Here is a 72,089-nt window from a genome sequence, read left to right as displayed (position 1 = left end):
TGTAAGTATATCAGTCTGCCTTCTAGATTTCTATGGAAAAATATGATATTCAAAGCAATAACTTGTTGTGAAAACGAATATAAACATAAAATGTAAATAGTAAAATTGATTTTTTATGTAGAATCTTTTAAGTCGATAGCAAAAATTAATTTTCGACTTCATTTAAATATGATATAAATTTGGATCACATTGATGACAGGAGTAAATACAAGTATTAATATTAACCTATTTGTACTGCAAAAAAGTGCCGTTAATTAATTTAATGAAGGTATTAAAACTCTTTAAAAGTTCCAGTGTTACTATTTTCGATCTTGTATATTTTTATTATTTTTGATTTTAAGGAATGTTTATCTTTACACTTACTCATAATAATTATCATAATTTATTTTCTGTAAAGTTTTTTTTAATAAGCTTGTATTTTTGTCATTTTTGTTTTAGAGTATTATAATGTGCCAACATTTTTTTTCACATTTGGAAAAATTAAGCGCTTAGTTGTGCAAATTTTAAGTCACAAGTGAAGTTTTTAGAAAGTATTTTTATCCAACATTACACGTGTTTTTATAATAAAAAAATAACCTAATTTGTTTGAAACCCGCGATAAACAAAAGTTTAATTATAGATATTTCAACACAGATGAAGAACCTAAGGAAATATAAATCTATGCATTTGTATTTTTATGGAATTTTTATTTGGCGCCCGTTTGGATTATCTAATTTTACAAATAGATTGCTCAAATTTATTTGCAATTGTACATTTTGCGAGGACAACTAACAATAATTATCTACTATTGATTACAATCGATGACAGATTTCTTCTACTTATTTTAATGTATGATAAATTTAAGTATTTTTATGTTTTAATAAAGTATTTTTTGATCCCTGAGCTTTATTCAATTAAATTTCCCCTTTTTATTATTATGTTTTGCCAGATGTTTCTTTACTAGTAGTTTTGACTTTAACATGTTGATTTATTTTGAAAATAGTTAATGCAAACATTTAAGAGAAAATGCGGTCTTGATTTTCTTTATACAAATTTATTCCTCTATTTTCTCCCTAGATTATAGCACTAGAGCAGTGATTTTTTTACACACTGGATATTAACCATTGTCATGTCTCTATCATTTTGCTTTTTTGATAAATATTTTCTTATGGGAGTTAGGACCATAAAAAACCCATAAAAGCGCTAAATTTTTTCATGTTGCAGGCGCACAAATTTGATAAATAATTTTGGAAAACAGAAAAGGGAAAAAACACAGAAAATTTCATTCTGATACTCTTTCTTTAAAAAAAGTACAAAATCAGTTCAGTTTTGGGATGTGGAAAATGGGAAAACAAAATGTCGATTTTATAAATTTTAGCTAGGTATAATCAGCCTGATATGCAGTTGTCTTTCGCACAGTAACGGGAGGCATTTGCAAGAGAGTGACAGAAAAACAAAGTTCAAATACCTGTCCTTCAATAGTCTATAAATTGGCACCGCATATCCTCTTGAAAGTAGAAAAAAATGAAATATTTTTTCTATACTCACACGAAGGGGCATCCATAAATTATGTTTAATTAATGTATTTCACTCAAAGAAATGGGTATTTTAGACAATCAATATGGATTGCAATCAGGGATGTCTAAGGGCGGGGCGGCCGCCCCAGGCGCCCTGCGGCAGAGGGGCGCTGCAGGTTTCCCGATTGTTTGGCCGAAAGACTCATTGCACTTGCAATACTTTCAATCACATTCATCAGAATTCAATTGGTATATGTCAGTTTATTATGTTTATGGACATTGCCTTTGTGATTTTTTTAACAATGTATCTATATTATTAGTTGTTTAGAATGCAGGTTTGATGTTTCATGGTAGGGAATTAGATAATTTTTTAGAAAAATTGTCATTTATAAAAAGAATTGTTGATTTAAAATAGTTGAATATCAATATTTAATTATAATAAAATTATAAATAAACTTATTAATGAAACTTCTTGGTTTAGTTTTACTTTTTATTATTTTGACTAACGAGCGCTTTCGCCTAAGTGGGCATCAAGACTGGTGAATTGTTTACAACATTTACAGTTTTTATACTATTCAAACTGTAAATGTTGTAAACAATTCACCAGTCTTGAAGATGCCTACTTAGGCGAAAGCGCTAGTTGGTCAAAATAATAAAAAGTAAAACTAAACCAAGAAGTTTCATTGATAAGTTTATTTATAATTTTATCATAATCATTAACTATGGAGTTTTATCAAGAAATATCAACAAAAAACATCAACATTTATTTATAAGGTTGCGTTTATGTTTTTGATTTAATATTTTATCAATTAAGTTCTCATTATATCCATTATTATTAGCAATCCGTTTTATTGCATTAAGTTCTTTTTTAAATTAATATCATATGGTGGAACGTTAATTAACTTATTTATCATTAAATGGAATGCGGAATGTTTATGGGCAATTAGGTGATCATGAATTATGAATAATCGTGTTTATATATGATGGTTTACAGTAGATATCAAAATCATTTTTTTTTTCTTATTATCAGAGACAAGTCAAGAAAGTTTAATTTTTTATCTTTTTGAGGCTGGGTCAATATATCGTCGGTGATACTGCGAAATTATAAATGGATCAATTATAATTAACCAAAAATACAGCTAGAGTATAAAAAAAACTATAGTTATTGACAACAAAAATAGCAATAATTTCAATCTAATGGCTCTTAGTCCCTATAACAAATTTAGTGCAGTAAAACGTTATCGTAATAAAAAAAACAAGTTACCCTTTTTTATTTTACGAAAACGTTTTACAGTAAAGCCGACGATATATAATAATAACATGGGCGTTGGATTCTTGGTATTTAATTAATTATGGTCTTTTTACCAAAAATGAAACCTCTACCGGAAAATAAAACACTCTTGAGAATCTTGAAAATTTTACACGTAAATGAGTTAATTATTATCAACAGATGGCAATGATTACATTTCTTAAATCTTATTGACTATAATCATAGATGTCGCTACTAGTCAAAATTAACACTGGAGTCCAAAAACTTTTTAATGAGGAAGTTCAGAATTTAAAAAAAATTGTTAATAGACTGTTAAATTAAGCCAACTTAAAATAAAAATATATATCGTATTATCAGCGCTACGATTTTTTAAAGTTTTGTTTTTCTGAAATTACTCCGCGTGTGACGTTTTAAGTTCTCTTCCGCTGCTTCTCGGTCAATTCTGCCTGTTGTTTTTCCGTAAACCGGAAATCTTTCATACCTTTCTTACCATTGGTTGATTCATATGAACTAATGACGTCGTTCAAAGTTTCAAACGTTTTATTATGTTTTTCATACATTTTCAAGAAAGCTTGCCGTACAGTTTGGTGCTCTAATTTCTACCGCGCGTAAGAAAACATTTTTTATATCCATTTTCCCGTAGGGTTGAACTTTCTTATTATCACAATATTTAGATAGTTATTTTGTTAATTTGTTTTGTAAAGTATTTTTTTAGATATATGTATTTTTTGTTATAAGATAAATCAATATTTAAATCTTACAAAACACAGATTTTTGTAGTGACTCTGTTTCTAAAAATCCTTAAACGACTTTTAATTAGACACAGAAAATGATTTTCATTGATTCTTGGAAGTAAGATCAGTATAAGTCTGCGCACTGGTCAGCCAACCAGAAAGCAGCAGGTACCTACTTACCTGTAGGTAAATAAATAATTCAATTATCTGTCGAAAGAAAACACAATTGAAGGGCATGCATGAATGTGTATAAAGCTAGGAATGTTTGTCAGGAAAGACGCATGTGACGTTCCATCCTTTCTGCTTATTCCTACTGGGAAATGGTGAGGTGGTTGTAATGTACTAATTGGTTTAAAAATAATAATACTTTATCCATAATCACAGGGTACGCGGTCTGACTTTTCTTCATACTAGCGTATTCCCGTATTTTCTCCTTGGTTTTTGACACTAGAGCGATGATTTTTTTACAAGATATAGATATACTTCATTGGCGTGTCCCTGTCTTGTTTTTTGTTGATAAATTGTCTTTTATAGGAGCTAGGACCATCCAAAAACATTTGAACGCGCCTAGTTTTATCTGCCTTCTTCGGATGTACGGGTAGGTATGCAAAATATAATAACTATTTTTATAAAAAACAGAACCCGCCAAGACAGAAAATTCATTTCTGTTTTTTTTTTTTAAAAGACAAAATCAGTTCAGTTACATCGATTTTGTTAATTTATCTAGCCGTAATTAATCCGACGTTAATTAGCAATTTATTCCAACTTACCAAAATAATAAGATCGGTCACCAATAATACCTACATGGTATAAATGATTAGAAATTGTTATTATGCAATAATTCATGATTATAATTTCATGAGAATAGGGAGGTAAAGTTTAAACATGGGGGTAAACATGCTTATTTATACCTATACATATTTATTAATTACAAATTTCTAAATAATAAATATAATAAATTAAACACTTTTTTTACGCCATACACGAGTTAAATAATAAATAATCCAACAAGTTTTGGGTATTCCGATTAACCCATCTTCAGGTGAAAATATAAACTTGGGTACTCAATTCTGAATACCAGAAATTTGCGTTTTAAACGCGTGTTTTGTAATGTGTAAACATACAACGCGTTTTATTTATTATATAATTCAAATATTTCAAATGTTCAATCAACAAATAATACAGTTATTACAATCAAATTATTTATTATTTTATTTGTGTGCCTCTTGGTAAATTGGTTTACCTTAAAGACAAAATAATAAACCGTTTTAAATATTGTGTTACTGAAAAAAACACAAGTAATGTTTAACATCAATATTTTTAAACAAAATTATATTATTTTCTGCTTACCTACATAATATGAGATATTATCGTCGGTTCTGTGCGAAAAAGCATTCAAAATTACTAGTTTAGGGATATTTGAAGTTAAAAGTTTATTAGGCATAAAGCATAAAGCCAATTACAAGAAAGGATACTTTGATTTATCGACTACAGTAAAAAAAATGTTTTCTTTTATAATATTTTCAAAATAATAAAATAGGTATTGTTAAGACTTTTGGTGAACGCGCATTTGCGGTCAAGACCCATAGCATGAAATGATCTCCCTGTAAAAGTGCGAAACTGGAGAGTAAAGTGATGATTCGGAAAAAACTTAAAGCTCACTTGTCCTCTAAATTATTAAAGTAAATCCGTGGCATGTTATTATTATTATTATTATTATTATTATTATTATTTATTTATTTACGGACAAAGTCCATTATAAACATTACAATTAAAAGAAATTTTTACAAAGGAATAAAAAAATATAAGGAACAGAAATAAGCAGCAAAGACAGATGATAGATTTTTTAGATTAAGTAAAAAGCATAGGCTAACTATACAGATTCTTTAGCTGATTTGTAAAGAAAGACATCCTTACACCATAATAATCAAGATCTTGATGATCGTTCACCCGCCTGATCATTCTGGGCAAAGGCGACTGTGCACCATAATTGGTCCTGTAGTGACCGAGGAAAAGCATTTCATTATTTCTTAGTCTACGGGTGGGAACGTTAAAAAGAATCTTTTGCAAAATTTCAGGGGCATCAATGAGACAGTTCATAATTTTATACATGCAGATTATATCTGCAATGCATCTGCGTTTTTCAAGACTTGATATGCTTAAAAACCTCTCCATATCAGAATATGAATAGTCTCCTCTTTCCAATCCCATCTTCCATGCAATTAACAATTGCAATGTGATAACAAATCAAGTTATTTTGCTAAAATTACAAATTTCAAGTGACAATTAAATTTATTCATTTATAGAATCACTTTGTAAAGCGGCCTTGAAGTATTATACTACGAACATGTCGCTATATAAGTTGTCCATAATAATTCAAGCATTTTCTCTGATACCATAGTAAGATACTATTTTACATGCAAGTCACATAATAAAGTCACGTTATGTGACTTATTTTATTATTTTTGATAAGAAAATATTTTGCTTTATTAAGTATTTTAAACGTTGGGTTAGTAATTAATTAAAATAATAAAGAAATAATAATTTTGGTGTAGTCATTTTATTAATTAACTGAGTTTTACAAGAATTCACATTATTATATTCATTGTTTTCACCCGATTCCGTATTACTTTCAAGAATATCAATTTCCTCGACAGAAAGGATGCTATCATACCAACTTTGAAACATAAATATTCCTATTTAAATTTACTTCAACAGAGAGGGAAAACATTTTTAAGAAGGGTCAGCCAGCCAGTCTGCAAGCATTTAGACATACTCAAACATTATTCTTAAATATTCCATTGACTTATCACGGAAAATAATTCGGCCTGTAGCGTAGATAGGACTTCGTACATTTTTGTAGATTGTAGAGCATTTGCGAAACAGTACCTCAGCATTGAGTCAAAACAGCAAAATTTTGACTAAATGCTTTTTCGCAGAATGCCAACGATATTATGCTAATACGATATAATTTATTTTGCACAAACACATCCCTATATTATTTATATCTTATGTCTATTCCATATAACATACTGTATTTTGCGTAAAAAAGAGCGTCTTATGGTCCGAAAAATACGGTAATATATACAGAGTTCCGGTGTTGTAACAAGACGCTTGCCGTGCTTGGAGTTATGTAGCTCAATCACAAATAACTATCGACGTGCTTAAAAACATGCTAAGCATTTGAGCGATCACAATGAACAATAATGAACATGCTTAAGTTATGGCAGTCATAAGTCAACGCGTGTGAAATCTCTAATTCAATGCTCGTGTCGGTTTGTTTTTAGTTTTCCTCGTATATAAATACAGTTCACTGGCGAAAAATCGGCGTTTACTATAATAAATAACCATAATTAAAAATAATACAATATGCAAAATAATAAGGAGTATCTAATACAAAATTATTATTAATATTTTTTATTTTTATTAATAACAAATAAAAATACAATATTACAACTAAATACAATTTTTTACATTAATCAAATACATATATTTACATTAACGTTTCCCATTACGTAAAAGAAATAAACAATTCTTGTGTGGAGTGACGTCTTACAATAGATTATTTTATTTTAATCAATAATATTTTTAGAATAACAAAAATAAATTACAAAAAAGATATAAACGATGTTTTCAATCAAAGAAGAATTATAGATGTAATTTTTTACTCCTTTCTTAAATATATTGTATTCCCGACTGTACTTTTTATTATCTTTGTTCATTCTTTGTTTTATCTTAACATATTGAATTACTATGTAACTTTCAATTTTTTTTAACTCACCGTTTCGTAGTGCAACTGGTTTATATGTAGTTGAAAGAAACTCAAAATAATTTTCTTCTAAAACGTGTTGTCTTTTAATGTTTTTAGTTAGAACCTTTTTGAAGTAAGATACCGAAGGGCGACCAAAATAAGATGTAAAGTCATAATAAATACAAAACGAAGGAAGTATTTTTGGCGACACCATGTGGCCGAAGGCACAATCGGTAACATCACAAGTGCCTTATAAAGGCGTATAATGTACAGAACATTCTACTAATTCAATAGAGCGATGATCAGCGTGCCGTGGAAAATGGAGTCTTTCACTACAGGACGGAATATGACTGTATTTGTATGGTAAACCCAAGTCGTACAAAGCGGCAAGACTCTTGTTGTGCTTTTTATACTGTTTCACTATTTTGTGGCATTTTGACTCTAGCTCCATGTTGAAATTAGCCGTGTGAAAAATATATTTAAAAAAAAAAGTACCTAATAAATTTACATGACCACCAGGCGCGTGCGGTGACTTTTATCAGTAGGAATGCTGACAAAAAATAATCATATTCTTATTTTTAGTAGGTATGATCGTAGATATACATACAAACTTATATCACAAACTTTACACATCAATCATTTATGTTGTATATGTTTATTTATGGTTTTACAAAATTTTGATTTGAATAAAATTTCAGCGTGTGATGACAAAATAATTTGTTTTTCTAAAAATTGTTCCTTAAATTTTAAGTCAAATTAAATTCAGTATTCCATATTATCGTTTTCGTAAAGCGTGCTTAAGGAATTGTGTAATACGCAATATCAGTTATCCATTACTATAGTAATAATTAATAGTTGACTATCAATAAATTGACGGAGTACAGGCGCGTCTAGAGGTGAAGCTGTAGGTGTTCTAATTTTCTTCTTCATGTGGACATCACTAGACGCCAGACGCCTTCGGGAGGCCGTATCGTTAGCCAGCACTTTCGCCTCCTCAAACGTCAATTCCGCGTCCCCAAAGCTGAAAGATCACAATCGACGGTCTTGTCGTGGTCGGAAAAGAAATAAACATTAAAACACCTGAAAAATGACCTGAGACAGTCGTTCTTAAATTCGGGCCAAATGTCAATAATACGCTACTTCAAACTTTATGTTAAACGTTATTAGAGTCGTTTTTTCTTTGCATTATACAAATTGAATACTCTTATCTCTCTCGAGTATGATAGGAGAAATCTAAAACGTAATGAACCTAAAGCGCGTGCGCGAAAATTCGGACGATTGCTATGGGGACTAGACGCAACTCGACAAGCAGCATCTCGCGTATATAACGAATACCATCAAGGACAAGGTACCTAGATATTCAGTAAATACGTTGATATAGGAAATACGAATTTGCTAGTAGCTAACAGTATATATGGATGGAACGCGCCTGATGTCCACCCTGTCAAGAATCTAACCCAGGATCTCAAACAATTCAGGTGATTGCGTCAACCAATACACTTCGAAGCGGACATATCTCCACATGATTTTCCTTTTCAGATTTTTTTCATGAAAGTAGTCATCGTGTTGAAAGCACTTGTCAAGGGTTCTGGTTTTTTTTACAGACAAAACTGTATTATTTATACTCCTAGACCTAGACACAGAAACAATCGATGAAGAAATTTAATTTAAAACATTTAACAACTCTATCCTTATTGAATCGTAATAATTTTCCGATATCTAAATATTTATTTATTTAGTATTCTGTTCAACAAATTTAACGCAAAAATGATAATTTTTGATTGTGTTATTCAACCTATAGGTAAAAATAAATATACGAATAATATTTAGTTCTGCGAGTATGATAAAATAAGAATTCTGGACATGTATTTTCGAATCGACATATTTTCAGGTAAAAATCCTGAAAAAGGATATCGGGTGGAGATAAGTCCGCCTCGTATTGTTACGGTTGGCACGATTGCCTACCAAACTTAAGGTCTTGGGTTCGATTCCTAGGAAGGCCGACAAGAAATACTTTTTTACAAGATGGTTTTACACTGTAATATTTCACTGTCCCTGGACTGCACCTGATGCTTAAGACCGATCATGTTACCATCCTGTAACATATGATGGAGATATTGCTATATTCCGTTTCTTGGGAAAAAAAGGCTCAAGTCATAAAATGGTCAAAATGACTAAAGTAAGAAGCTTATTATTAGGTGTATTTGTCATAAGTCTAGATAGTATAAATCCAAAAATAAATTAAGAAATAAGTTTAAATTCAGTAAATTAGCTTTTATCGGAAATTTTCATATTCTTCACTCTCCCAAAAGTTCCCCCCTTACCAACCAATATTACGTCTTGAGTAAGCTATTCGTTATTGATACTAATCAATCGTTACATTGCATGCCAAAAAGTCTTCAGTAATACTTTTTTGAGAATTTTTTTTCGATTTTATTATCCAAAAGACTTGTCAAGTCATGTAAAAAATAAAAATAAATGCAAAATTTAAAAAACACAAAATGTCAAAAATATTTTTTTAAGTATGCAAGAAATATTACTCAAAACAGTTGAATACTTATGTTTTGGCAGCTGTTTTCTCGAATTTTAGACACACTCAAAACTTTGATGGGCTCTCATGAAAAATCTACTTTTTTGACTTAAGCCCTTTTTCCCGCGTACGGAAGATATTCTGCGTTAACTTTAGTAATGCAGTGCCTTATGCACCTCCTGGGTTTGTTGATGTTGAAAATTAACAAGTATAAAACGTAATATGTTTTTTTTGTCTTGTTAACATTTTTCCAAACACAAATATAATGTTAAATAAAATCAACAAATGGAAGAATTTAAGAAATATGGATGTTCAAACATGGGCAAAATGGTGAATGTTACACAGTGTGTAAAGTGACCACTTAAACCAGCCAATTACAGGTCATAAGCCCTGTAAATGCCTTGACTTCCATATTCCCTAATTTAAGGTATTCTCCATCCCTGTTGTAGTTTGTTAAACTAATATAATGGTAAAACATGACATGAAGATAGAATAGTGAATAGTACAAAAGTGATCACTTATTCCAGCTGATTTCAGATCATATGCTCTATAAATGTCAGGACTTCTATATTCTCAACACCTTTATATCTGTTAAAAAATATCTAAAAGAGGTAATATCGAAGAGCCTCTTCTCCGTCCTCAGAGCCCAGCTTGCCTAATAATAATAATATGTAAGTGAGCTTACGGTGTGGATAGTGGATAGAGGATACAATGGCGGAGGGTACCTCCTACCTCCTACCTACCTACAATCTTGCCGTGTATACATTGAATAATCTGTGTGGCGAATGCGACATGTCACTAACGCCGGCCGATGGTTTCAGATAAATGACTTCATTTGTTGGGATACTCTGGGTTGCCCCTTTGAAGCGCGCCGCCAGAGAATCGTACCATAGACACAATACATCTATATCAACTCTCTATCTATACTAGCGCGTTATATCTATGGATGTCCAATTTTTTCGATGATATTTGGCCATTTTTCACACGCTAGTAGACTTGACAAAACAATTTCGTAAGAAAGGTTAAAAACACCGCCAGTGAATTGTATTTTAGGGAGAACACATCTATACTAACCCGTTATCTATGGTAAAACATTTACATACACGAATAGCCAAATTTTTCAACGACAATATAAAGCTATTTTTCTATGCTAGCAGGCTTGAAAAAAAATATTTAATTCTTGAGACTTTAAATAAGTAAATTTAGGAATTTATTGTAATAGTATTATCAAACTGTAATAAAAAGATTTTCAACATCATCCTTACACGCACCCAGTTGTGTAAAAGGAACTGCATTGATACTCTAAGGGCAGTGTTTCTTGATCATTTTTGTTGCACGGAAAACAAAGTAATTAGTCTTACATTTCAGGTGCTAGTCCATAAGCAACGAAATATTGCAGGGTAGAATCATCTCTGAAACCAATATTTTACGATGACCATACCTTCTTCTTTTTCCACATCCGTTCCTAAGTGGAGACCCAATCGCTAGCCAGCACTCTTGTCTCCCCCCTCGTTAATCTCGAGTCTCTTTGTTCGGCCGAAAAAGCCGAAAGATCGTCATCGACAGTTTTGCAGGAAGGCGGGAGCCCGCAGGCGTGAGAAGAGGCAACTTGGGTCGAGATTCTCCTGAGGCATCTGCAGCACGTGTCCAAGTCAGGTCCATCGCCGCATCGTCAAATCGCTCGTTATAGAATCTTAAGTTAGTTATGAAATCAAACCCCCTTATCCTAAAATTCTCCTCAAGCACTTACTTTCAAAACTCAGAAGTGTGTTGTTTAGAGTTCCAGTAAGGTGCCAGGATTCGCACTCATATAGAAATATCTACTGGCATTATACAAGAGTTAAATAAGCGCCATTTCTGAACAAATGTAGGCTAGAGTTTCAGACAGCACGCATCGAAATTCTTAAACGGGTTGCGAGCTCTTTGTAGATGCCATCATACAATAATTCTAAGACGATTATATCCAGCAACTAAACTAAAAAGGCAAATAAATATAATGAACACATATTGCGGAATCCAGGTTGATTATACGAGTAATATATATGTATATAACATAAGTGTTAGGAATTTATTGAATATTATTTTGAAGATTTTAATTGATTCGTAAAGTTATTTCGTTTACAACCAAAATAATTCGGATACGTTAACAAGTCTTATAATTCTGGGTAGAGTTGCCTAGAAATCATAGTTAATCTTTTAATATGATGGCCGAGGAAATTCTTATTTCCGAGTCTACGCGAAGGAAGATTACGAGATATTTGTTGAAGATTATTCGGCACATCAAAAAAGTAGTATTTTAAAGATGCAGATTAAATCTGCATATACCTGTCTTATATTGTTTTATGGGACAGATCTCGATGAAATATCTACAAATAAAACCAATTGATTCATACTTCTTAAGAATATAGTATATAGGTATTTGATAAACATATTTTAAGCTGAATTAATTTATGCATAAAAACTTCAATCATGTTTGGTTTGAATAAATTATATAATCGGATTAACTTGTCACGATCGAATAATGTAACTTTTCACGAACGAACAAAAACATCTTTAAGAATGTTAAATTATATTATTTGATGCGAATACCTTTTGCAGTTGAATAATAATTACAAATCTTTACAAGACGTTCAAGTATCTAATAATAAATTCACTGCATGAAGCTTCCCACATAATAAATCCAATAATCCGATTTTAAAAATATAATTGAAAATAGCAATAATGCCTATTGATAATTCATGGAAGTAGGACTTTTTCGTTTACATAGTTTTTTCAAGGTGACATGACGAGTCAACTAAAGCGACCTATTTCAGAAAGATATCCTTTTGATGTTGTCTCCTGAAGCGAAATAATCTTGTTTGGGGCGTCCATTTAATATTTTGTCAGGGATTTGAATGTGACTGTTGATTGCCATTTACATTTCGGTCTAACTTCTGTTAATACTTTTGTATGATTGATAATACACGCTGTCTTGTGTTGGTTAACCGCCAAGAGTAAGGCCTCTACATAAAATCGGATAATTTATTTATTTATATTGACTACAGTTCTATGTGAGAAATAAAGCCAGAACCTTGAACGAGGGTTTTCGATTCGATGTTAACTCGGAAATCAAGAGGAAATTGGTTTATATTGTGTTCCATTGGTTAGTAGGGTTGCCTACCATGCTTTAAGCACGGGTTTGATTCTCCGTAAGATTGATATTAATTTGATAGCTCATTTTACACTACAATATTTTATAGTCCCTGGACTGTTCCTTTCATAGTCGGTGTCTGTTGGATAAAGAACACAGTTGCGTATGTTCAATAGACCCAGAATTCTAGATGAGTGTTTTTGACTGGATAGCTCCTCTCAGGTAAAAATCCAGAAAAACGAAATCTAAGGAAGAAAAGTCTACCTCGTTGTTTAGTGGTTGGCACGGTCAGCTACCATGCTGTACTGTGTTCGATTTCAGGGGATTTTAAATATTAGTTTTAAAGGTGTTTTTACATTGAAGTATTACTGTCCCTGGAAAAAAGACAGTAAAAATAAGAACAGTAGGAATGTAAATTTGAAACAAGTGCATAATATTGGAAATAAAATTTTGCCTATATGGGCAATTGAAAAGCATTCCCCTTTACTAACAGGTTAATGTTTTTGGTGGAGGTGTACAAAAAAAAATAAGGAATATTTTTAACAAAATCTTACCCTTTGTGAAAAAAATACCCCACTAAAATATAACTTAAAACAAACGCATTTTTATTACACCTAAACGAGGCTAAGTTATATTGAATTTTTAGAGTTTTGTAATATTTTTATTTATATTTAATTTGAATTTCTTTTAAATCATAAGTAAAAAATTATTTATGAAAAATTATTCCATGCAGTAAAATCCTATATCTGTCCTCAACAACATGGCTTTTTCTCCGGACGCTCGACCGTTACAAACCTTACCTATATATACTGACTACAGCAAAGCCTTTGACAAAGTTGACCATTCAGTCTTAACACGCAAACTTTTGGCTATAGGTATACATGGTGATCTTCTGCGCTGGCTGATATCATATATTAGTAATCGATGTCAATCGGTAGTAATTGGTGGGTATAAATCTGACTGGGCAGAAATCTCCTCTGGTGTTCCCCAGGGAAGTCTACTCGGTCCCCTATTATTTCTTATATATATAAATGACATTGATGTTTGCTTTCGTTATTCAAAATTTCTTCTTTATGCCGATGATATGAAAATATACGCTAAAGTTAAATCTCAAGAAGATTGCCTAATGATTCAAGACGATCTTAATCGTCTAACTGACTATTGTATTGAAAATAAACTGTTTTTGAATATAAATAAATGTGTCTGTATTACATTCACAAGGAAAAGAAAAATTCTTAATTTTGATTACAAACTAAACAATAATGTACTAATGAGAAAGCACGAAATTAAAGATCTTGGGATTGTTTTAGAATCAAAACTACTTTTTGAATCGCATATCAATAAAATTACCTCCAAAGCATTGAGCATGTTAGGTTTCATAATTCGAATGAGTAAACACTTTGATAATCCAAAGGCCCTTATTTCATTATATTATACATTTGTCAGAAGCCATTTGGAATACGCCTCTCAGATATGGAATCCCCAGTATGCCATATATATAAGTAGAATAGAAAATATTCAAAACAAATTTATAAAGTACCTTAAATACAAAACCGGTATTTCTTATGTATCTACTCTCACTGCCTCCACCTTCCATGGAATCATTTCTCTACAATACCGCAGAGTGTGTGCGGACCAACTACTGCTTTACAAAATTGTGACAGGAATGGTTGACTGTACAGAGCTGCTTGTTTTAATAACAATACATGTGCCAGCCAGGATTTGTAGACGGTACCACCTGTTTCATGTACCAACAAGTAAGACATCGTATGTTAAAAATGCTTTTTTTCGTAGGACTTTTTCTATGTACAATACAAAATTTAAAAATATAGATTATACAAACATCACTCTGTCAGATTTAAAATTTAAACTAAAAATGTATTATGTAACTTAGTAGACATTATAATAATAAATATGTACATCTCCCCCCCCCCCCCTCCTTATCCTCTCTTCAAGCATTTTTGTCCTTTTTTGTCCTTATCCCGCCCAATTTACAGTAACTTAATGTTCTTAAAATTAATATTTAAAAAATCTTTGATTATTGAGTACTTGAAAATAACATTTTTATATGTATAAATTGTTTGTATTTATTTGATATGTAATATATATATTCTTTACTAACTTTGTATACTATGTGGAAATCTGTTATTGGTTCTGAGTTTATACACTATATCTGTTTGTTTACTAAAAATATGTATGTAGAACTGTTGATTTCCCTAATAAAATAAAATTAAAATTAAAATTAAAATTAAACTAACGGGCCCAGTTTATTGAAAATATTTAATTATTAATAAATAATTATTAAAGTTTACAGCAATTTATTTATTTATTTACTTATAAGTAGTTTATTACACATTTTTTAAAAATATGAGTCACAACTCCATATAATCAAAAAAATGAAAATAATAAAAGTATTATAATAATTAATATAATATTAATAGATAATACAAAAAGGCGAATCACAAAAAAAAAATGCATTTTTTTTTGTGATTCGCCTTTTTCGAGTAGATATACTTTTCACGTTGGTTGACCAACACAAGGTGATGCGATCTCGATCCGACTCAGTCATGATTTTGAATACTTAAAAATGTATTATTTCCCGCGTCCCTATTGAAGAAAGATGTGTTGTTAATTTCAAAACGGTGTACAGATGGAATTATTATTTTCAAAACATGACGATGTCAATAGTGAAACAAACATGCGGGAACACATTTGTAACAATGGCCGACGTGAAAAGAATTATTTGTGGTGTAGGTGGGGAGGTATCATAGATCATAGAGTAGGGTTCTATATTTTATCATGTAAACCGGGGATTGTTGCGTATCTTTCAAACAAAAACATATGTTTGTATAGGTACACAAATGCTTACTTTTTAAAGTGATGTATTAATAATTATGATTAAGCAACGCATTGTAATTTAAATTGAGCGCTTACATAATTATAGAAGAATATGATCATATTAATCGAATTGTCGTAGATACAGTAATATACCTTTTTAAAATAAATAATTTGGTTTGAAAAAGCCTTGTAATAGGAGATACAAAGTTTTTTTTAACATTAAGTAGTTACCATGTAAAATAATTCATGAATTAAGACGAAATTAAAAATCAACGTTAAATCAATTAAATGTTTTCAGACAGACAGAAAGTGTTTAAAAAGTTATACAAACACATTTTTTTTTTTTAATTTTCTTATCAAATTACATGAACATTGAGGGCTTATTGCTAAAAGTAGTAAAACTTGTAAAAATTTGTCATTTTTTTACATTTTTATTTTACACGGCTTATGTCCTTTTATAAAAAATACCTGCATACACTGGTGCCCGTGATGTAATTCAAACAAATTATATTAAATATTACACATGTAATAAACTAAATACAATTGGAGAGATTAAAATTAAAAATAAAAATACTATACAATAAACACGTATATATGAGGAGTTAACTAAATATAATTAACGTAAATTTATTGTAAAAAGGGAGATTATAGACATCTCTTGATTTGTGAATCACTCGTGTTAAAAATATTAACAATATTCCTAAATTTATTACCAATAATTGCATACCTATTAATAACGTTATTGTAATTGATGTTCTTTCGGCAGTTTTCTTCCAGAAATAATTATGTACTTTTATCGTTATATTTACTTATTTATTTTGTTTTATAGAAGCGAATATATATATTTATATATGGGCGGAACGAACAATCACAAAAGTAAAAAAAAATCAAGTATACATATTTGTTAGAATTATCTTCACACTTGCTCCAAAACACGTAAGTCAAGTAACGTTATTAAGGATAAAATTATCAATGTACTTTTATAACACAAAATAAATTTATTCGTTACCGGCTTCAAAATAAGTTTTGTTGAAGAAGGACGTTTTCTAACTTTATGCCTTAAACGACATAACATTGAAGAAATATCACCTCACTTTGTATTACCGATTATTAGTAATATTCCAATTCCTATAAGTATACAGAAAAAAACGATATTCTTTTAATGTTAGATTTGATGCTCGCAATGTTTGAGACCCAAAAAACTGTCTCCTGAAAAGTAAGGCATTTTGACTGATGTGATTGTTTCCCTTACCCATAGATATATTGACGGCGACGCACTGTGGACCCAAATTCAAAATTCACGATAAGAAGTAAAAAAAAAAATAAAGAGATTTTTTCTTATTTTCAACTTATACACAGATAAATTGTGTATTAAAGTGCGTTTTTAAAATAAAAAATGGTGGTCATGGAGTGAAGGGGAAACACTGTGAAAGTAGACAATTTATATGTGTGAAACATTTGATGAAACTTTATTATGTTCATAATAAAGTTTCATCAAATATTTCAAATTTAATGATGTTGACTAGTAAATAAGGTATGTTTTTCACATCAAAACGTAGCTCATCCCAAAGTCTGACATCTTGAACAGAAAAGGAATATTATAATATTTAGTTATTTATTTTGTTTTGTTTAAGGAATACAAATCATTTGAATAAATCCGTAGTACGTGACAACAAAATAAATTATTTTAATTAAATTACAAATTTAAAAGCTTCAATTAAATTAACTTAACAATATAATCACCATGTATAGCGCCCTTAAGGTATTTTATTACGAAAATGGCCCTATATAAGTAATCCATAATAAATAAATAAATGGAATTAAGCTTTTTCTACTCAAAAACAAAATCTACCCACCTTTACCATTTTCACAAAATCTATTATTAATAATATGTGCCTCCTAATTTAATACATTGTAATGTTTCATGGTCCCAGGAGTGGCACCTAAAGTGTAAGATTAGTCAAGTAGCAAAAAAAGATCGAGTTTCGTTATGATTGATATGCCAACTGAGCACTTAGATGTGGTTAAGTACAAGACGAAGCTGGTAGAGTAATGGGTTTAAACATCAATATGGCTACAACAAAGATGATGGTGTTCAGCCAAAACCCTCACAATAATGCTGCATTGCGACTGAATGGTCAAACAATCGAGAGAGTGACTAACTTTAAATACCCCGACAGTCAAATCACTTCTGATCTGAACCCAGATAGGGAAATTAGATGGAGAATAGAAATAGCACGACCGGCATTTTATGTCATGAAATCATTGTTCTGCAGTGATAGTTTTACTTTAAAACTGAGACATAGGACGGTCAAATCCTAAATGCTGCTCTACGGCGTTGAAACATGGACACTCGAGGTGAACTCCATGAACCGATTAGAAGCTTTTGAAATGTGGCTTCACCGGAGAATGCTGAAAGTCTCGTGGACAGATTTAGTGACTAACGTAGAGGTGCTGAGACGAGACAGTGCCGAAAAAGAACTACTGTCCTTAATGAAACAGAGGAAACTCGCAAATCTGGGCCATATCATGCGCGGAAGCAAATATGCGCTAATCATGATGGGAAAAATCGAGGAAAAGCGTGGAGTTGGAAGGCGACAAATGTCCTGGCTGAGAAACATCCGCGACTGGACGGAAGGCGCTGTTCCAGTTGGCGCAGGACCGGAGTGCCTACTCTAGCGTGATCGCCAACGTTGGGAGGACCTGAAATGGCAAAGATAGAAGAAGAAGACATGACGTCTTTTTTCAACCGTATCTCTTCGGATAGTGACATCTTTCATGTCAATGAAAGTTTTTTTTTTGTAAACCTTTTAAAATAATTTTTAAGTTGCAAGAGTTTTACTCGTCGGCGCGCTTCGTGGCTGCAAGACTTTTGGTGGTACGAGCATAAATAAATAAATAATTAATAATTCATACAGACAATTATTCGGATTGTCTAGGTCATGCAGTGCCTCTGAAATGTTTACAGCTGGACGAATAAACACCTTCGCTGCCTTACTTCGCCAAAGAGCCTGGAGCTCATTAGAACGCCTGAAAAGCTCTAATAACGAAATTCTCCAAGCCACTGCAGGGTGGATCCATTCACCGTTGTTCGAGTGATGGCGCGATATGCTTAGACCACCATAAGTGCTGCAAACATAAAATTTTATTTTATGTTTATGTTTATGTTTATTGTTATATTTATGTTTACTGTTATATTTATGTTAACTGTTATATTTATATTTATGTTTATATTTATGTTTATGGTTATGTTTATAATTATGTTCATGTTTATATGTCAATGACTTTTTAAAAGTGCAAATCAAATATTTTAAATAAATTATAGTCCTTTTAATTGGTTCAATTTCATATATTTATGTTTCACTCGTAATATAATCCAATAATTAAAATAATAATAAAATATGTCAAAATTAAAATTCAATTTGTTAGTACAGTAATATTTGATAAAACAATTATAGGTATAATTTAGCAGATTTCTACATCAAAAATAAAAAAAATAATTGTAATTATTAAGAAATGGATTGAAAATGGGAGGCGGGTTAGAGATTTTGGGTCAAATCCACATTCAAACTGAGAAAGTTTTTCTTTATCATTAAATGATTTTTTGGATAAAGTAATTGCAATAAGAATTATTAAATTTGTGATAATGGAAATGATAATTGTAATAATAAAAGTTGAATAAATTATTTACATTAAAAAATAATTGTGAGTGAATTGCTTCTTTTTGCTCTTACTTTGTATTTTTTATTTTCATATTTTTTGAATTCTAATTCTGTTAAATTTAAATTGTTATGTAGTTTTGAAATTGTATTTTGTAATGTACATATCAAATAAATAAATTTCTACTCCTTCATTTTCAACCCCTACAAAAAGTTCTAGAAAGCGACGAATCAGTGAATCAATCTGGAATATAAAATATTCGAGAAAAATAATAAGATGTAATATGACCAAACAACGCATCGATTTATACTCGCACACATATGGTTAATTTGATTACAAAAAATATTTTGAGGGTATCAAGTAAAGGGTTTCGCATTACGTCCATAAAGTTCGCCAACCCTCGCATGTACCACCGCCGATTTATGACTGTTTTTATATTATTGGTTCCATGGGGACAGTAAATATTTGATCCTGGCAGATTTGATACACCGAGCAAGATATAATTGAAACATGATCTGCATGAGGCTGCCAGTATGGGAAGGGAAACACACCCTCTGCATAGTAAATAGTATCTAAGCTGGTAACTGGTAATAAGCCGGTTGATATTTCCAAGTTGGCTTAAAAATACGAAACCACAGTACGTCACTATTCCTTTATTTTATTTATTTATTTATGTGTATTCTACCCTTGTGTGGCTATTATGTAACAAAGAATACAAGCCTTTATATATATAGCAAATCTAAAATAAGTTTCTGGGATATCTCTACATGACAGAGTGCGGGTATTATCCTTGGCTCTACTCGACCGAGTTTTTCCAGGGTATGCTTGGCAACAGCAGTTGAGAGAATACAAGGAATGTGTATTTGTCTACACATTTTTATCGATTGTTGCGCGGTATGGTCGATAATCGTGAAATTATGATAAGCATTAGTTTATATTAATTGATAATATTTCATTGATTCCAAACTTTCAAAATTTTCCTTCTTTTAAAAAACATGCACTATTCTGGATTCAAACTAAAGATATGAACTCTTTTTTTCCATGATTTATTTTGTTGCCCTTTAATAATAAGGAATATTTTTGTGTTTTTTTCCTTTTTTAATTACTATAAAAAAAATACCATATTATCTTTTACAGAATATTTTATTTTTTCTTTCTTATGTTATACAAAAATGTTATAACTGTCCATTATTTATTATAAAACCGAAAATTCATTAACATTTTCTTGTATACCCACGAACAGGCCATGCCTTTGTGGGATTTTTTTGTCTACTATTTTTCTATTGATATGTATTTCATTGATATGTGATTATGCTTTATTTTTTTAATACTCTGTTTTATTATTATGTTTATAGTTAAAAATAAAAAAAATTAAATGTTCCTGATAATTATCTAAGACAGCGTCAGCATCGATGGTTTCATACTCCGATATAAAAGACCAACTTGCCGATGGTTATGCCTGTTGGAAGGGCTACCGCTATGCTGAATAACATCGCTTTGGATGTTGATCGGTTCCATGTATCTGAAAGGGTTTTCCGGAGCAGGATTCTCCCACTAATTTGACTACAGTCTCTTAAATGTTTTTTCTTCTTTTTATGAAACGCACCGTTTAGAAATGTAGTATTTTTTATATTTTTTTATTGTAAAAATAAAAGACTAGTGATACTTTAATCCACAAATTTGGAAAATCCAGTGACCTGTTTCATCGCTTTCGCGACATCTTCGAGACTGATATCTTTATTGAGGAGTTCAATGTATTTATACAAAACGGAGGTAAGGATAGATAATTCAAAATTATATGAAAGTAAATCAAATAAAATTATTTTTATCTTAAGGATCATTATCAAACTTTTTTCGGGTTAACTAATAAGTTGATATAATACTATTTTAATGAGTATAAATATTTTATTTTTAGTGCCCCATCCTTCGTGAGTGTGATTTTTAATACTCTTTAAAATTAATTAAAATAGCATTATATCAACTTATTGTTAACCCCAAAAAAAAATTAAAATGATCCTAAAGATAAAAATAACTTTATTTAATTTACTTTCATATAATTTTGAATTATCTATCTTTACCTCTGTTTTGTATAAATACATTGAACTCCTTAATAAATATACCAGTCTCGAAAATGTCACGATGACGATGAAACCGGTCACTGGATTATCCAAATTTGTGAATTAAAGTATCGCTCGTCTTTTATTTGTATAATAAATTACAATGAACTTCCATCAAGAATTTTCACTTACAAACTTAAATGTTTTAGTAATTTTCTATTTTTATAGTATGTTTTCCATGTATATTTTTACATATAAAAATTAAAATATGTTGTTAAGCGTGCATTCTCAGTATGGACATATTACTTTTTGTGTTTGATATAGTATATAATGCGAAAAATGAATAAATAAATAAAATCTTGGGTATCACTGAATTTTCAAACCACGCGAAGTTATTTAAATGCACCTGATTCGATACCACGAATAGGTGTACTCGTATAGTGCACGAACTTAATGTGTAGAAAACGTACGCACGTTTTTTGAGTAATTGTTGCAAGAATCTGGGTAATATTGTCAGAATATTTATGGAACGGATCATCAATCATACAACAGTTCACACGAAACTTGTGAATTCGGCGAATTTCTCTCTGATTGGGACCGAGATACCTCGTATATCATCGAGTATGCATAATCTAATGTCCGATGATGACGCGAGAAGTAGTGTTAATGTGAATAATATTAACTATCAAACTGACATCGCTATTATACCAACAACTTAATAAGTCATACAAGGCTTCGATATTTAACAAACACTTGTTTAATCAAATGTGAATGTGCTTAATGGCGGTAACTACATAACTACCAAAATAATTTATAAATCATTTATTATTCATTATGTGAGATTATCGATCATAATCTCAGAATAAGTGATATTAACTATATAAAACCTTAGTATCAGCCATCAATCAAAAGAACATTATTTAATTTTGGTAAGCCGGCGGTACAGACAGTGTACATTTTGCTTCTGTAACTGTTACGGTATGTTTTTTTATATTATTGGGAAAAACAGCAGTAGTTTTATTAACAAATTCCTTTTAATATTTTATGTCACTACTACTACCATCACCATCACGCCACAGAGAGAATGGACCGCCACACGCGTCTATCCTGGCATACATTCCTAGCTTCTTCCACATTCATACATCTTGTCATACATGCCCTTCGGTTTTGTCTGCTTTTGACATGACCAGACTTAAGATTTTGGTTTATCTGATCATGATATGTTCATTTTCGCCATGTTTACTTGTTTTACCATTCTTTCGTCGTCCATTCGTTCTACGTGACTAAACCATCTCAGAGACCCTTTCTTAATCTTATCAATTATACTTGACTCAGATTTACACTCCAGCCTGATTTAATCATTCGTAACCCTGTCATACATTGATTTCCCACACATTCGTCTAAGAGATCGTATTTCAACCGCGTTCACTTGGCTTTTATTCTTCCTCTGCCAATTCCATGTTTCACTTCCATACATAAGTGTTGGGACTAAAACTCCGTTGTGCACTGCCAGTTTAGCTTCGATTGACATATTCTTATTAGCAATTACTGTGCCTAGTGCTCCGTTTATTTTGTTGCCCGCATTCACTCTCTTTTCAACATCTTTTTCTATTCTTCCATCTCTTGAAAACATACTTCCCAGGTACACAAATTCTTCTATTTGTTCGACAGATTCGTTGTTTACATTTATTATGCAGTCAGTAACCTCACTATCCCTTTCAAATACCATAACTTTTGTCTTACTTTCGTTCATCGCCAATTCGCTCTCCAGGCATACATCATACATTCTAGAGACTATCTGTTGCAAATCATCCTTGCTGCTTGCTAACAGAACTGCATCATCAGGATACAATAAGCAGCTTACTGAAAAATTATCCATTTTTGCTCCAATACCCATACATTCTATCTCTTTCATACAATTGTCCACGTATAGATTAAACAACCATGGTATGTAAACCTAATAAATAATGAAACTCTCTTTATATATAGTTGGATAAATTATATAGCGCCAATTTTGTGAAAATCACCTCAAGGGCGCTGTACAATTAATAAATATCCCAGTACGTCTTGCAGCTACAGAGCGTATGGACGGTTGGGATTCTAGTTTCTCGTTTTCAATTAAGATCAATCAAAAATTTTAACAGATAAGAGCTAGATTACAGAACGTCTTGCAGCTACAGAGCGCATTGACAGTTAGAAATTTAGCTCCCATTTCCACATTTTAAAAATTGACAAATAAATTTAGTGTATTAATGATACTATTTTTTATTTAATAATATGAATAATAAAAAGGAGTAAGATTACAACACGTCTTGCAGCTACTAAGCGCATAGACGGTTGGAATTCTAGACCGCAGTCCGTCATTACAGAACAAAAAAGAGCTTTTATGTACTCATACTCAGAATTATACGACATAAAAATTTATACATAGACTTGGATTTTTGTAGGGTAAAATTAGGCTATTTTGTTGATCAACAATTTCAACAATAACTGTATTTTTATATTTATTCTTACTGCATATAATTTTTTGTTGCTGATTTTTTACCCTTAATCAGTTCGTTTGGACTTAGTCCGTCAATAAATAAACCATGTTCATTCAAACAGCTTTAAAGTTTTTCACGAATATATTGGTTTATTATTATTTACACAATTTATCCTTAACACTGTTTTTATATTTGCCACATGTTCAAGTATTATGTTATTCTGGCATTATTTTATATAGTTGTATTTGTTATAAATTCATATAAAATAATTTTAAAAATAGGGGACATAAATTAAAAAGCGTAGGTACCTTATACGAGTAGTCATCCCTGGGATATTTAATGCCACGCAAAAACGGATTTAAATACTGTTTTCGTGGTCAATTTTTAATTATTTATTTTATTTATCAAGTTATATATACGCCCAATGTGTATTTTTATGGACACATTTATACAAAGAAAATTATTATAAAAACAAGTAGAAAGACTCAATGGTTTATAGTAGACTTTGTGGGAGTGGAAGCGGGAGAGAGGTGTTTATAATTGAATTTGATTCAGTGATCGTTCGAAAGAAGACAACTTGTTGTCAGACCTAAGAATTCTGAGCATAGGGGAATGAAAACCATGGTTAGTTCTATGGTTATCGGTATGAAAGAGTAAGTTTTGTCTGAGGTTTCTAGTTGGGATATTTAATTTTATTGAGCTCAGTAGTTCAGGCGCATCATAGAGTGAGTTGAGAATTAATTAATTATACTATATACCTATCGAAACTTCTGGAATGTGAAAAAATGCTTTTTTTTTAAACCCACGATTGACGATTTTCAAACCCACGATTGAATTTTCAAACCCACGAATGGCCATGAAAGATATTGAAAAAAAGGTGAGTGCCGGAAACAGAGTGAACGGTGCAATTAAATCAACCTTAGCAAATAAATGTTTGTCGCAAGAGGCAAAATTAGCAGTTCACAATGGAGTCCTGGTCCCAACCCTGATGTATGGTAGCAAGTATGGACTTGGAAAAGCAGGGATAAAAGTTGGCTGAATGCTGTCGTAGTGCGATCTCTCGGGCGAATGTGTGGTACAACTATGTAGGATAGATGTTGAGATCCGTACATTATGTAAGACAAAATCAAGAAAGGAGCTCTGCGTTAGTTTGGAAATGTAGAGCGAATGGACAGCGAAAGAACATGGATGAAGAAATAGAAGAAGACCGAGAAAGACATGGCATGACCAAATCCAACGAATACTTGAAGATGGACATGTTAAAAGTTGGAATAATCGGCGCGCGTGCATGATAAGATGTATGAATGTAGAGGTAGCGAGATCTGTATGCAAAGACATAGTAATGTGGAGTTCTATCCTCTCTGCCTACCCTTACGGGAAAAAGGCGTGATGGTTGTTGGTTTGTTTTGTTTGTATATTTAAAAAAATTCACACACAGTGGCAAATTGACTAAAGTTCTACATCGTAATAGATTTTTAGAACGTTATGTAACTAAGTACCTTTACCGATTGTCGTATTACCTACATACCACTAATGTTAGAGACGCCCCTTCTTTATTTACATTTAAGTCAAGATTGAAATGTCACTATCTAAATATTTAAAAGGCAATATGCCCGCCCTTATATGTATATACATTGTATATGCATATAAAGTGTCAAATAAATAAACAAACAAATAAAATGATTTCGGTTGAATTAATTAGATGCATTGACTATATATTAAATCATCCGAGAGTTGTAGGTTTTGTGATGAACTTTATTGAAAATTCAGTATGTATTCATTTCAGTTTTTTCAAATAAGTTAGTACTTATTTCTGGGAAAATATGTTGACACAATAGAAAATGATTTTTTCGTAAATGGATACAAGAATAAAGTAATCATAGATAAATAATTGGTATCGCGTTGTAAAGGCTCGTGTGGCGATAGGGGGGAGGAGAGAGGAGGGAAGAGGGAGACGACTGGGAACGTTGGGGAAGGGATATAAATAACCGATTGATGAAAATAATCGAATATTTATAGAATAGATTTAACCTTTCCCCTACTGTCCTTAAAACATCCGCGCGTTACGGTTCTATGTAGTCCTACACATGCAAAAAATTAGAGATTTTAAATCGTAAAAGAGTAATATTCATCGGCAATTGCTTCAACTATTTGTAGCTGAAGTTAAAAGAGGTGGTATTTTTTATCTAATAGCTAAAAACACGTAAAAAACATTAATTTATGCTCTCAATGCGCGTAAAAGAACTGCCCCCAACGAAAGCCGGGAACGGGCATCTGGAAGAAGTACAAGAAACTTTGCCGTTCGCGCGTGTGACGCATAAAAATTGTCTCTCTCGCTTCCAAATATACCCGTATTATCGAGAGTGAGACGTAAAGTGTGTGCTAGACAATTATATATTAGGATTACTCTTTTACTACGAACGCAACATGCGACACATTGGTAAACTTTCTTTTGTATTGGTGATATCTCCGATTTTTTATAAAACGCTTTTTATGTTCCCAATAAGCATTAATTATTTTTAAAAAAAAAGCATCTTTACCGATACGTAAATGTATAACGAAGGAATACCGAAAATCTCAACCCATCATTAATTATATTTATGGAGATATTAAAGTTATTAGATGCAATGTGTACTCGCTACGCATCACCGGGAAGGGAGAGTCAAAGTTCTTTAGGAGTTCCTCTTTGCTTCGTTCCCAGTTGGTAGGCTTTTCTTTTTGAAAAGTGTAAAATTTCTTTACCCCAGAATCAGATGATTTCAAATGCCGTTTCATAACCGTTTGTTTGTCGTAGCCGCCAAATTTCAAAATCGATTATTTTTTTCTCTCTCTAATCTCTCTTATTTTTTGAAATCTTCAAAAATCTTCAAATTGACATTTTCACATCGGATTTAGAAAGTAAAATTGGTATAACTATACTGGATTTTAATACGAAAAAAATTATCCTTGCCACGCAATGAGTAAATGTCCGCCAGATCAAATCCGTGCGGAGAAATATTCCTATAGATGCAACTAAAGCTCTTGTAAATGCTTATGTCGTTTCGCGTCTAGATTACTGTAATGGAATATACGCAAATCTCCCAAAATATCAAACTAATAAACTTCAATCTGTTTTCAATGCAGCAGCAAGGCTTATTATGGGAGTAAAAAATTATTCTCACATCTCACAACATCTTCGAGATTTGCACTGGTTATAAAGCCCAGAGAATAAAATACAAGCTGTGCTGGACAGTATTTGAATCCCTTCATGAAATGGCTCCAAAATACCTATCGGACCTTGACCTTATCGGAACATGTATTAGGGAAAATACATTTCAAAGAAAATCTTCTCTTAGGTCAGCATTTGATTCAGGAAGAGGAAAACTTGTTGAAATCCGGCGCTCCCCAAACACTAGATTTGGAGATCGTGCTTTTGCCGCCGCCGGCCCCTCTGCCTGGAACCAATTGCCTTCAAACTTACGAATTATCGACAGTCCCAGTCAGTTCAGATCCCAAATAAAATCCCACTTATTTAAACTATCATACCCTCAATTTTAAATCTGGAAATATAACGTATCACTTAAGTTTAGTTAAAATGTAAGTTTAGATATACAATTGTAAAGCGCCCTTGAGGTGATTTTTTACAAAAATGGCGCTATATAAATCAGCCAAATATTATTATTATTATTACAGCAATAAACCCGAATAAAAGAGAGCACGAATACTCGTAAAAAGGAAAACAGAGACGCTGTTCTGTGGCCAGAGTTTGTGTGAAACAGATTCAGTCGGTTATTGATAGTGATGGGAGACACACGCACCCTGCAAAAAAAAGTTTTTGCAGTTTGGCGGAAATTAAATTAATTTTCTAAAAAATGCTTGTGTAAAAAAAAAAGTTAAATGAGCCGCGTATTTATGATCTTTAATTCACTTTTCTATAACAGGGCTATTTAATATGTTTATTTTTATAAATGAAATAAAAAATAATTAATTAACAGTATCTTTTCATGTTTTTTCTTAAAACCTCTGAACTTAAGAATATTCCGTCTTTTGCTTGTGGTAACACGATGTTACATAATCGCGCGCAAAGGAATTATTTACCACAATCTTTAAAGAGGTAAATGATGTTGACATCACCTCTGTTAGCCGGTCTTACATTTCGTGCGATGTTCAGGCACATATAGTATACTGACCGTCAATGCGCTTTGTAGCACCAAGGCGTGTTGAGATACTTATTTTACAGCGCGCGTGAGGTGCTTTTCACAAAAATGTGGCTATGTAAATTATCAATAATAATAATAATCACAACTAGTTATTTAAAAAAACACATTGGCTCACTAAATTAATTCAAATTGGTCATGCGCATCACTACGTCATCGAGGGATGTTGTTAGGAGTTTGGAGTGTTACTAGGAGCGGAGCGCAGGTGTTACAACATGGCGTTAACGAAACACTTTTATTCAGTTTTCCAGCAACCAAAAGCCTTTCAATTGTTTGTATTTTGTATTGTCGACAGCCAACAGAGTCTACGTCTTTGTTTATTTATTACGTGTCCTGAATTTATCGACTGCCAGAAATGAGCCCATACTTAAAATATTGTATTGAAATCTATGGCACGCTTTCAAATTGGAGCAGTTGGAGTGTTTTATAGGAATGTCGAGAGCCATGTCCATTTGGTGTTTAGAACTTTATTTGCACATGTTTTGTGTCTTTTGTTTGTACAAATTTAAAACCACGGTGAAGGCTGTCAATACCTAAAATGATAAGAAATGTAGATATTTTTATTGTTCAGAAAAATCTGACCTAAGTTCAAATGAAGAGAATGGGTACATAAAATGAATGTCATATATTTAAATTAAAATGCCATTGTAACGACCTTTTGTGAGGAGTGTGAAAAATGACCAATTTTTCTTTTAAAATAAAAGAATGTCAACACTCAATGTATCAACATATTTTAAAGACTTGCAATAAAATTGAAATTTAATTATATAGAAAACTTAAATTGTGCCGTTGTTGGTTGACAGCCACGCTCTGTACATTGTTGTAAGACAATGCAAAAAGCAAACCGAACAAATAAATACAGATCAAATCCCTCACAAAATATACGCTATTCACCAGTGTTGCTCAACCAGTAAATATGAAAATCTCTCCGAAATGTGGACAATCATTATGTCCGACCTTCCCACACGATGTGTGAAGAATTAAGATAAAAATTAGAATTCAAAATTTAAAAAATCTCGGAGTATATAAAATATCCTTAAAATGAACACCGAAATCAAAGTACATATGTATACTTAAAATTAATAAAATTAAAAAGGTACTAAAACAAATAAATACAAATATTGAGTATGTAGCATAAAATAATATGTTCTGTGACAGAGTTATCAATTTTCAAAATAATGATTATTTTCTATTTAATCAGTATTTAAAAAAAAAGTGTAATTGAGCTGGATTTATTTATTTACTTTACTGGGTAAACAAACAGTAGGTATGTACAGAAATACTGACAATATATTTGTATTAGTAAAGGATACTCATGCACACAAAAAAAAATAGTTTACACTCAACACAATAATTTAAAGTATGCTTAATGTAACAAATGTAAAATATAGGAAATATAAAAAAAATGTAAATTATAATAAAAATAATTAAATTAAATTAAATATCTGCTTCTCTCCATATATCTATGATTTTTTACTTAAATTCACATACACTATTAAAAAAATATCAGCCTTGGTAAATCTATTGTTATATTGCTCGCATATTCTAGGTATTGTAGATTGTTTCAAATAGATTGTTGATGCATTGTTGTGTAAAACAGAAGATTTTGTCTTGTCGGACTAGATGGCACACGGAATGAAAGTCTTTCAAGTAGATAAGGGGAACCAATTTTATTATTTATTGGTTTGTATAAAAATAACTAGTCCAACATTATTCTTCGATTTTAAGAGAGTTTATTCCATGGTACTGCATACTTTCAGCATATTTAGATGAGATAAGGTTTAACTGGTAGTCGACCTGTTTAATTTTTTTTATTGGAACCTTTCTAGTCTATTAATACCAATATTATAGTAAGGTGACCAAATAGGAGTACAGTATTCTAACTGGGGACGAACAAATGTTTAAAAAAGTTTTTTATATGTCTCTGCATTTAAATAGAGTTGTGAAAGGGTATTCTGAAGGACGACATGCCCTTCTTTTTTACAAATTGCCCTCCTCTCCTCCCTAACCTATTGTAAGACTTCGTTTGGCTCATTTTGCAAGGCTTGTGAAAATTGTTTGCTGCGATGGATAAAGCCATCGGAAGATTTCAAATGTTTCGAACATATGACTGTGCCGGAAGAAAAAGAAAGTCTTAATTGTGACGACTAAGTTCTATGTATGAATGATGTTAAGCTGCACGATCAATTTTGTAATCTAATTTCATTCCTCAAATCGAAATCTTATGGTGATTCTGATGACAAATATGATTTGAAATTGCATGCAATATCAGCAGTGGACAGTTTACTTAAAAACTGCTGATGTTTCTCGGAACTGATCAAGATCTGTGAGTTTAACTTTTATATAAGCGGACATAACGCGAATATTAAGAATTTTAATAATTAATACGCAATGGATTAACAAAAGAAAAAGACTAAATGTGGAGTTAGTTATAAGCAGCTTTGATACAGTATTATTTTTAAAACAGGTCATGTAAAGACATTCATCAAGGACGATTTGCAAAAATCGGCAGTTCTAATGATAACAATTAAGATCAATTTTGTTTAATTGCATAAGTCCTTCATTCACAAAATAAATCTTCATTTTTAGATCCATTAGCCCTTTTCTTTCAAATAATCGCCTGACAACCCTAGATTCAAATATAAAAGAAGCAAATCGATGTTAGATTATTTGCAACATTAGACAAATTTACAAAAAAACTTATTAATAGATATTCCAACAGAGATAGAGGACTTCTTTGGGAAAGGATGATAAATATATCCTATATTTTTTCATTTTTTTTTATGTACTCGTATTTAAAATTATATAAACTCTTATAAATAAACAACTAAAACAGTGTAAGTCACTCTCCAAGCACAAGAGTTAGTCTCTTTTTTTGAAGAGTTACAGTGATAACATTTACTAGATGTGTAAAAGTAAATATGTTTAAAATTTTACAAAAACATGTACTTTTTATGAAATTTATGAATAAAAAATGTTTAGGCAGTGCTTATAGCTGGTTTAAGAGAGTTTTACGCACTATATAAGTGGTTAAAATTGAACACTACATAAGTTGGGTTGAAAATGAGATATTGAATTTTATATTTTTCTTGAAAAGGCTTTATATTCCTGGTTAGAAATGAAATATAGATAACTAACCCAAGCACCAAAGGATATACTTTTGTACTTATCGAGTAATGACAAAGGGTCCAAAAAAATTAAACCGCTCTCATACATGAGAGCGGTTTAATTTTTTAACTTTACAAAGTTGAAGAAAATCATTTGCATCGTTGTTCTGCGATCACAACAATATATATTTCTGTTTTTTTCCATTTCTTCATGTTTTGATTAGTGCTCAGTTACTCAAAATATTGATGAAAATAAACAGATTTAGTTCATTTTATGGTACGTGGACTAGTTTGAAACTTTTATCAAAAGCCAAAAATAATGAATAATGATTGTCAAATTACCTAGTTGAATTTATTTAAGTGGAATTTGATGTACATATGTGTGTTCACGCTTACAGCTGCTGTGTTCCTACACTGAACATCAGCCGACATCTTTAGACATTACGTAAAACATTTTTTAATGTATTTATTTTGAAGTTGAAATGCTTTCGTGTGTATTGATAGGGTGACATCTTAATTCCGACAGACGGTAAATGTTCAGACATTGTTACTGTTAAGCGATACAATGGAATAGTCTAATAAATCTTATATTGTGCGTTATGTCGCTTCCGCTGGCTGGTATAGATGTTGAAGTATAAAGGCCTAACTCCTGACAACCAGCTATCCAGAACAGCACCATCTAATGACAATAAGCGCCGGGAGACATGAGACATAAATGTAGAGGAAGCTCGCCAAACATGGCACACCGCTTTGTAAATTTGATTATTCTAATTTACAAATTTACATTATTTGAAAAAAATATATAATTGGTTATTGAAAGCATAGTTTAACGTAGAATTTATAAAAAAAACACTACAGAATTTTTTTATTCGAAATGCTTGAATTTCTTTTTGAAAATCAGAATTTAAGATTTTCTTAAATAACTTTTCTGTTAAAAAAAAATAATTTAGGCGTAGTCCGCTAGTCGAAAAGAATAACATAAAACTTTGAAATATATTTTTTACTTAATTTTTTAATTGTGCGAATGAAAAAAAACTGGTTTTCAAATGCCAAAATCGTTAGACTACAGCCTAAAGGGCCATATGATGACATGCGTGTTAGACAATATTTGTTATTTTGATAATAAAATGAAAAAAATGTCCTTTCGTTCTCGTAAGGTTAGCAAGGATTACTAACAGCTTAAATTTTAAATTGAATATTTTTTTTCTTCCCCCTGCAGAGCAAAAAGAATATTTTCCAGGTTTATTATTTCTACTGTTACTTCAATTAATTTAATTAATTAATAAACTGAAACTGAAAAATAGACAGTTGGTTTTACACACTAATAAGAGCAATACACGTGATTAAAAAACAAGATAAATTAAATTCCATAAATTTTCAAAGCCTTCCAGGTTACTCCTAGCAATAAATGCTAAAAGCGCATGAAATTTCAACCTATAAACGTTTTTAATATCCAGGAAGCAATCGCAAAAAAAAATATTTCTGGGAGATACAATTCCAAACATATTTCGTTAAATAATATCTGTTTTGGGAAATAAAAAAGTTAATGTTACTTTAATTTAAAATTTAATTAAAAATAAAATAGGTTTAACGAATCTTCAAATTTATGTACAAATACTTGTGTAGTTGTGTAGCTGAAATAATTTTGCTGAAACACTGTTGAATTTTTAAAAATATAAAAGTGCGTCATATTATCCTACAGGGCCAAATACCCCTCCCTCACTCTACAACAACTTTACTGTAGCACGCATAACAGTGGGTATGTAGCTCGTTATTTCGCGCGCCTATTACATTTGTATAAGGAGGTGTCTGCCCCCCGCGGACTCGGCACAATAAGATAATCTACAAAGATATGGGCTCGTTAGCTGCCAACAAAGGCCCGTCACCAGTCACCGCAGTATTCTGCGCTGACTGATGGTCACTTTGTGGACAAGCCCACTCGGCCGCGACCTTCTTTCCACAAAGTGTAACATATTTTATTCTCTTTCCTCCGTCCACTTCCTCGCCTTTGCGAGAAGCGAGCCGCACAAATGTGCCGAGATGCTCAACCATCGATTCGGGTGCTTAGCACAAGTCAACAGAGTAGTTAGCACAAGTGTTCATTTGTATGTAGCTGAAACGAGAGCGAAATACGGTTTTGATAGCATTACATGTAAATGGCTTCGTAAATAGTAGACGTATAGGATGGTTATACCTGACGCCTTATCCACCCCAGTAATAACGAAACATACTCCATTATTTTATAGCGTCGCTGAGATACTGCAACACACGTAAAAACGTTTTTTTTTTATTTTAAAGGAATAACCCGCTAAGCCTCTATTTTAGAGGCTTGTCAGCAGGTGGGAAAGAGGGGATATGGAAGGCGGTAATGAAAAATTCACCACAAAACCCAGACCAATACAGAAAAAAATCTTTCATAGATTTTTTTCTTCCAACTGGCGGGAATCGAACCCGCGACGCCAGTTTCACAGTCGGCCGTCTAACCAACTGCGCCACGACGCCTGTCTGTGTTTATGCTGGGTGACGTTAGTAGGCGCTACTCAGGGGTGATTTTGGAAAATTACGAAATTTAACAGTGCTAATTAATAGTGAGCACCCGAGTGATTCCGAAACATTTCGAACGGGATTATTTTCGAGTGATATCAGAGTGTCCCCAATTGATAACGCGTCAGGTATTTACGAATATGCATACGGGATACAAACAAACTTACAAAATGAACGAATCACATGCAAAAGAGTCATCTTTAAAAAAAAAACTGATTAACAATTTCTTATTATTGATTGAATACTTCGATTTTTAGACCATTTTCTAAATTTCCTTGATGACATGTGCAGGAAAAATGAGAACCTAGTTTCTTTAACAATCTGACAGATGGAAAAAGAATTAAAATTTTAAGTAATGCATTTGCTACTTACTCATGCATTTGCTAATTACACATGCATTTCCACGATACAACACGGCATAATTGAATTCAAATCGGGAGTTGCGTACTGAGCGACGTCTACAAAGAAACTAATGGGCTAAAACGTAAAACTATTAAGATTAGTTTAGTCGCCTTCTGTTTGATGTGCGTATGCGGTTTCTGGTTAATTATATGTTGTCAACTCCTGAAATGATGAAGCAGATTTCCACCAGCATAATAATAAACCGATCAACAAAAAGCGTTATTTGTTCCACAACAGAGGACTCGTGCTGCCCTTCTAGGATCAGCTTCTAGCAACCATTGTGCCCTGGACAGGGCATCACTATACTCCTGCAACCATAGTACATACATACTAGGAGAGGATACATTGCACAATGCCCATTTTATAAACCAATATAATATATTATTTGTTTGTCACTTAGTTGCAACTTTGTTCAGGGGTGTTACATATCCAGAATATAAAAAAACGGCACAGCTGTCGGAGGTTGTTTTCTTGTTTTCCCTAAATCTTCGAGGAATACATATACACGAGGTAGGAACATTACATACACTTTTACGATGCAACCGTAAACCGCTACAGAATCCTTAACATGTCTTTTATTTTTTTATTTAGGATAATTTTTAAAGCGCTATTTTTGTGAAAATCACATCAAGGCCGCTGTACAATAAGCATCTCAACACGCCTTGCAGCTACAGAGCGCATAGGTGGATGGGATTCTAGTTCCCCATTTCCGACACAATTTTTTATAATTATATAAGAGCTAAATTACAACACGTCTTGCAGCTACATAGCGCATGGAAGTTAAGAAATCTAGCCCCCATTTGCACTGCACAAAAAAATAAATGAGTATTTTAATTTATCATGTCATGCCTTAGTTACTATTTATTTATTTATATATATATACGCCCAGTGGGCATTTTTATGGACAAATTTATACATAGAAAATTATAATAACAAAATTAGAAAGACTCAATGGTTTATAGTAGACTTTGTGGGAGTGGAAGCGGGAGAGAGGTGTTTATAATTGAATTTGATTCAGTGATCGTTTGAAAGAAGACTGGTATGTTTGTTGGCAGACCTAAGAATTCTGGGCATAGGGGAATGAAAACCTTAGTTAGTTCTATGGTTATCGGTATGAAAGAGTAAGTTTTGTCTGAGGTTTCTAGTTGGGATATTTAATTTTATTGAGCTCAGTAGTTCAGGCGCATCAAAGAGTGAGTTGAGAATTTTAAATAGGACTGTAAGGTCGGATTTATTTCATAAGTTTATTGGTACATAACTAGCTCACTATAATACTATTGAAATCGTTTTTCGCTCTCGTTTTGACTACATTTTCTATGTCCAGGCGGATGAAGAATACAGTTCTGTGTGTGAAATAGAACTAGTACCTTGGACGAGTCTTTTTGACTCGATATCCGCTCTCAAGTAAACATCCCAAATATGGAAATCGAGTAAAATAAGTTCCCCTGGTTGTGAACTTGGTGGACTTAAAATATTGATTTTCAATGTTGTTTGAATTGTATTGTTTCGTTGTTACTGGACTAGCACTTGAAGCGTAAGACTGACCACCTGATCTTCACGCAACAGATCATCAAAATACGCTACATTTGGTTTACCAATGCAGCGCTCTAAGTACCTCTGGGCCCCGACTACAAGGTTATCTTCGACTATCTATAAAGAAAAACCGATATTTTTGTACCAAAATGAGTATATTTGCATGAACATTTAAAGTATCTTCGTCGGTAACCCATAATTAAAAAACTGAAAAAATCGTACGCGTATTCTGTTTTTCATAGAGAAAACTTAATTTGACTTTGTGGATTAAATTGAAGATAAATGTTAACTTCCAATTGTAATCGGGGCCCAGGATGCGAAAAGAGAATGATGATTAGAATTTTAAGAAACATTATTAAAACTATGGATATTAAAGTTACACATTTTCATTTTATTTATTTTTAACTTAATATATTTATATCTGCATACATATAAGTATATTAATAAAATAAAATGGCTTTTTCTTTTTTTACTTTAATTCTAGGTAGTCGTCTTGTAAGAATGTGGCGGTTCGTTTTATAGTATATTGTATATTTACATCATAAATCTAATATATTGTTTGATACAAGGGTAAGTTTTAGCACTCGTCAAATCAATGAGCTTCTAAGAATTCAGGATTACCGAATGCATGTTGTTTTTTAATACCTCAAACGTTTTTTTCAATATTAACACTGGTTACGCCACATTTAATCTATGTGCACACATCTATATATATTATATACATAGCACATTTACTGGGATGAGGCGTTCGGATTTATTTACTACCTACGGGACCCTGGTTAAGATGTTGCATTTTGCCTACCGTGGGTACCTATATTCTTCCGGCGCCAGAACAACAACTGAACTAGGACTGTGTACATGTGATTTCTTTTATTCTCACCGCGATCGCAAAGAATATATTTTGCGGTCAATAACTATTAAATTCACTGTGTTGTGTAATTCGTCAAGTGCCCCTCCTTCCTGACAACAAGATCGTATCTGATCCTGACTGCCGCGACAGAAGTACTCGCAATAAAAGTGCCAGAACCCAGAATAAGGTAGGAATTGCAGTCATTGTATTAAGAGTTCTGTTGCAAAGTAAAAAAGGATAACGCATCCCGCGAACCAGCAATTTCGAGTGTGCATCTGCTAACGGGTGAGTGGCGCGATCAAACACTTAATAACACAAGTGTTGAAAAAACAAAACAAGTCTATGGACTTCTAATAATGATTGCCACTCGCCGAAAAATTTCCATAATCCATTTGTTCCGCCGAATAAACTGGAATTGGATAGTTACAGTATAGAAAGATGGGTGTAATTGCTAAAAAGAGTACTAAACCAGCTTAACGGCGTACCGTGAGATTCTAATGAGACCCGCGGGGGGCACGGAACACTTTGGGGGGGCTTTGTTCAGAAAAAAAATAACTAGAGCATTGTAGGTGCGGAGGTTGCGTATTTATTTATCGACTCGTGGAACGAAATTATTCTAAATATTATGAATCCAGCCTCTTTTTGATTGGGAAGGATTGTGCGTTGATAATACGCATTTCTTCAAAAAAATAAAATATTTCTAGGTTTATTTATTGATTTATTTATTAATATACACGCTCTGCAGGCTTTTATATTTATAAGAAATACATTTATGTGCAGCAGTAAAACAGAAGTATGTACATTTAGTTAAAAATAAAGATAACACAAGAAAAACCAAAAGATACAATAATAAGTAAAAATAAGGAAATGTACCAACATAGATATATGGGTATATAAAAAGATAATCAATATACTTACATATAAAAACATACACACATACATACACATGTACATGTATACATATATTCACACATATGCATAAATGCATGTTTACATATATACATATAAGTATGTACATTATTATAGAGACGCATTAAAAAAATAGTATCCAAAAAAATTTTTTATTAACAATGTTTTAAGTACGTCTGGATGTTTGCAGACAGGCTGGATTACACAGTGTGTAAAATGGCCACTTAACCCAGCCAACGACAGGTCATAAGCCCTGTGAATACCGGGACTTCTATATTCCCTTCTCAAAAATGTTTTCGTTCTCTGTTACAAATTTAGATTTCTAGTTTTGTTTGATTAAAATTTCATAGATTTTTAATGCCTTTCAATAATGGTGTTCTTACAGGTTGTTATTCACACTTCTAGCCATTATTAATGTTAATATATGCAAGCCTTATCTCCTAATTAAAAACCGCAGTTATTTTTAATTAATTAGGTTTATAAAAAAAATATTTTAACATATATATGTATCTTTTGATATGTTTTCCTGGTGTTTGATGCAAAATTTTGACCAATTTCTTCTTTCGACCAGTCTGTTTTTTGGTTGGCTGGAAGATATTGCTTTTAGCAAGAAGTCCGCCAAAGTACTAATTATTTGTACTTGAAGTTTTAAATAAATAAATTAATAAAATTACTACCAACCATTATTTTCGATAGTCAAATATTAATGGTTAGCTACGCATAATTGCTTATATGGACGATTCGCCCTTGTTGTCTCGATGTATAGACTAATCTATTATTACCAATGTATTTATTTATTTATTATAAATACGGCCTAATCCAATTACAACAGTTACACGAAGAAACATAAATGCAAAAAACTGAACAAAAAGAACATAAAACTATTTAGCAAAGACAAACAAGGGCAAAACAATAATTGTGTACAATATATTCATAAAAACGAAAGACCTAAAACTTTGAGCTAAACCATGCCAATCCAACTTCATCCCACACTGTTTAGTCGCGAAGAGATCTACAAAAAGCCGGAAGATCTATTCCAAAGAGCTCCAAGTCGTGTGATGAATTGACTAATCTACAGATTCTGGACATTGAGGCATAAAAACCAAAGTTGCTCTTAGAAGATTTTATAAATAGCAGATTTTGACTTCTGGTGACACGGTTGAGAACATGAAAATAAATTGATTGCAACAGAGATGGGACATCACTTGATTAAGCATGTCTAAATGCTTGCAGACCGGCTGCAAGCATTTAGACCTACTCAAACATTGTTGAATTAGCTACCTGGTAAAAGAAAAAGTATAAAAAATTGAAAATTGTTTTCAGGCGTTGCCTAGTAGGTGATTTGGTTCAGCCGGATGAATCTCACCCACGTAATAAAGGTTTCAGCTCTTTTACTTCACAAGAGTCAACAGATGGAAGAGTTGAGGAAATGGGGATGTTCAAACATGGGCAGAATGGTGAATGTTACACAGTGTGTAAAGTGGCCACTTAAACCAGCCAATGACAGGTCATAAGCCCGTGTAAATGTAAAGTAATAATGCCTAGACCTTTATATTCCCTTCTCAAAAATGTTTTCTCTCTCTGTTGAAACAAATTGAAATATTTATATATAAATAACAGTATATTTACTTTTAATATTATGCATTTAAAGAAAAACGCAGCTTTAGGTGATGTTTGTCATTCGGCGCACATAGTTTGAGATTCATTAAAAAAGGACCAATAAAAGCTGATGCCACGCGTCACCCTTTGCCAAAACAAAACATTAATGAGGTCGCCCTCAACATTCGCCCTTTTCCTTTCTACCCACCAAATTGTATTAGATTTTAAATGCTTCTTTCCTCTTCCCCTCCGAGTTGAACTGTGGGAGGTCTCGGTAATGTCTCCTATCCACTATCCCTCTGTATCGGGAACATATCCGTGATAGAGATTGTTCTGATTTTGTGTTGACAGAGAAAGGGGTGCATGAGAACTGTCTGCGGGTGGGATAACGAGAAGTTGTTGAGCATATTGCTCTGTATTGTTGAAATTATAATATGTGAACCACATACTCTAAAAACAATGACTCGATCAAAATGAATGGAACAGTTCTCACACTATCATACATACTATACTATCATACATTGTATCTTTTGGCATATGCGAAAGTCACGAATCTGATTCTGAATGATTTTAAGGTCTTGAGACGAGTTGAGATCTGGTTACAAAAATGCATTTCAAATTATTATCTACATACTAAATTTGCCATCATGTTAAATATCCATTTAGTGCATAATTTTGCTGCTATTATTTTAAGTACAGTGGTCTCCAGATAAGGATGCCTACCAGTGGCGGCTTTGATACCAAATTTCTAGTGAAGCTCAGATTTTAAGGATAAGTATTATACGCGTAAATGTTAAGTAGGTACCTACAGTAAATAACACAGTACGGCCCATGTTTATATATATATATATATATTTGGATAATTTATATAGCGCCATTTTTGTGAAAATCGCCTTGGCATCTTTGAGCATTTTTATATTGGTTGGTAGTTTTTTATCTTCATGATGTGTTGATATAATGCTAATTAAAATACATATTAGGTACTGGTGAATAGGAATGATTTTTTAGTGAGGCTCAGCCTCACTTGCTTCATATGCTCCTTCGTCTCTGATGCTACGCTCATATTGCAAAATCTTTTGCACCTTGGTGCAAAAGTTGTGTTAGCGTAGACATTCTTATCTGACGATGAATTTAACATTAGCGGTATGTCTCACAGATGCCGAAATCTTCGCGACTATAATATTAACCCCGATGATGCATAGAAGACGATTGTGATCTAGAAAACATTAAATACTCAATAATTAATTATTGATCCACATGAAAATGTAAGGTTTGTATGCTCTCGAAATTACAGGCATACGGTTGTTTGTTCAAACATTGAAATAATGACACGTCTTGCAAACAACAAGACTTATAAGTCTAAACGATATAATCATCCTTGTGTCTGTCATTATAATACCTAATTTTTAATTTTGGGTTGGATATTTTAAAACAAGTTGCTTAAAGATGAAAATATACATTAATAAAAAACATTATGACTGAACCTCAGAGGAAGACGGATGCAAATCCAAACGTCAAATGTTCAACAATATCCTAAATAATCTACTTTCTCCAAGTGATTTCTAATAATTCGGAACATTAATGTGTATTTTTAGTATCTTAATGCATTGGTTCTTTCATTATAAGGCTTATATTTCTTCAAAATCAATAGACATGATCATAAACTGGATACGAAAATCGTAATGTCATTTCATCAAATTCTGGAGTCTGCCTCTGAGATACAGAAGTTATGTTTGAGTATTAAAAAAAACAGAAATAAATCTTACAAAAATACACAGTTTAAGTAAAAAAAAAAATAGAATATACATACAATTAACGTATATAGTTTTTGTATTTAGCCACTGCACTGTCCTATAGATCAAAGAGTGTTTTTTTTATTATATACATATATCTATCTCTTACCAATCACAATTTTATTTTAGTTGTGTCAAACAAATAAAAAAAACGACTTTATGAGAGAATGCAAAAAAAATTATTGAATAAACAACAATATTTCCATTATGTTGTATCCCACAACTCAACGCAAAGACCTTGGCCTCATAGAGTTAGGAATTCGTTATTTTTTTTTGTAATATGTATCTTTATATGAAAAAACAAATAAAATAAAATAAAATTTGTTGTATTTGTTGTAAAAAACAATTGCATGTATTTTGTATTTTAAAATATAATGTAATTCCTGTTCTCTGGAACGATCATATTTATTGCTTGTATGAGACTTGCTACTCTCTTATGATGTTTAGGTATGAATGTCATAAAAATAAAACAACTAAATAAATATTTTCCAGGTAGGTATTATAAAGTTTGGAGAGTAAATACTTATTTATAGAATCTGATAAAAAGAAATGCTGATAATTTGTGGATTATTGTCATTGTGAAGGATTTATTTCAAGTGGGAGACCAAAAAACAACAATTGAATGACGACCGCGGATTTACAAAGCAGAAAAAACTGTTCACGGATTTGCTTTTGTATAAATGAGCCCCCGTAGGGTTGCATAGTTACCAAACTTCGCTCGTGGACAAACATTATCGTTGGACACGTGACTTCGAATAACTAAACAAATGTAAAAAAGGATTTATTTCCATTGTACGAAAGGAACGGTGATTTGTTTAACCATCACTTTTTGTCACAATGTTTTTTTTATTTAATTTATTGTATAATGAAACGAAATACACGAGTTCTTATGATTTATATATAAAATTAAATTTTGAAGCCATTTTAGCTTGTAAATAGCTATGCTAGATAGTGCAAATGAATATGTAATAGATACACTGGGGTTTAAATCGCAGATCTCTGATCCATGAGTATGTGGAAGAGTCTGTCCAAGAAACAACAACTCAGAGTTGACGAGTGGATGAAGTGTGAAGAATACCTCGTCCTAGGAGGAGCAAAATTTAAAACGTGGACTGTATTGTTGGGGAAGAAAGGTTACACAACTCCACTAATCTGCAGATGATGAGGCGTGACGCGTGCTGGAACCTGGCTGCTGAAGCTGGCGGTCGTAGACGCTGGCACAGCTTGTATGGAGCTAGCGGTCTAGACGGACGCTGGCACAGCTCGCCTGTTGAATTATTTGTTGGAAGCACTTCACTTGTTTGATGTTAATTAATTAATTAATTAATTATGGATAACTTATATAGCGCCATTTTCGTAATAAAATACCTCAAGGGCGCTTTACATGGTGATTCTATTGTTAAGTTAATTTAATTGAAGCTTTTAAATTTGTAATTTAATTAAAATAATTTATTTTGTTGTCACGTGCTACGGATTTATTCAAATGATTTAGAGAACAAGTGGGCTTTAAGTTTTTTCCGAAACATCACTTCACTTTCACAGCCTCGCACCTCTGCTGGGAGAGCATTCCATGCCATAGGGCCTGCGACCGCAAATGCGCGTTCACCAAATTTAGTGCGCTGTTTGCGTAGAGGTATAATAACTTTTCCTCTCGCCGTAGACGTAGCTGATCTAAGCGTGAGACGCCTGTCAGCTAGTTCATCTGGAATGCATAGTTCCCTTAGATATTCCGGAGCCGAGTTGTGCAGTGACTTATACATAAGCCAACAGAGTTTGTATTCGACCCTCTGTGGAAAACGTAGCCAGTGTAGTTCCCGAAGTAGTGGAGTGATATGACTGAACTTAGAGATTCCGAAATAAGTCTTACATGTTAGATTAGTACTACAAATTTAATGTTGTTTTCGGTACTCACACGTAGAATTATTGTTACGTGGAGTGCTCTAGAAAATGGGAAGGATGGGTAGGTAGGTATAGATTTGGTTGAGAGTTGGTCCGAAAATAGATTTTTTCAAGGGCCTTACTTATAAACCTGGTTGAAAGTTACGCCTAGGCATATATATATATAGTAAAAGAATAAGGACGACATTCCCATCCTTATTCTACCACTATAATAAGGATAGTATTCCCAGACTTACTCTACACCTATGCCTAGGCGTAATAACTTTATAGCAGGTTTAAATTGAGGCCTCTAGTTGTATAAAACTGGTGCTGAAGAAAATATATAAACACAGATTTTAAAATATGTGAACAATTATTTCCGAAGTTGAATTGTTTGATTTGAAATGTTTTAAATAACGAATGTGAAAAGCGAAGAACATTTTTTTTTTAGTAATTTACATAATCTATTATATTATTTTTTAAATCAGAATCTTGTGTTGTCGCAGTACACACATAATGCAAATTGTCACCTAAGATGCAAATGCAATACAAGTCGAACAGTCTGAAAGTCGCTAAACGGATGACTGATTGATTTTGAATTACAGATTATTCACTATTCAATTTTTATGGTTTACTAACCGAACTTTTTGCGTAGATATCAAATGTTGTATGTTTCCGCTAATTTTCTTGCTCTGAATAACAAAAAAAAATGTGAGTCGAGAGAGCGATATGGTCTGGTGTCTGAGATTCTAATCAACCGAGGCCCTAAGGGCCGATTAATTGAGGCCCGTGGGGCCTATACAGGTGAAAGGTGGAATTTTCTAGAGGGTTACTGTCGGCCACAGCCGACTGCTGCCTGGGCAGCGATTATGATGGGAAGCTAAGGACGTCATACCTTCACCATGACGGTATAGTTGAAGCTAAATTCTCTTGAGCGATTAAAAAAATACACTACCAACCCCCCGACTTTCAAGTTTTGAGTAGGTACATCGATATGTAACAAGGAGAAGCATAATATATCACGGTACATATATCCACGCACTAAGGTGACACAGTTTCATTATGATGTCATAGTTGAAGATAAATTCTCTCGAGTGATAACGAAGATACACTACCGACCCCCCCACTTTCAAGTTTTGATGATCGGTTTATTGTTATAAACCGATCTGCCCTTTTAACATATAAGAGCATCTAGACATAAAATGTTGCAACTATTAAAAATAAATTTTGTTATTATATTTATCCCATCTGTTTTATTATTTTCCTTAGTGTACGTATCAAGACGTTAAAAAAGCCGGCTTTGAAATCACTCGGTAGATAAATACAGTCGATAGTTAAGCATACTGTCTTGGTCATTGTCAAAAGTCATATAAAAATCATGTTCAAGTCAATATTTTTGGCTTGAATTGGGATTTATTGGAGTTTATAATAGCTTCGTATAATAGTTATTCCACTGAGCAATTTTTCCGTTAATTACGATTAATTTAAATTCTGTGGTTGGCACTTTTTTACTAAATCACCCCATTAAGAATATGAGAGAGACATAAGTAAATTTTGAAGTCGAATAAAATTCCAGCAAAATTGTCAGTTTGGAAAACGAACGCCTAGATGCGAAAAATAATGGGGCTAGATTCTGCCCTATTAACATATAAGAGTATCTAGGTGTAAAAAATATTGCCACTTTAAAAAAAAAATAGTTATTATATTTTTTTCATCTGTTTTACAATCTTTCTGAGTGTACGTGTTGAAACGTTACAGAGCCGGCTTTGATATATATCGATAAATACAGTCGCTCGTTAAGCATACCGTCTTGGTAATTGTCAAAAGTCATATAAAAATTATTTTCAAGCCCGCATTTTTGGCTTGAATTGAGATTTATTAGAGTTTGTAATCGTTTTGTATTATAATTATTGCTTTAAAAAACTCCAAAACGTTTTACTCTGAATGAGAATTTGTACGAAATTCCCGTCTAGATCGATAGTTGGTATTAAAATTTTCTGTTTCAAGCCTAAGTAGGTACTTAAAAGTAACAACTAATATGAATATAAAATAAATTATTTTTACAATGTTACATGTTCTGAAGTAGGTATTTATTGTTTAGGAAAATTGATGCTCGGGGTGCATGGAGATGTTTACAAAATTGATCACAAAAAATACTAAAATGAGGATTTTCATTACTAAAAAGTTCAAATATAAATTTTGTTTTATAGAAAGCCATTGGACTACATAAAATTAAAAGTACAAACAACATAGTAGTTATCGAAGGTGTATCGCGTGCTTTGTACAAAGGGGTAAACTATATTTTTATGTTTTGCGGTTTGTAAAGTAGGCGCCGTACGTGCGTAGGTTGGGTCGGCAGGGAATCAACTTACGACGCCGACTCCGACGTTGCGTCGATGCGATATTGGTTGTCCAATGAACCCCTTTCCATTATTGCGTTCATAGATGATTTTTATACCTTTAGAATAGGAGATGATATCCTGAATAAATCTATTTTTTTTATTTTTTTATTTAAATTTCATTGATAAACCCTTACGGGTTACATACATTTAACAAAATATTTTTACTTTTAAAATTCACATTCTACTGTTAATAATAATATTTTTAACATCTTTTGTAAAGGTTGTCTGAGTCTTTTGTCCGGTAGTTTATTGTGTAATTTCAGTCCATGGTTTATTAGTCTCGATTGTCCTTTTCTCGTTTTATATGTACTTTAATAAAAAGTATCAACACAGAAGTATTTTATTCTGCTTATGTAATAGCACCAGAACTCTGAACAAGTGTTTTCAACTCGATGGCTAGTCAGGTAAAATTCCCGAAAAAAAGAAACGGAAAAATATTGGTTCGCATTGCGGCGTAGGTACTGTTTAGAGTGTTTATTTAATACGTTCAATTCTTATTGAAATATTAATAAATACTAATACTATACGAGTAATAATGCGTAACCTAGAGAGGAGCCCAAACGTAGGAAAACCATTCTACGACTATTGGGTATTAAGTTAGCTACAGTTTGCAGCAAAACAATAGGCCGTACTCAGGTCGAGATTTGCCAAATGGATATTAATTTGCCTTGTCATTACTTTTAAATCTGTACCTGTGTATTTATCATTGCAGGGTTAATCCAATCTATTTGTCTATAATTCGCCTTTATTTATTTTATTAAACTGAAAATACAAATGCACATGTTTGTGTTTATTTTTTTGTTTATTTATTCATTTTATTCACAATATATTTATGTCATATTTATTGAGACATAAATCCCCACTCCATCGAACCAAAGTCCTGTGTCGAGTTTATTTGTTTGTCCGTCACATCTCCGAAATGGCGAGTTGTAGCGGCCTGAAATTTTGACACGTCATTTAAAATGCGATTTCAAGGTTAACGTTGCTATTTTCGAGTAAAATTTTAATCGACCTCTACTCGATTAAAACTCAAACTTTATATGGATGCCTAGTGCGGCCCTGACATATTGCCCATAATCAACAGTAAACATACTTTAATTCACAAATTTATCCACTTAATTGAGAAAAAATAGCATCTGAAGTAAATATGTTGATATAAGGAAAGTTTTTAAGCAACATAATACACGTGTCGGGACAATAAATGCCAAAAATCAATGTAAAACATGGGAAAATATTCGGAATCAATAACCCGTGAACACTGACTCCTTTAACACCTTTGACGCTCCTAATGCTGCAACTAAACAAACTGCAATTCCCCATAGTCAATTTTTATTTATTATAACGTAAATATCCAAGTTATTTACAAACAGAGCTAAGCACAGCTACAAAAGCATCCGATCGAACCGCTTTGTTTATGTTGTCAAATAAAATAAATTGGCCACCAATTGGTTGCTAACCAACAAACCAACATCGCTTGTGTTCTATGAAATATAGTGATACGGCTTCTCTCTAGATTACGCATTATTAATCTGAGATTGAATACCTGATTTTTCCTGTAATATTTCACAGTTGCTAGATGTGGGAGTTGAATATTTACACTGTTATAAATGTAAGATTTTTTCGCCTCCACTTATTGTAAATGGTTTAAAAGGTTGGTGGTAAAAACAACATTTATAAAACAAATGTTTTACAGATATAATCGCAGCAGTGAACAATAATTGTGTAGTACATAATATGAAATATAATCGAATAATTAAAACTAAACAATTATTTATCAATTATGATCACAATATTGAAATAATATGTGTATTTACACCGCATTAGAGTATTGTAACTGCTTGTTGATTCATGTATTCTGGCTAAAACACCCAGTTGGGAGGTAAAAAGGCAATAAAAAACTAAGCTGTTTAATGTATTCCTTTAGGTATTTTAAATCGTAATTTTATTTCGTTTCGTGTGTTTTTGATATAAACGGAAACATCAACACTTTTTTGTTTATATTACTGATAGCTACTAGTTTTAAACCCTAGACATTAATATCTTATTAGGAAGTTAAAATATGTAGTCGTGTTAAAGTTATTCTAGGTTTCGTATTAAAAATCAAAGCATTCTTTATATTAAACATTCAATTTAACAAAGGACCTCATACAACCTTAACTTTCTAATTAAAAAAACTCTGTTAAATCCAGAAATACATCATTTATTCGCTGGAGCAGGACAATCGCTTTTTGTTTTTTATCAACAAAGGACTCCCCCTAAGGCGGTTTGTTATGACATGGGGAAGAAAAATCGTATCAAATACATGTTCAATACTCTTTATTAAAACGGTAGTTCTAAACGTAAGGACCATGCGTTATGAATAATAAAATTATGGCGATTCTTTTTTTAAAATTGAAAGTAATTAAAATTAAGAAAAACCTTTTTCTCTGTGTACCCAACTTGTAAAAGCCCTCCGGACGTATATGTATATTAAATTTATTATGTGTAATAATTCGTTTCAACCGCAGAAAATATCAAATTTACGCGATGTTGAAAACGTTTCGCCAACTGTTTTTGACGAGATAAAAATATTATAAAGTCCCTGTACCTGTGTAGTAGAAAATGTATTCGATAATTACGAAAATGAAAATGGTTAAAAATGAAATAGTTACAGTATTTGAAGTACTAAAATAAAATCTCAATTTATCTACAGATTTGTAAGCGATTTCATCCTGCTTTTTTTAATGCGCTTATTACGCATTGATTTAAATTATAAATACATTGATCTGAAAACTAGTCAACCGGTTGTTTTTATTCTGTCCAATTCTTTACCATCTAATAAGTCCACAATATCAAGTTTATTTATAGCTGCTCGTCAAACTATTATTGACAATTAAATTTCATAAATTAAAAAAAAAAATACTTACTTGTTTATTTTTATTACCTTATACTTGTTTTTTATTTTTTACTATTATATCAAATTGCATTGTAGTATTGGCAAATACGCATTTCATAGATACATATTTTTATTTCTTATTTTTTCGTGATAATATATGCTTGCTTATTAATTTAACTGAAAAATGTCTTTCTTGCTTACCGTAACACTTTATTTATTGTTTGCTTTACATAATTTATTTCATAAGCTTATATCTTTGCATTTTTTGTTTATATGCTTACTGTTTTTTCTTGCATACCTTTGTTATTATTGTTTTTTTTTTACTTTGTAAAACTTTTTATCATATCCTTTTCACTAATTTCACATTTTTTTTCTGCATATTCTGTTTATTATTTAGTATGTTAGCATGTATTTCATTTTTATTTTTTGTAAATGCCTTTTGGGCGTTAATGAACAAAATAAATAAATAAATAACAAAACTACATATCTGTAGAAATGACTATATTCGATATGTTTTATTAATTAAACTTTTTGTACATCGGCGGACTTATTGTCAAATGTAAATTCATTCTACCCAACCAGTAAAATAAAAGGTTTATTTATATAACTCAGTTTACAAAACATATTCAATAGGAAATAAAATAAAAAGCTTAACATATAAAAAATGGGAAAAAGGTATAAAGAGGAAAGAGGAAAGGAGGGTAGATTATATTTCTTCAGACGTGATTTAAACAGAGATTCTGTAGAATCATCTTTAAATCGGGTTGTGGTCCCGTAGTTAGTGTTGTGGAATCACGAATCAGAGGTCCAAGGATCGAACCCCACTCTACTCCAACTTGATTTCTATTTTCTAATAGTGAGTTAATTACAACTCATATAGCCACCAAAATTAGAATATTTGGGTAAATTATAAAAACGTTGATATTTCCTTTTAAAAAAAAAAATGATAATGGATGGGAGATGATTATCAAAGATGGTCCACAGTCTGGAGATGATGCGTGAAGATGCGTGGAGACTATATGAGTTGGAGAAGAATGAAAAATTCTGGACGGGTATTAATAGGATGCTTTGTAAAGGACATATTTTTTAATAATTTTAAGTCTGTTTACTTGCTAATATATATTTTATAGACACAAAACGTCATTAGATAAAATATTAAATGAATTGTAATATACAAATAAGCTTACTTTTTTAATACTACGGATTCTCGTTGGTAGGAGTGGTTTAAACAATAAAACTGTAAATTTTAATTGAAAAATTAAAAAATACAGTTATGTATATTTGGTTGACAAAAAATGAAAAATGGTATTTAAAATATAGACTTGTTTTAAAATGTAAATACCTACTAATAAAACACACTTAAATAATGTAAAGGATTTTAATTAAAATTAAATTATTGTAAAAAAATAATTCATTAGTATAAAACACATCTTATATACACATGTTAACACGAATAAAATACACATTTACATTTAAATAAAACTAGCAATATAGTAATGATCAAAATAAATAATAGTCCAAATTAATTCATTGATATACTAAAAAACACATCTAGTATACACATATAAACACGAATAAAATTAAACTGGAATACCTTAAAAAAATAATAAAAAAGAATTGCTTTAAGAAAAAAAAAACACAATATAATCAGCTCCGTATAATACAAGGCAATAAAAGTTGAATATCAAATCAATTCAAATTTGTTTCATTGTAATACATATTTAAAACTTGTTGAAATATTTAAATGATGTTATAACGACTTTTACAAAATACGAGCCCCTGATAATTCGGAAACCAATTTTGATTTGACCAGGAGAGCGTTAGGTTGATCGAGCATCTGAGTGCACATTTCAAAATAATAAAAAGTCACACAATGGGGCTTACTTGCCTGGGGGGCCACTAATGCGAGTAGGTTTTGTATTTGACCATTAGACATTTTATTCAAACTGTGGGGTATTGATTACTTATACAGAGTGCTGATTTTTCCTGCAAATTGCACAAATATCAAAGAATTTTAACAAAGGGGCATTACCGACAAGTAATACGTTGTTTTTTTGTGTTAAAGATAAAGCAAAGTTCAATTTGTAGGTTGGACTGGGAGGGGTGGAAGAAACTTTGCCGGATTGACTGATAGGGGTAGCGAACATTTTATCGATTCGATAAATTCATCGATAAATTCATTATGATAAATAATACTGACAAAAAAGTAATTTTTTAAACAATGGTAATTATCCTACTACTTAAATGTGCATGTCGGTTTAAATATCCACATTAAAGGAATTGGGAAAAATCATCACCAATGGTGTAATATTTTAAAGTCAGGTCGAAAAAAAATACGTAGTTTCAGAAAACATTGTTTTTTATCGGACTGGTTTATTTTCTTAAAACTCTTTATTACTTTCCTACATAAACATGTCTATTGCATATGAAAACAAATATGCGATTAATTCTGATTTTGACCAGAATTACACATTGTTTTTAAATTAAGACAATAATCATAACTATCATCATCATCATAAGCTCGACAACCCTGAGCGGGCTTTGGCTGTATCCAGGAGTCTCCTTCACTCTTGTCGGTCTGCTGCTATTTCTCTCCAGTTCCCTACTTCCAACGTTGTTGTATCCACGCTGATGCAGTCCATTCATCGCATTTTGGGCCTTTCTGATCTTCGTCGTCCTTGTGGCACAGAAAGTTAGGCGTTTTATGGGGTCGTCGTCCATTCTAATTACATGGAACTGATCACATCGGTTGCTTCGTAGACGTCATATAGCTCCCTATTGTAGCGACGAAGCTAATGGTTTTATTCTTTCACAGGGCCATAGACAACTCTGAGGATTCTTCTTTCAAATACTGCAATGTTTCTCTCAATATAAATTAATTTTTTTTTAAGAATAACCCGCTAAGCCTCTATTTTGAGGCTTGTCAGCAGGTGGGATGGAGAGGATATGGAAGGAGGTGATGAAAAATACATCACAACACCCAGACCAATAGAGAAAACAATCTTTCTTGGATTTTTCTCTTGCAACTGTCGGGAATCGAACCCGCGACGCCAGTTTCATAGTTGGCCGTCTTACCAACTGAGCTACGTCGCCTGTCATAACCCAGGTTTCTGAGGCATATTTGAACAGAGTTGTGGTCCCGTGGTAGTATCATGGACTCGCGGTCAAAGTTCCGAGGTACAAATCCCATTCTACTATAACTCGATTTCCGCTTTTCCAGAAGTTATTTACGAATTTAGGAAATGGTCTGAAAATTTTAATATCATACTTGGGTAAATAATAAGAACTCAAATATTTATATTTTTTTAATAGAAAAACTATGCCAGGATTGGTTTGATTAGTGTTTTGTATGTCACAATAATATTATGGTAAAAAGTACTATATTTAACATCGAAAACGTAATGGAATGTTTAAACATTTTTAGTGAAAGTTTGTATAAAACACCTCCCAGTCCACAAAATATAATTTACGAGCGATACACATCTACACATTTTGATGAGAGCTGATGGGCACATTTCTTGACAAATTTTAAAAGAACGATAGCGTCCCATACATGGCAATATTATTGATTAAAAAAAACTTATACAAAAAAAATATTTGAAAGAATTATATTTATTGACACACCTTTAGACAATGTAGATATATTTATTTATTTATTTATATATCAACGGTTCAAAAAACCTTTTACAATAAAAAGTTTTACAGAAATAATCACAGCATTGAACAATTTATTATGTAATATATAATATGAATTATAACTATATAATTCAACTAAATAATTAAAATTAAACAAATTGGTATTTTTTTTTAAACTGCTAAAAAGTAAAAAAAGAAACAAACAAATATAAGATGACAAATAAAAGATAGCAAATTGAAGTGAGAAAACCTTATGTGGTAAAGATAATATAGCAAATTAAAATTGAGAATAATTTAACATAAACATAAACTGACTAGTATTTAGCTATGTTATTATGAAAAAGAAAAATAATGCTAAAATAAGATTTTATAAATAATACGTTTTTTGGATCAACGTGAAAGCTTAAATAATCTTAATAACACCTTTATATCATCAGTTGGTTGGAGGAAGTTGAAATTTGGCAATGAATCCACAAATGTACAATTTGTATACAAAGAAATAAACAAAAATACGTATCCAAAAAAACAAAGTTAAATTTATTAATATATTTTTTAATAAATTCATTCCTTTTCTAAAAAATAACGAGTGAGATTACATTTTAATGCATTTACAGAGTTTGTATTAAAAATATCAAATATTTTTTCGAACTTATTTCCATACCTATGTATTCTGGATGTAGGTGAATGCATTTCGAAGTTGGTACGAGAATTGTTACAATATAATAATTCTCTACTTCTAGTGCACCTATTGTGGAATATACCCATTTCGGTACGTAACTAAAATTAAATATCTTTAAAAGGTTGATGTTTTCTCCAAAGTACCCCGCCGTTGAAGAGTGGGGAGTAATGGCGGTGTTAACGATATAGGCCTTTGTGATCGCCCAATTTAAGTATTTCCTCCTTACAGAATGCTGCGACAACAAATGAATAATATTTGTGCAAATTTAGCAGAATTCTCACAATATTATGAACGATAAAATGAATAAGAACTTGCCTGTTCCTTGCGGAGAATTTTTTTAATAAGGTCACTATTGTTCGAAAGGAAATAAATTCGGTAATTATTTGCCCGACTGCAAACGCAAATATTTCGAACGAAGAAATTGTTTTATGATGATTTCCTCATTTTTATTTTATTCATACGGAATGAAATGATTAAAAAATGAGACTCTAGATTGGCACTACTTTTCATAAATTGTACTTTATCAAAAAATTACGATTTCAAACAAATATACGTATAAACAACATTTAGGTAGGTATTTAGATAATTTATTTTTTTAAGTTCCTATTTCTGTACTGAAGGTAAATGCTCGTGTTTAAAATGGAAATTCTTTCAAATTTTTAATAAACTGTGCCCCTTATTATTTTTTAAAACAGTTTATACCCATAATACATTTTCTTTTAAATATGGAAACAAAGATAAACGAGGTAAATATAAAAAAAACTCTACATTCATAGAAAGTATGTAGGTACATACACAATAATTATTATATAAAATAGAGAGAAATTAATAACAGACCACATAGAAAAAAAAAACAATATTTTCGCTACTAAAATCAACATTATTCCATTACAGAATAACATTTTTTAATATAAACAAACAAACAAATAAATCGTCACGCCGTTTCCTCGTAGGAGTAGGCAGAGAGGATAGAACGCCATATCACTCTATCTTTGCATACAGACCTCGATTCCTCTACATTATCTTCTCATGCACGCACGCCGATTATTCCTACTTTTGACAAGTCCATCTTCAAGTATTTGATAGACTTGATCGTGCCAGGTCTTTCTCGGCCTTCCTCGTTTCCTGCATCCCTAAAAATTTGCATCGTAGATCCTTTTAGCCGTTCTTTCGTTGTTCATTAGCTCTACATGTCCAAACCAACGCACCACCCTTGATTCTGTCGATAATGCATATTTCAGCCTTACAGAGTTCACGGATCTCGACATTTGTACCCTATCATACATCGTTTTAACACACATTTGCCTGAGGGATCGCATTTCGACAGCACTTTCATCATAATTTTTCCAATTCCATACTTCGCTCACATACATTAGAGTTGGCACTAGAACTCCCCTGTGGACTGCTAGTTTAGCCTCCTGCGATAAACATTTGTTTGCCAAAGTAGATTTTAGTGCACCGTTCACCCTGTTCCCGGCACTCACCCTCCTTTCAATATCTTTCTCGGTCTTTCCACCCCTAGTAAACATACTTTCCAGATACAGAAATTCTTCTACCTGATTCAGAATATCTCCGTTCACACTGATCTCACTTATTTTATGCAACTTATCAATATCCTAATATAAATACCCAATTGAACCGTGTTTTGGACCTGCGGTACTGTTGTGGACTGATGGATCAAAGGTCCGAGGTTCAAATCCCACTGCACTCGATTCCCATTTTTGAAGTTTAAAATATTTTCGAAATTTAGGGAATGGTTAGAAAAATTTATTGATAAACACTGGTGTAAATAATATTAAAAGAACTCAAATATTTATTTTTCAATTGTATATACATATATATATATATATATATGGATAACAGTAAATAATTTAACCTGATGACATCGCTCCTTTAAAAATAAACCGAATTAACTCAAAAAATAGGTAAAACGAGATTTTACAATAAATCGAATTAAACGCGTGAAAAGAATAAGTACAGTTCAACAGGCTCCTTATTTAAAGCTATACAAGCGAGATAGAAGATCGTCCATCTCTTTTTGATTTACTCGGCCGCTTCCTTCGGGATTCACATCACGCGACGAATCAGTGTTACGCCGACAGTGTTCAAAGTGAATCCTTGTTCCCGTGGACGAATATCTATTATTTCATTTTATGATTAAAAGGTAAGGAAATAATTCATAATTATTTTAATTATAAATCGTGTTTTTGAGACTTGTTCCTCTTTATTTTTTTAAATCGTATAAATAATATTGAACTACTTAGACTTAACTCATTTTTTTATTAAAAACTACGATAGATTTGAAACACTAATCAGACTTGTTGCATTTTATTTCTAAAAGAAGTACAATTAGTTTGAGTCATTATAGTTTACATCGGTTTATTGTTAAAAATAATAATAAAAAATAGTTTGATTATCATTTCATGCAGTTTATTTTAAAAAGTGATGTGAATGTTCTTTAGCATAATTTAATTTGTTTCTGTTTTAGATAAAAATGTCATTGCGAATCCGAAAAATTATGGGCTTAGTCCAATCATCCGAAATTTCTGAAAGGGAAAAAGTCTCTAATTCAACGCCTGGAGAAACCTTATCGAATATTGATAACGACGCAGTAAGTAATTAAATACCTACGTTTTTTTTTCATTTAAAGCGTGCTACTCACACACCTGCCGCAGGGACAATCTGGCCCGTTACACGTATCGTTTGAAAGTCATTCAAACGATACAGAAGTAAGGTTTTACTTATTGCAAAATCTGATATTTTTGTGTTCACTTATTGTATTATATTATTACCAATACTAAATACCTAACTATTTTCCAGAAACCAACAGAAAAAGACGAGCTACACCCTATGCGGGATTCCCCCCAGAACGATGTAAGTTAAATGTTGCCACTTTTTCTGCTCGTATTATGATAATTAATTCCATAAATTACCATCGATAACTTACTTAAACAAAATTACAGGATCCTCAACTATGTACCTCGGTTGAAACTGAAGTGTTGATAAATAAATCGCGGCCTAACATTGAAATCAAAATAAATCTTGTACCGGAGTACGACAGTGACAGCTTTTCGTATGAAGACGAGAAAGAAAATACCAAGGTAGTTGAAGAAATGAAGCTACCGTCGAGACGGATTTCTTCTTCTTCAAGTTCACCATGCTCGTCCTCGTCGTCGTCCTCATCATCGTCGTCATCTTCGTCTTCGAATTCATCTCAAGAAATTTCAACCGAGCCAACTGGAGAGAGCGGCAAGTCACAGGGTCACTTAGCTTCAGCCATTATACGCACGGCTACTGAATTAGAAGAAGATAATAGTATGGAGAATACAGAGCGAAGCGATTACAGATCTGATGTATGTGATATAATATGAAATAATTAATTAATTTTCTCTTTTAATTTATTTCTTATTTAATTAATTAATAAAAATATTCCTCTTTTAGACTTCGAATGCCACTGGTTCACGAATACGAAGATCTTGTGCGATGAACTCTTCAATAACTATTTATTCTCCTATGTACACTGATGAAAGCGACTTAGATGACGACGTGGATGATCCTAATTTCGATTTTGAGGACAGATTCGGAAAGATTTCTCAGCACAGAAAAAAGAATTTCCTAATTCCATCATGCTCGGATTCTTCAAGCTCTGATATTGACACTGCAACACAGAGCTTAAAAAAAAGAGGTCTTAAGAGGGTAAAAAATCCTGCTAAATGGAGACAAAACAGAGTAAAAAAGATGCGTAACGAAGGAAGAGCTTATGTGTCAATGTCTAAAACTCGCAAAAATAAGCCCTCACGTTGTCTCAAGACTCCCTGTAATGAGAAGTGTAAATTAAAATGCATAGACAAAATAGACATTCAGGGAAGATATGAAATTTTTGATAAATTTTGGCAACTTGGTGATTTAAATAAGCAAAGAGCATTCATAAAAACTTGTATGGTTGATATAGAACCTAAATATAAATATACTAACGCCCAAACTCCCCGTCGCCCCAATAAGGCGTTCTACTTGACACTGGACAATAATAGAATTAGAGTGTGCAAAATTTTTTTTAGAAGTACTTTAGATATCAGTGATAGAATGATTTACACCATCATAACGAACACAAATGAGATGGGCTTCATAGAGGAGAAACGTGGCAAACATGGCAATAACAAAAAATTGGATCCTGAATTATTAGCTGAAATCAGAAAACACATTGAATCTATTCCTCGAATAGAAGGACACTATGTTAGAGCTCACAGTACAAGAGAGTATATTGAAGGAGGTAAGACAATTAAAGATTTGTACAGAGACTTTACAGGATTGCAAACTAAAAATAATAAAGAGGTTGGTAACTACATTGCTTACCATAAAATTTTTACAACAGAGTTTAATTTAAGTTTTCACAAACCAAAAAAAGACCAATGCGACCAATGTGTTGCCTATGCAAACTTAAATGGTAATGAAAAAGAAAAAGAAGAAGAAAAGTATCAAATACATCTTAAAGAGAAAGAACTAAGTAGGAAGGAGAAATTGAATGACAGGAGAAATGTAAACAATGAAACTAAAGTCGTAATTTACGATTTAGAAGCGGTATTGCAATGTCCCAGAGGTGACACTTCGGCTTTTTATTATAAAAGCAAGTTGAACAGTTACAACTTGACATTGACCGAACTCAATAATAAAGAAGGCAAACATGCATATGACAATGTTTACTGTTATTTCTGGACTGAGTCAGATGCAAAAAGAGGAGCGATTGAGATTGGGTCGTGTGTCTGGGAATATTTGAAAGGCATTAGTTCTGATGGAGAAGCTGCGAAAAACATAATATTCTACTCCGACAATTGCTGTGGACAGAACAAGAATAAGTTCATTGCAACCTTATATATGTATGCTGTGTATTATTTAAACATAAACAGTATAACTCATAAATTTTTAATTAGGGGCCACACCCAAAATGAGGCCGATAGTGTACACAGTCTTATAGAAAAAGAGGTCAAGAAAAATCTCAAGTCTGGCCCTATTTACACTCCAGACCAGTATATTGCCTTAATCAAAAACGCAAAAAAGAGTAGTCCAGCTATAAGTGTTCATGAAATGAGTTTCAACTCATTCTCAAATTTAAAAGAGTTACAAGAGGAGTGGGGGTATAATTTCAGTACCAACACAAATGGTCAAAATGTTATGTGGAATGAAATCAAACATTTAAAAATTACTAAAAGCGATCCATTTACATTTTGTTACAAAACGTCTTATTATGACAGTGAGTATAAAGAAGTGAACGTTAGAAATAAACGAAAGAAAATGATACCTCTCGAAGAAATAACGATTAAACAAGTATATTCTAAAAAACAGGAACTAAGCGCAAATAAAAAGAAGGACTTAAAAGAGTTAATAACTAAAGGATTAATCCCCTCATATTACGCAAATTTTTATAATTCCATTTTTTAATAAGATATCGTTACATACTGGTTTGTGATTGACATCCTAAATAAAATGTAATCACAATCATATAAAAAATAACGACATCTTATTAAAATTCGGATTTTTTTTACTAAATGTTTATTGATTATTTTTTAAATCTATTCTTAAGAATTATTTTTGATCTCGTTTCTGCCAATGAATATTATAATATTACTAATACGTAATACCCGATCCCGCGGCAATTTTCAAATATCCCTACTTAACGGATACCTACGTCATCATAACTGCTATCTGTATGCCAAATTTGAGCCCGATAGATCAGTCAGTCAGTCATGTTTTCCTTTTAAATAAAATTATTGTTTCATTACTGTCAATATTACAGAGTTCTAAGAGAAATATTATTTACTGATTGTGATTATAACTGCTGCATTCCTAGGTGATCTCAATATTATTAAGATAATAATATAAGAGAACAAGACTGCTATTATAAAAAAATAATAAAGGTCTTTTATAATGCTAAGCAAAGTTCATTTTTAATTATTTTTTGTTGATTTTGTATTAAGATTTCAATAAAATTATTATAAAAATAAAATGTGTTTCTTATTATATTTAATTATTAAATTTATTTGTAAAGATATTTACACGTTAGTAGTCAGGTTATTATATTCTAAGCCCCTAACTTTTTATATAGATACCTTAAATTACAGATCAATTCATAATTTTATCATTGATTTAACATTAAATAGAATTAAACCCAAGTTATTATAATAATTGACTTTTTTGTTAGTGTTAAACAGTAATAACTCCTAAAGTCAAATATTGTCATTTTATATTTTACTAATAAAGTACATTATATCCTAAAATTTAATACATAATATCAGTTTTTTTAAAACAAAACTGTAATAATAAGTTTTGTGTTAAGTCGAAATTTAAAAATAATTTTTCTTTTTAATCAAAAACAGAACTAAGTCACTAATAGTATTTTTAAACTTAAATATCTTATAAACTATGCTTAACGCTAGATATTTATAAATATAAATTGAAAGAATATTTTATTCACAATGCGTGAAACACCTTTACATCTCTGTAGAATGTCCATATTTAAAAATATTCTTCAAAACATAGTTGACGCCAAACTTGCAAAACTTTAACTGCAATTTCCCAACAATCATGATTTTTGAGTTATTTCAGTTTATTATTAAAGGAGCGACATGTTTGCCAACTGGAAACTGATTGATATTAATGAAATAGTTATATAGCTATCAAGGACAATTAGTAAGTTCTCACAATATGAAATTGCTATTAGGAATTGGATAGTGGAGGTGGGTTGCGTACGGATCCATGAGTGGATCAAGAGAAATAGGTAAAATGTGTACTGTTTTTGAAATTTGTTCTATTGGACTATATAAATTGATTATGTTTTTTATGATTATTTTAGTTTTTTATTGTTTATTATGTTAATTACGATTAGGTTAATTGGATTAATTACGTATTTTTTATTGTTATTTTTATGTTAACTTTTTAAAATTCCTAATCTTAGGCATGTTTCACATTTTGTAAAATGTTTCCCTCGGCACGGGACACCCCTGTGAGGGAACATTATTCTGTACAAAAAAAGAAAGAATAAATAAATTGCACTGAACACCCAGGCTCCAGAAAAATATTTGATGCCGAGATTTACAAATCATTCCATGCCAATAAACATTACATAAAAGTTTAAAAATGATTGAAACAACGGCGAATTTGATTGTTACTCAGTTTGTGTAGTGATCATTAAAACCGGCCAATGATATCTTCTATCTTTATTTTTTCATATTCTTAAACAAATATATTTGTTGAAATAAATTATCTATTAATATAAAACGACTTTATTATACATACCAGTAAGCACTTTCTCACAAAATATAGACTGTTCCTAAACGTAACTCCGGAAGGAACCGGAAACCATTACAATACAATCTGTCAGTTGTATTTTCCATTTTCCCTCCTACGCCCGCGGCCTTTTCCCGCCTTGTTTTGTTTGTGTCGTTTTGTTGGCGGCACTTGTTTGGTTTGCTCTGGCTGCGCGCAGTACTAAGCGACACCTAATTGCTTCAATTGCCGCTAAACACGTTTGCCAGCGTTTTGCTGCAAAGGGCGCCATGACAGTGTCGGATATTTTGCTGTCGGCCATTATTTTGGTTTCGGACAACGATTTAGAGTTCTTTTACGCTTGTTTGAAACACACGGTTTGTGCACTCGAATATAGTCTAGAAAGGGATAAAATTCTTTTGGAATATTTACTTTCTGGACATAAGTACAAAACTACGCTTTTAACTAGAAACGGAGACACTTCACCGGCAAATGATCAGTTAACTGCAAATTCCATTGAAAACACTTTATTGTAAATTAGTAATAACTAGCACAGACATGCTAAAGGTTCCAGTCCAGGATTATGCAGTTTAAACAATCTTTAAATCAATATTTCAAGTCCACCCTGCCAGGAATTGAACTCAGGACCTCGTGAATGGTAAGCGAACGCGCCAACCACTTCACGACGAGGCGGATCTATTTCCACTCGATTTCTTTATCGAGGATTTTTACCTAAGAGCGGCCATCGAGTCGAAAACACTCGTTCAGGGTTCTTGTTCTATTTCACAAAGAACTGTTTTATTCATCTGTCTGAACACATCAACTATACTTATGTGAAATTATTAAGTCATAAGTGAAGATTTAAAAAAAAAAATGAAAATGATAAATATAATTAATAATAATCAAAACATTTATAATGACACATTATGACACGCATGGTGATTCTAAATGAAATTATGAAACTAATTATATATATATGGTGCTTTTATAATTTTTTATTGAAAAATGCCATTTTTACGTTTATTTTCAATGGAAATTTTACAAAACTTGGTTTGCGGAAAATTTACTCTATATTGGTTGTAACAAATACCACAACAATATAATTTAGGTCCTTTTCACAAAATGGTGTACAAAACAAAAAATAAGATATGTTATTAACAATTATCATGAGCAATGCATTATTATGCACGTATGTCCCGACACGTAGCAACTCCCTTCCTTTTCTGACGTCACGTCTGGTGATGAAGGATAATATGAAGTGGTGTAGAGATAAACGCAGATAATCCTCCTATCCTCTGTCATTACGTCATTAGGGAAGGCGCGTGCCCAGAATCCTCTCGGCACCCCACCGCGTGATTTCATTATGATAGCGTACTTGTATTCATAATAGGCAAATTTCGCATTATTTAAGGATACACATCTTCTTTTGAATTACACCCTGCTCAGAAAATATAAGGATATACATATTTATTATTTGTATATAAGTGCAATTATTTTATTTGTAAATTATTGTTGTTGCCAAATGGCAATTACTTCCAATCAACTGATGTATATATTTTTTAATAATGCAACAACGAAAAATTTAAAGGTACAAAATACATTTTTTTTTTGTGGAAAACGTTTTACTGGCGCATCAGATGTATTATTTTGTTTATTAGTGTATATACTCGTATCTAGCGCATCGTTTGCAATGTAATTTCAATTATTACAGAAACAAGGGAAAAAAAGACCTTCAATTTTTTTTTCTTTCTTTTTTATTTGAAAATTTATTTATTTACCCTTACGGATTATTACAATCATTTTACAAAGAAACATATTAAAAAGAAATTCGTACTCAGCTTTATTTCTACTTTTTTTAGCTTTACATTTATGGAATAGAGTTTTAAAAGTATGTTTATTTATTTTATTTGTTTTTTATCCTTTTTACTGAATACATTTCTTCAGTTGCTATGCTTAAATCACCCTCGAAGAAACACCTACATTCTCTTTTTTAATTTCTCCTATTTTCTCTTTCAGTATTCCTTTTAAAGACAAGTATCGATATTAATAAATTCATCATATTCAAGTAGCTAGTTTCATTTTTCAATCTATTTGTTTTTCTCGCATACCTTTTGAAGTTACAACTGCATTTATAAAACTCTTTTATTTTATTGGTTGTTTGGTAGAAATTGTTAGTTGGCAATAAGCCCGCCAATGTAAAAATATACATATGTACAAAAAATAAAATTAATAAGTAAAAATACCATTAGCGCTTAATACATTTTTTCATCCCACTTAGAAATATACTTAAAGTCCCGGACTTGAAACACCTATACCATGCACTGGCAAATTCTGTGTTGACTTACGGTCTAATTGGTTGGGGAGCTTGCACAAAAACCGCCCTTGAACCTGTAGCAATTGCACAGAAATCTTTAATCCGAGTCATTTAAAAAAAAAAAATTCGTTATCCAAGTGACTTGCTCTTCAAAAAATTCAGAGTACTGAATATTATTCAAAAGTATATATTGAGAACGGTAGTGGTTACACACATAGTTTCGCATAAATAAATTGTCTATGTTTTTATGAATGTATGTTTGTGTATGCGCATGGGTGTATGTACGTCTGTATGTATGTACATGTGTATATATGTGTGTATATATATGTGTGTGTATATATGTGTATGTCTGTATGTATATGAATCAAAATGTGTATCCGAATAAGTTTATATTTTGTTTGTCTGTGCTCTATATTAATTTGTTAACAATTATAATATATTAAAATGTAATGGCCTAGCTTGGAACGGGGTATGTACCCTTGTTAGCTGGGCAAAGTGAACATGGAATTGTATTTTGATAAAGAGTGTGAATAAATAAATAAATTAAATAAATAAATTAAATAAATAATAATAATTGCTTTTCCAGTTCGATTGAGCGGGCAAAACCAAAACAAAGTACCTGCTTATAAAACAATCAGAAAAAAATAAAGAACAACATAATTTATACAAAAATTAAACAGACATAAAACTACAAAGCAAATAAATTTTAACATAAAAAAAAAAGGATTTAAATATAATAAAACTGAAAAGTAAAATATAATATGTAATTTGAATTAAAATGTATGTTGCTTAAGTGCCCTGCTCCAATATTGTCATAACCTCGGATCCCAGCAGTGTTGCGTCAACGGGGTATTTTCGCAAATCGGGAATAACGTACAAAATACGATATGTATTAAGAGCGGATTTTTTACGATTCTAGTGACATGAATGATATCACTGAATTCAAAATAAGGTTTTATTTATAATTTTTGGATTTACAAATGAGTGCATACAAAACGGCTCGCAGTTGTGGTCACGTCATTTTGACGTCACACGTCATGCCCGCCGAGTGCGCTTCTAATAAACATTGCGTAGAAGTATGTCATGAAACCGCCATACCTGTCGTTTGTCCTATAGGGCGGAAAACGTATCGTTTTCAGGTAATTCAAAATATGCATATTTTAAACGTTTGTAGAAAGTTTATCCGATGTCGCACCAAAAAATAATTTAAAAATGACAAAAGATTATTGGCTTGTTATCAAATTAAAAAATAGAAAAGTGCAACGTGCAAAGTGCAGTTGCAAAACAAGGAAATTTTGTAAACGGTGCAATTTTAACATTATTATCAAGTTAAATCTTCGTGTGCATCGTGTAGTACGAGTATTTGGAGGAGCAGGTGACGAAGTTGTTCAACCCTTAGATCTGTATCGTGAGGGTGCTAATAGTAGGGGATGGGGGGTGGGTGGGAGATCGAGATGGAAGGGGAGGAGTAAGGAATAAATAACAGTACTAGGCACTTCACAAAAGATTCATGATTTCACACGTCGTTACACGCAGATTAAACTGCGTCTCTGCATTCAATTGTTTGACATGCGTTTATTATATTGGATGTTTGTTATCTGCTTTCTTCAATGTCAAAGGGTACATCATCGTCGTCATCATCATCATCATAATTATAATTTTCCTGTAGTGGTTTGATTTTATGCCCTAAAGTCCAGGACGTACAGCTTAGCCAATTCGTCACACAATTTGGAATTCTTTGGGATAGATCTTCCCGCTTTTTGTTAATGTTTTCACCACTAAGACAATCGTTCTGGATGAAGAAGAGTTGGCGTGGCTTAGTTTGAATTCTTATGTGTAGATCGTGTTTTTAATAAGCTATAAAACATTATTTTACTGTCCTTGCTTGTCTTTGCTACATGTAATGATCTTCAAACTTGGCAGAATGCCAAAAGTTACTGTGTAAAAAGTGACCATTCCCTTCTCTAGAATGTTCTCCACCGCTGTTCAAATGTGTTAATCTTGATAACTCCCTGAGCGGTAAAATCCAGTCCTTGTTTACAAAATTAAAAAAAATTCAAAACATTATTTAACAAATGATTTGACTACATGTAAAACATTTCCGCACAAGAGGAAACGCGGTCTGAATTTTCTTCATTCTAACATATTCCCGTATTTTCTTCCTGTATTATGGCACTAGAGCAGTGATTTTTTACACATTATAGAGATTTACCATTAGCGTGTCCCTATTATTTGTTTATTTTTTATAACAAATTGTTTATTATAGAAACAAGTCATTCAAAAACTTTTAAAAGCGCACAATTTTATCTGCCATCTCCAAAGACGATTTACGTCTATGCGTACGGTATTCAAATATGAAAACAATTTTTTAAAACGAAAAAAGGTACTGACACAGAAAAAAATATTTTGATACTCTTCCTAAAGAAAAACTACAAAATCGTCTTAGTTTTGGGGGTGCGGAAAACGGGACAACAAAATGTCGATTTTAGTTTTAGGCATAATGCACAATCAGTCTGACATGCAGTTGCCATTTTTCGCACAGTATGGAGGTGATATTTTTGAGAGAGTAAAAGAAAAACGATGTTCAAATATCTATTCGTCAAATCCCTATACTGCCAATCCTCTTAACAATCTTAACATTAAAAAAATTACGCTTTGTTTAAAAAAAAAGATTAATATAAATTTAAATAGATAAAAGTATAATATGTACTTATATATTCTGCACATCACACATGTGCTTCTGTTACATGATGGTATAGTTGAACGTAGTTATGCAGAAAGCCGCCAGCCAAAGAAAAGTGAAACTGAGATAATAGCACTTTTTTTAAAAGAGTGAATAATCAAATCTACATAGCAGTTGGAATATTTTTTCTTTTGACAAATGATAAATAATGCATATATTCGTTTTTTTTATAGTACTACAAATATGTTTTTCTGTATTTAACTAGTTTGAATTGTTTTTAAAGTCTGGCTGACTACACCAACCTAAGAGGAGCATTTTGTAGAAAACAGCCAGCCCTAATAAAACTCTTGTGCATGTTGTGTCATTTATAGATCGAATATTTTGTTTTCTATTCATGTTAGGGTAGTTGATTGTAAAAAAATCACTTAACTAATTTGTTATAATAACTTTAAAGAAGTTTAATTATGTGTTCAAGGAATTTCGGTTAATTTTTTAAAGTCTGGCTGACCACACAGCCTAAACTATGCATTTTGCAGAAAACAGTCAACAACAACAACAACAACAAACCATCACGCCGTTTCCCCGTAGGGGTAGGCAGAGAGGATAGAACGCCATAACACTCTATCTTGGCATACAGACCTCGCTTCCTCTACATTCATACATCTTCTTATGCACGCACGCCGATTATTCCTACTTTTGACATGTCCATCTTCAAGTATTTGATGGACTTGATCGTGCCATGTCTTCTCGGTCTTCCTCGTTTTATGCATCCATCAACATTTGCATCGTAGATCCTTTTAGCCGTTCTTTCGCTGTCCATTCGCTCTACATGTTCAAACCAACGCAGCAACCCTTTCTTTATTCTGTCAATAATGCATGTCTCAGCCTTACACACTTCACGGATCTCGACATTTGTGCACCTATCATACATCGTTTTACCACACATTCGCCTGAGGGATCGCATTTCGACAGCATTCAACCTACTTTCATCATTATTTTTCCAATTCCATACTTCGCTCCCATACATTAGAGTTGGAACTAGAACTCCGTTGTGAACTGCTAGTTTAGCCTCCTGCGATAAACATTTGTTTGCCAAAGTAGATTTTAGTGCACCGTTCACCCTGTTCCCGGCACTCACCCTCCTTTCAATATCTTTATCGGCCTTTCCGTCCCTAGTAAACATACTTCACAGGTACACAAATTCTTCTACCTGATTCAGAATATTTCCGTTCACGCTGATCTCACATTTAGTTATATTTTCATCCCTTTCAAAAACCATCACTTTCGATTTATCAACATTCATAAGCAAATCGCTTTTCTTGCATACCTCGTAGACTTTTGTTACTAAGAATTGAAGGTCTTCTTTGCTGCTAGCAAGAAGCACGGCATCATCCGCATACAGAAGACAGTTAACAGTTTTACCATTCATTTTTGCTCCCATTCTTAAATCTTTCAGTTCTTTCATACAGTTATCGATGTATATGTTGAACAACCATGGTGACATTACACATCCCTGTTTGACTCCTTTCGGAATATTAAACCACGATGTGAATGACCCATTCACCTTCACACATGCTGTGCTGTCCTTATACAGTGACGCAATAGCCTTTGTCAGGTTACCATTTACTCCATACTCCGATAAACCCTTCCACAATTTCTCTCTGTCAACTCTATCAAATGCCTTTTGCAGATCGACAAATGCTACAGTCAGATCTATTATTGAAAGATTACTTATTCAAACGTTGAATGTATGAGGCGACATTCTGTATTAAAACTTTAAAGTATATTTACTCTAAGATTAAAACACATTTCGTATTAGTTCTAAATTTATGAAATTAAAATACTTATGTATTTATCCACTTTAATTTATTTGAGAGAACTAGATTTCTACAGGTATTAATCTTCCCGGCAGCATCTGTACAACATTTCTCAATATTAACATATTACAACAGAGATTAAGAACATTTAAGAGAAGGTAATATAGAAGTCCAGGCATCTACAGGGCTTATGACCTTATATAATATAATTAATATAATATAATAATATTTTCAGGCGTTGCCTAGTATGTAGGTGAAATAATTCAATCAGATGAATCTCACCCGCATAAATAAAGGTTTCAGCTCTTAAACTTCACAAACATCAACAGATGAAAGAATTGAAGGAATAAAGATGTTCAAATATAGGCAAAATGGTGAATGTTACACAGTGTGTAAAGTGGCCACTTAAACCAGCCATTGACAGGTCATAAGCCCTGTAGATGCCTGGACTTCTATATTACCTTCTCTTAAATGTTCTTCATCTCTGTTGTAATATGTTAATATAAACAGCTCCCCAGGGAGTTGAATCCAGTCCTTGTCTACAAAAATTTGGACAAACTCAAAATATTGTTGATTTCTCAATATGTTTTCTGTATATTGAGAAATGCCGTTTTTGCGATCATTTTATGCTGTGATTAATTCGTTTCGTAAATTCATTATTGTATGAGGGGAAACAAGAGCGAAATATGGTTTTGATTGCGTTAGAATGAGATGGATGTATGATGAACGAACGAACTTACGAAACGAAATTGTGACAGAATAAGCCTGCTGCACTATTTTCAGGTTATTATTACAGTTTTTTGTATGAAAACGGCCTGGCTGTTTTTAACAGAACATAAACCTTTACTGCTCTCGAAAACACCAATATCTCATTTTATCTAAATTGTGGACAGGCTGCTTTCTGCATAACTACGTTCAATTGAGCTACATAATTGAATAAAGATTTGATTTTTGATACAGCGGCAGCGGCTGATAAAAACGTTACACTGAATACAATTTGGCCATTAATCACACCTCACCGCCTCTCTGATTGCTACTCCTATCACCTTTCAGCCCTTTACAGCACAGATCAGGTGCAATTAAAGGCTTCTTGTAGCACCTGGAGCCTGCTATAAGTTTGTACAAATTAGGCTGTACTTTTTTCTCAATAAAACACCGCCATCCGTCATACGCTTAAAGATATACTTGGACATGATTTTGTAGATTTTACACTTAAAAAAATGGTTTTATGTGTTCAAGAAATATGAATTAAACATTATAAAAATGGTCAATATCATAAAAAGTAGCCACTTGAACCAGTCAATAACAAGTCATCAGCTCTGTAAATGCCTTAACTTCCATATCTCCTTTATTCAAATGTACTAATATGACTATATATTTATTTGTTTAGATGTAAATGAACATACTAACTTAAATTTACTTACTAGTATAGCAAATATATTAATTAATAATTAGACTAAATTCACCCAAACTGAATATCTCTAAAAAACTAAATCGTAATTAATTATCTCTATCATATAGGATTTCGCTCGAAAAGTGGAAATGCTTCCAGCTTCCCTTAAACTTTCTGGCAACTCATTAAACATTTTTAAAACTTTGTAGTAAAGGCTGTTTTGAGTTCCAGCCAGTCTCACCTTAGAAAGCCTGAAATCACCTCCACTTCTGGTTCCATAACTGTGGAAATCTTTATTGCATTGTATACGTTTCATCATGTACCCAGGAAGCAGTTTGTTTTTCAACTTATAAATAAAGGTCAGAGTATTAAAAATAATTTTCTATGAAGAATTTAATATTAATCTTACTCCCTAGGGTATAAAATCCAGTCTCCGCCTACAAAAATTTAGACAAACTCGAAGTATTAATGAATTGTGGCCAATACAATATTGTTTTGTCCTAGGACTCGACCATTACCAATGAACAATGATTACTCACACAACCGCGCGCGGTCGTATTTTCCTCGTGTGAATACGCACGGAAAAAAAAACTCGTGGCAAAAGAGATTTTCTTGACGTGAGCGTGTCGCTCCCAGACATTTTTTTTGTCGAAAACATATGCAGAATTTTTTTTTTTTTGTTATTAAGTTTTTTTTAACAATTCCAATGCACGTTTGCATAAATTTCGATTTTTTTCGAATTTATGAATTTTCGTATTGTCCTAGCGTTCTGTCCCATGCGGTCTTGGCTGTTCTTATATATTATTAATATTGTCATTTCTATTAACTACGCTTTTCCTTGATTATACTCTATTATATATTTAACTTTGTTATAAATTTTGTACAAATTGGCCACGGCCGTTAAATAAATAATGAATAAATTAAAATTTATTACATTTTTCTGATTTTAAAAATCTAAATATTTAGTTTCCTGTGTGGATGTAAGTGGCAGTCTGTAACTCGAATCAGTCATGTTTGGGGTAGTCGAAATAATATTTCTTAAATAATCAAATGTTTGTTTTTGTAAAAATACAAATAGTGTGAAACATGATGCCTCCTGATAAAAATAATAAAAACTGAGGATCCTGTTAGTCCTGTTTATCCTGCGTTAAGCAAAAACAAGCGTTCGTCTGTTGATCTAATAACATTCTTAACGGAAACGAATTTAACCAAACAGGCGTGCTTCCCATTCTAAGGATTAAAAATAATGTTTTATTTATAGTAAATTATTATTTTTTAATAATAATTTTTTTTTTCGATTGAAATTCGATGCAACAGAGAGGAAAAACATGTTGTTAAGATAGTTATTTTCTGATTAGGTGAAATACAAATCGGAAAATATTTAAGAAACACATTTAATAATAATTATTGAATATGAGTCTTAATTCATTCCCATTTAAATTCGTCAACAGTAAAAGTATCTAAATTTAATGCATAATAGGGTTATTGTCCGAAGTGTGAATTGAGTTTCTTAGATCGTAAAACGAAGTCATTTCAATTTTACGGTAGAAGAACTTCAGCCGACTGCCCATCATCAATTTGAGGAGGTATTGGATGACATGCGGAGATAATTAATAAGGGATGACTACACAATATAAACAATGACTTCGTTGTTTCTTTCAATTTATATTGACTTGGGTCATTTTTATTCTGCAAAACACAGGTTTGTAATTTATTTGGACCTTTTTGAACGTAAATAATATGGGGTTTATTCACAAGAATTAAACCTTAGTAATTTATTGTTTTTTTATTTAAATAATGTTGAATGAATACTACATTACCAATAACACAATACATATTTTTATTTATGAATATTGACAGAAATTAATTGAATTTACGTTGTTTAAACATTATTTTACTTAGGTTTAAATTAACCTTTTTACACATTGAGACTCAGAATTGGTTCATTGATAATGAATTAGTTATATCTATTTTGTATTGAATTAAATAACGCTAATGACCCAAACCAAACAACAGCGTTTAAAAAAATGGGAATGATTTTCAAAATAATGAAAATTCGTAATTCGAAATTTTTGATATTTTTTAAATATATTTATGTATTTTTTAATATTATTTATGTTAATTAATTAATCTGCAGCGGTTTCACTCAAAGTAATAAAGTACATATATCATAAAAATAAAACAGAGATGGACAACATTTTAGAGTAGGAATATGGCTTTAGGGCTTAAGACCTGTCATTGGCTGGCTCTGTTTTATTTTTTTTTATCTTTAAATCTCTCTAGGGAGTGAATTCAGATGAAATCTTTTGTCTACAAATATTCGGACCACCTCAAAATATTGTAATACAGTTACAAATAAAATCTATAACCGTAATAAAAGTTTCGTTTGGTACGTACATACTCAAATTTGAATGTACTCTTTTCGATAAATCTCGTTTTTTACTTTTTAAAAAACCAAAGGCAATTTCATCTGTTTTTTCATAACCAAGTTCACTAAAGATAAAATACATTTTATAATAATTTGAGTAAAATAAAATTTTACGTTACATATATGACGTTGGCCTAAAGAGGCAGGTGATTGTGGTTAGAAAACGTAAATTTAAAATATTTTGCTTTTATTTTTTTGAATGAGAAACTAAATATAATTAGTTTAAGACCTCGGAATCATTATTTAGAAACAATTTTACTTACTATGTATATTGGTTTAACATATTCATGAAGTTGTACATAGCAAATAGGTACAAACTACTGACATTACAACAATAACCAATGAACCAAAAATCAATATATTTATAAACATTTAAAATTTAATTTATTTACAACATACATTATGTGCCTATGTGAACATCATAATATGTATGTAAGATTTATAAACTTAATGTATATCTTAAATTTTATTACCTTTTTACTATTTTATGCAATTAGCACAAATTGGTTTTAACCGTTAATAAATAAATTATTCAAAATCAGTTTTGTTTAATGCGACTGATCGAAGGTGCGATATTACAATTTACAAAACATCGTATGCGGTAACAAAAGCAAACATGTTAATTTATAAAATAAATTACAGGCAAATAAAAATTTATAAATAAGAAAAAATAAAATAATTTGAGATAAAGAAGTCACTCAGATACCAAAATAATATTGAAATCCTTAAATTCCACACAAATCATTGTCAAAATTGCTTTGTTTTCAAAGATGTCAAAAATTTCAGTAATCTCCCCAATGAACTAAAAACGAATATACCAATAAATAAATTCCGAGTAAAATTAAATAAATTTTTTGAACCTGTGTAAAAAAAGCATTTTATTTTAATTAGTATTTCTGTAATATTATCTTCTGTTTTTCGTTTTATATCTTTTAAGTTTTTTTCTCATGTACTCTTTTATTCAAAATTATATAAATTCAAATAAATAAATAACTACAACAGTGTAAGTCACTCTCCAAGCACAAGAGCTAGTTTCTGTTTTCGGAGAGTTACAGTTATCACATTTACTAGATGTATAAAAGTAAATTTGTATGAGAATAAAAAAATATGTACCATTTATGAAATTATATTGTTTGATAAAAAAATTAAAAAATTGTTAGAGGGCGAATGAGTGTATGTATTTATTAAAAAAATTAGCTGGTTTCACGTGTCTATGTTACAATAGCCGATCTTTAAATAAATCCTATTTTTTGTCCGTTTCTGTATTTATGTCCTTATGTTTATTTTCAAAAATATTACAAGATATAAGTGGCTTACGCTCCCGCGCAACATCCTTGTATCAAATTTCTTGTTAAAACATGAACAAAACATGGATCTGGGTAATGTTCCATGTTACTTTGCTTAGTTCCATTTGCTTGTATAGCGGCACGAGACCAAGAAACGTGCAGCTTATATACATCAAAGGGAATATTCAAAGAGAAGCCAACAAGGAAAATAAATTCATGTAATTTGCTTTGTGAACCATTGTGTAAACAATCCATGGCAGTTTATAACGGAACTCTTATATCGAGAATCTTATTAGATCCGATCATTTACGACAACAACCACAAGAAATCATCCCGCCGTTTTGAGGATAGAACGCCATATCACTCTGTATACATACCTTGCTTTCTCTACATTCATTCATCGTCTCATGCATGCATAACGATTATTCCGACTTTTATTTATTTGTAAATTGTAGACTGTATTACTTAACGGGTTGTTTAACTGACTGTAAATTGTCGTAGAAGTTCGTGAATAGAAAGCAGATAGCTGCTAAACTGCTGGTACAGAAAAATAGAT

This window comes from Micrasema longulum, unplaced genomic scaffold (genome assembly GCF_059751315.1).
Source record: "Micrasema longulum isolate JH-2025_06_02 unplaced genomic scaffold, ASM5975131v1 h1tg000080l, whole genome shotgun sequence".
Taxonomy (NCBI): domain Eukaryota; kingdom Metazoa; phylum Arthropoda; class Insecta; order Trichoptera; family Brachycentridae; genus Micrasema; species Micrasema longulum.
The sequence above is the reverse complement of the archived record's forward strand: the minus strand, read 5'-3'. Positions refer to the sequence as shown.